The sequence below is a fragment of the Bos indicus genome, chromosome 16 (genome assembly GCF_029378745.1).
Source record: "Bos indicus isolate NIAB-ARS_2022 breed Sahiwal x Tharparkar chromosome 16, NIAB-ARS_B.indTharparkar_mat_pri_1.0, whole genome shotgun sequence".
Taxonomy (NCBI): Eukaryota; Metazoa; Chordata; class Mammalia; order Artiodactyla; family Bovidae; genus Bos; species Bos indicus.
Window position 1 is genome coordinate 51064357 of NC_091775.1, and position 69340 is coordinate 51133696.

The 69340-nt window shown below is 56.0% G+C and overlaps 2 protein-coding genes across 4 annotated transcripts; one reads left to right on the forward strand and one right to left on the reverse strand.

Annotated features, from left to right (window-relative positions):
• Positions 1-1871: 1871 nt before the first annotated feature.
• On the forward strand, positions 1872-41026 carry MMEL1 (membrane metalloendopeptidase like 1). Of its 3 annotated transcripts, none has more exons than XM_070768353.1 (24): positions 1872-1984; positions 3898-4060; positions 19611-19688; positions 20396-20455; positions 21718-21879; positions 22053-22133; positions 23943-24038; positions 24419-24537; positions 25011-25076; positions 26365-26499; positions 26573-26662; positions 32323-32459; positions 32814-32907; positions 34185-34313; positions 34701-34799; positions 35241-35324; positions 35741-35844; positions 36129-36187; positions 36402-36521; positions 36979-37112; positions 37211-37276; positions 37859-37954; positions 38392-38499; positions 38572-41026. In XM_070768353.1, exons 1-23 carry the CDS (start codon positions 1952-1954, stop codon positions 38473-38475), a joined length of 2289 nt encoding a protein of 762 aa, XP_070624454.1. In that variant the 5' UTR covers positions 1872-1951; the 3' UTR covers positions 38476-38499; positions 38572-41026. The 3 variants fall into 3 exon arrangements, with proteins under 3 accessions (XP_070624454.1, XP_019831614.2, XP_070624453.1); XM_019976055.2 differs by having other exon boundaries at positions 38423-38499; XM_070768352.1 differs by having other exon boundaries at positions 26365-26469; positions 38423-38499.
• PRXL2B (peroxiredoxin like 2B) lies at positions 40005-43148 on the reverse strand. Its single transcript, XM_019976892.2, has 7 exons — positions 42972-43148; positions 42573-42777; positions 41832-41883; positions 41215-41278; positions 41059-41134; positions 40647-40765; positions 40005-40151 (listed from the first exon to the last, which is right to left on the reverse strand). The coding sequence occupies exons 1-7, from the start codon at positions 43032-43034 to the stop codon at positions 40125-40127; spliced, it is 606 nt and encodes a 201-aa protein (XP_019832451.1). The 5' UTR covers positions 43035-43148; the 3' UTR covers positions 40005-40124.
• Between the last annotated feature and the right edge of the window lie 26192 nt (positions 43149-69340).

Consider the following 69340-nt stretch of genomic DNA (forward strand, 5'->3'; position numbering starts at 1 on the left):
GAGGCCCAGAGACATGCCTGCCGGGGGATGCTGGGCTTCAGGCAGACGATAGGATCTTCCCCAAACCGCCTGGCCCAAGGGCATGGGGCAGGGAAGGACTGGACCCAGCAGTAAAGGGCAGGTGTCTGCAGGGTCTGAGGGCAGCCCCAGGGCCAGAGGCTACTCCCTGTAGACCTGCCCTGGTCCCAGGACTGGGGAGGGGAGGGGCGCCCCATTCCCTGCCCTCATGAGGGTGCTGGCTCCTTGGACCCCAGAGCTGAGGTTGGGCTCAGACCTCCACCTCCCACATCTACTGCCCAAGAGATGGGGAGGGATGGACAGGGAGCCCTCACTGGCCCTTGAGCTCATCTAAGAGAAAGGACTAAAGTCCACCTTGGGGGGTTGTGTTCAAGGCAGCTAGGTCATGGCCCATCCAGGGACTTGGCTGGGGGTCTGTAGGTCCTTGGCCTGTGGGCCCCCCTTTTTCCAGATTCTCTTGGAGGGCACCCAGTACCACTATGCTGGGTTCCCCCAGAAACTGCTGGCCTCAGTGCAGTGCCCACCAGGAGGTAAGGCCAGGCCCCAGGCCCCTTGCTCATGCAGTTTTTTTCATTGATAGAGCTACAGACAGGGAGGAGCCTGAATGGGGCAGCATGAGTGGGAAAGTGCAGCTGAGCTCAGAGACCAGACAGTCCCTGCATCCGGGTGGCCTTGGGTCAGGGAGGGGGAACCTCCGGCTGGACAGCACAGAGCCTGGGTCCCCAGAGCCAGCACACTCTGGGAAGGAATCTGTAGCCAGCAGGCTGGACCCTGACCCAGCCCTGGCTCCCAGGAAGGGCAGTTCCAGTTTCTCAGTCCCCTGACGTTGGCCTTGTCCCCATTCAGACCAGCAGCCTGGGTAGCTCCTTGCTAGGCTGGGTCTCTGGGCCTTTGGTTGGGGGTCTGTCAGGACAACCAGGGCGCTGAGGCGAGCCCTGCCTGGGGGCTAGGACTGGTTTCTGGAATCTGAGACCCTGAAGCATGGCCCTCCCCCCAGCGCAGGGGCCAACCCAAGAGACCACCGGAACATGGACTGGAACGTTCCAACAGGACCCAGGGTGGGTCTTCTGGTGAGGGGATGGAGTGAGCAGTTGTTTACCCCAGATCCCTGGCTCTGTGGCCTGGCCCCAGCCTTGGACACTCTTACAGAGTCCCAGGAGCCCAAGGGGATCCCTCCATCTGTGAGATTCTGAAATTGAAGCAGAACCATGCTGGTCACCAAGTCAGGCCTGGAGAAGGGACATCTGGGTTCTGACTGGGGCCTCCTTTATCCAAAGCCCCCAACTCTGACCCCATCATGGGCCAGGGGTGCCTAACTAACACCGAAGCACTGAGGTGCCCCTGCCAACCCCAGAGGCCCTCTCCTGTTCCCCCAGTCAGGGCCACCTGCCTTCTGGGGGTCAGTGTCTCTGAGTGGGGACCCTCCCTGACGGCCCCACCCCCACCCCATCATGATGAGCAGGGATGCCTGCTCCCCTCACAGCCCAGCAAGGCCCCCAGAACCCAGCACCCTCACTGGACCCTCCCTGGAGACAAAAGAGAAAGGAACCCCGTGACCAGGGTGGTTCTTGGTTCCAACCTCTCCGCCAAGGTGAGCAGGGTAAGGAGAAGGGCCTGGCCTTCCTTCCCAGGAGCCCTGTGGCCCCTTTGAACCCAGGGGACAGCAAGGATGGATGAAAGGCAGGAGGCGGTACCCTCAGCCTCCAGGGACTTCGCTCGCTCAGCAGGGAGCCTAGAGCCCCCAGAGCAGCTCTTGGCCTCTCCCCCACACCAAACCCAGATGGAACTTGCCTACTGTGAGCAGGAGGGTCCGCCTCCAGAGAACCCCTGCTCGCATCACAAAGAGGCCGGAAGCCACACCAGCCTCTCCTGGCCCCTCCTGGAGCCACTGTCTCCCACCCCTGGGAGCCCTCCTGACTCAGCCTTCTGAGACATGTCTGTGGTGGCCGCTCTGAGTGACCCAAAGGTGAGCCAAGGGAGGGGCCTGCCTGCCAGGCCAGCTTTCCTGGGCAGCGCAGCCAGGAGAACACCCTCCAAGCACCAGCCCGTTGCCCAGGCCCCAGACAAGCAGCCCAGCACAGCCCCCCAACTCCTGTAAGGAACCCTGTCTGCCCAGCTGGCCACAGAGGCCTGAAGATGCCATGACCGTGTCTCCAGGGAGGTGGGGTCCCCAGCTTCTCCCCCTGTCGGTACCTGGCTTTGTCCTCAGTCCTCAGGGAGAGTTTTTACTGTATGCCTACCTTTGTTATGCGGAGTCCCCTGGAGTCAGCAGGACACAGTGAAGTGGACTGACTGAGTGATGAGTAGACTCATTAGATCTAATCAGAGAAAGAAGATGCTGGCGAAACCAGGGCCACAGGTGCTAAATTGGGCTCAGATCAGTCAGCCTGACTCATCCTTTCGTTCATTCATTCAAGTCAGTGGATGCCTCCAGGGTCATGGGCACCCACCTAGGTCCTGAGGACCAGGTAGAAGGAGCCCTGTGACCCCCACACTGACACCCCCAATGGGGAGGTGGGCAATGGGAATAGAAATAAGGACTGTAGAAGCTGAACCACAGGTGAGGTGGTGAAGCAGTTCAGGTCTGGGGGTGGGCCAGGGGGAGGCCTGGCTAAGGGGACCTCAAGCAGGGACTTCCAGAAGGGGAGGGGAGCAGAGAGAAGTGATGGAGGCCTGGCTGCTCCTCCCTGGTTGGGTTGTGTGGCAATGATGTCAGAGGGCTGAGAGACCCACCCCCCACCCCACCCCCCAGTGAGTGTGGACACCTGTTGGCGTTGAGAACAGCTAACCCAGTCATGGGCAGCCTTGGGCAACGCTTACCTGCCAGCAGGCGGGACTGGGTCTGTCCTCTGTGCTGGTGTAGACTGGGCCCCAGTCCCGACATCAGGAATGTGAGCTCATGTGAGGACTGAAGCTGGGAGGGCAGCCCACTCTCCCTGGGGACCCAGGCACCTTTCTCGGTCAGGGCCCTGAGTGCCAGCAGCAGAGACGTGCACATGAGCACACACACACAGACACCCAGGAGCACGTGCACGTGTGTACATGCACACGTGCATGTTCACACGCTCATCCCATGCACTCACACACACACACGTGTGCATCCACACGCACAATCACATGCACAGGGGACTCATGCAGCCCTCTGTGAACTGTCCTCACTGACCCGGGCAGTGCACCCTCTCGTGCCCACAGCTGCAGCCCCGGGTGTCCTCCATGCTGCTTGGAGCCTGGCTGTCACCACCTGGCCGGCTGGAGAAGGCGTCCCCTCAGTAGTGACAGGGTGGGGGGACAACTGCTGAAGCTGCCCTGCCGTGTCCTGTCTTGGCTTGCCTGGTCACCACAGTCACTCTCGCCTCCCCCTAGACCCTTTGGGCTCCAGGCAGGAACAGTGAGCAGGGAGCGCAGTGGCCCAAGCCACCTCCCAGAGGGTGACCCTGATGCAGGAGGCCCACAGCTCCAGGACATCCCCCCAAATCGGGACAAGAGCCCCAGGCAGGATCCGCTGCAGAAGCCCCTCAACAACTTGGGAGCTGGGTCTCCTGGGTCCTGCGTGCCCACCCCAAGCTGTGAGCTGAGCGACCCCAGACCAATCTCTGCCCGAAAGCAGACGTAGAGAGGCCAACCTCAAAAAGGGACTGCCAACGGCCCAGGGCCGGGCCTGCCCCACCCCTGGGGTCCGGCACTCAGACTCCTTGGGAAAGAGAGGAGAGCCCTCAGGCGCAGGACCTGGGATGGAGAAAAGGGCCGAGCACCCTCCAGCCTCGGGCAGGGCCTCCCTAGCGCCACACCCAGCCCCCGCTGCCCTGACGCCCCACCCCGGGTGGACGCCGCCCCTGCCTTGGCCTTGGGGCTCCTCCGCTGTGCTCTTTCCCCGTCTAGAGACTTGCGATGGGCAAGCCCGAGAGCCCAGTGGGGATGGTGGAGATCGCCGGCCGCTCGGGGCAGAAGCACCGAGGCTTCCTGGAGGCGGGGCTGCTGCTGCTGCTGCTCCTGGTGACCGGCGCCCTGGTCACCCTGGGCCTCCTCTACGCCGACAGCAGAGGTGAGTGGGGGCGCCCCCTTCCCCCGGACGGGCCACCGGCACCCTGCTCACCGCGCTCATCCGCACCCGACCTCCGGAAGGTCTGCGCGCCCGCCCACTCGGAGGAGCCGCCTGGCGAGCAGGGCAGGCGGGGTCTGCGCGGGGCACCGGGGGCGGCCCGGCTGTGCTATAGCCTGGAGATGAGGGGCACTGACCTGTGGGGACCGGGGACCTTTCTGGAAGGCTCTGCCCAGGCGCGGGCTGGCACCAGGCTGGTTCTGACTCGGTGGGCCTCTGCCGGACTCCCGAGAAGCTGTAGACCCTGTCCCCAGCCCCATCTGCGCGCCCCCTCCCCTCGGCTGCCGCACAGAGCGCTGCAGTTCCCGGCCGGCCCAGCAGCAGGAGCCCGCGCTCCAGCACTGGGACTCTCGGCGCAGCATCCTCCGACCGCCGCGCTCACCTGCCGCCTCCCTGGCTGTCCCCCGCAGGGACCTCGCTGGGATCCTCCTCCGCGGCCCCTGACGGCCCTGGTTCCCCGGCCTCATGGCATCTCAGGCTCTGTTTTTCAAACCTTGGTGGGGTTGCGGGGAGCAGGCTGGGGTCCTAGGGAGATGGAGGAGCGAGAGCGCCCTGCTGGAACACCCCCACTCACAGAGCCCAAACTGTCCCCTCATGCGGTCACAAAGCACGGGAAACAAGGGGAGGCGCTCACGTGTCTGCACCTGGGCACCAGGTAGCCCAGGTTAAACCCTGGGGTGTGAACTGTCCTCACTGGAGCACGTTGCTGCCCCAAGGGTCATGTGCAATGGGTGGACACCAGCTGGGAGGTACTCTAGGTTCCTTCTGCAGGCGGGTGGGTGGGCAGTGGGCTCAGGACTCAGGAGGATCTGCAGGAAAAGACACCATCTCCACCCCAACCCCAGCACCCTCAACAATAGGGCAGTGGCAGTCTTTGTACTAGAATGTTCCTTCACTGACGGGAACCACCTGCACTGCTATGGGACCATCCAGACATTGCTGGGCAGCACTGTTTCTCTGAACTAGAAGTGGGCGCCACCTCCAGATGTAATGGGCATTCCCCCTCCCCCCAGGGCTGCTCCTGCCTGACCAGGTGCCCGGCTGGACCCTGCCAGCTGCTTCGGTCTCTGGCCATCCTGGGTCTTCTGTCAGGGTAGATGGGCACTGAATCACAGAGCTCTCAGAGAGACCCTAGGGAACCTGTTCACAGCTACTGGGCTGCAGAAACCCAGCTGAGGGGCTTCCTGGGGACTGGGCTGACCCCGCACACCACCCCAGTCCTCATCTAGGCAGTACTGAGAAGTGTGAGCCCACCCTGACTGCAACGGCCTTCCCTTCTCCTCCTGGTTCCCTAAATACAAGTGGGGTCTCTGCCAGGGCTCCTGTGTCCTCCCCTACCCCCACAAATGACCCATAGCCAGTCTCTGCCTCAGGTCCTAATAGAGCCTGTGGAAGGGTTTATATGCTATGTTATTGCTTATTCTTAAGTACTTTCTCATCCACTGGTTGTTTTTTTTAATTGATTCATGGATTACTTAGAAATCTCTCTTTTAAATTTCTAGATGTGTGGAGGTTTTTTTCTTAGTTGCCTTTTGTAATTGGTCTCTAACTTAACTGAATTGTCATCAGAAGCCATGGTTTCTGTGATACTGATTCACTGGTATTTGCTGAGACTTGCTTTAGGGCCAATACAAGGTCAGTTTTATAAGTAATCCACGTGTGCATGTGGAATACACCCAATCACCGTTAGGTGAAAGTGGAGACACAGAGGAGGCTTAGTACATCTATTAGGTCAATCAAATCTATATATTTGTTTCTTTCCATTTTCTTGATCTTTTAATTATTGAAAGATGTGTGTACTAAAACTTAGCCCTAGAGAACCTTCAATTTTCCTTGTAGTTATGTCAAATATTCAATTGACTGTTTTAAGACCCTCTGTGCTGTGTGCTATATCACTTCAGCCATGTCCAACTCTGTGCAACCCCATGGACTTTAGCCCGCCAGGCTCCTCTGTCCCTGGGATTCTCCAGGCAAGAACACCAGAGTGGATTGCCATTCCCTTCTTCAGGGGATCTTCCCAACCCAGGAATTGAACGCAAGTCTCTTCAGTCTCCTGCATTGGCAGGCTACGTTAAGGAAATTTCCTGACAGTCCTGTGGTTAGGACTCCATGCTTTCAGTACCAAGGGCATGGCCAAAAAAAAAAAAAAAAAAAAAGCTACATTATTATATGGATGCAAATTTAGATTCAGTGTATCTTCACTCAGTGTAATGGTGTGAAAGTGAAAGTCACTCAGTCATGTCAGACTCTTTGCCACCCCATGGACTATACAGCCCATGGAATTCTCTAGGCCAGAATACTGGAGTGGGAAGCCTTTTCCTTCTCCAGGAGATCTTCCCAACCCAGAGATCGAACCCAGGTCTCCCACATTACAAGCAGATTCTTTACCAGCTGAGCCACAAGCGAAGGCTGTATAATGGTGTAGAGCCCCTTTATGTCTTAATGTGCCTTTTGCCTTAATGTGTTTTGTTTTCAATTCTGTCTCATCTGATCTGAGTTAGCATTTGCTCTTTATTTCCTCCATTCTTTTTCTTTGAAACTTTGTCTCTTTAGCTTTACATGTGTGTCTTTTGGAACCGTGTAAAGGTGGATTTTGGTCTCTATCTTCTACCTGGAGGATTTTGTCTCTGTCTATTCACACAAAAATGTATGTTTTTTTCTGTTGTGTTCTTTTGTGCTTCGATGCCTTTTTTCTTTTTTCTCACCTTGTTTTGGATTGGGCTATTATTTTTCACTCCGTTTTACCTCAACTAGCTTGAAAGTTTTATATTTCTAATCCTTTTAAAGGTTATCTCAGATTTTTTCATTTTAATATGTTTTTCAAAAGTTATAGATAAGCCTTTTTCATAAAAGCAACTTTTTAAAATAAAATATACAGTAGCAAATACAGTCCCAGGCCTATACTCCTGCCCATCCTGGAATTATGCTCCTCAGAAGCTGTCATATTCATTGTCTAGTGCAGAGGTTGGATACCTCTGGCCCATTGCTTGTTTTCCTAAATAAGGTTTTATTGGAACACAGCTGTGTCCATTCACTTGGATATTGCCTGTGGATGTTTTCATGCTACAAGAGCTAAATCGGGTAGGTGAGACAGAGTCTGTATGTCACTCACAAAGGCTAAAATATTTATCTGGCCTTTTACAGAAAAATACTGCCAACCCCTGTACTGGAATGTCTAAATTTCATCTCTGACTCTTCTCTCTTTACTGTCATTGCTAGATCACAGGGGGGCCCTATAAGGCTGTGGTTAATACCCAGGCTCCAAAGGCTGACAGGTTGGTGGCTTGCCAGCCTCCCCAGATCCCAGCTACGTGACCTTGGCGGGTAACCTTGGAGGGTTTTCATCACAGCTTTGTGCTTCAGTTTCCTTATCTGTAAAATGGAACATAACATAGTTAGAGGCTTACTTGAGGGTTCAAACACATCAAAAACACTTAGAAAAACATCTATCATGATATTATGATCAGATTTTGTAATAGAATGTTAGATTTGTCATTGATCCTCTATCAGTATTATTATTGACATCCCAAATAGGAGGCAGATTTGGCTCCTTAAGCCACCCAGGCTTCTATGGTCCGAGTATAGCTACCTCATTGCCTTTGATAAATCCATATTCATCACTACAATAGTTCTACTGAGGGAGGATTTTTCATAGCTGAGCTATGAAGACTAGCTGGATTATATTTCCTTTCCTTGTTATTTTTGGTTTTCTTATTAATAGCAATCTTGTTTAAGGACTCTCATTTTTCTCTTGCTTCTTCCACCCTCCTCAGACTCTGCATACATGTCTGTAGGATGGTGTGATATTATCCCACAGTATTTGGATGCCCAGTTCAGATTTCATTCATTCTTTTACTCTCTGTGATACAATTTGAAGAGTTTGACCCTAATTAATCTCCAGGTTCACTGGCTCTTTTCTCAGCTGTATCTGGACTGGTCAGCCAGTTAAAGAAATTCTAAGTTCATCTCTAATAACATGCTTTTCCTTTCTGATGTTTCCCATTTTCCACTTTTTTATAGCTTCCATCTCTTTGCTGAAATTTCTTATCTGTTCATGCATATTATCCACCTATTCCATTAGATCCTTTAACATATTAATCATAATTATCCTGAAGTCTTTTTCTGATGATGCCAGTATCTGAGCTATCTCTGAGTCTAGTTTTATTGAATAATTTATCTCATGGCAGTGGATTGTTTTTTCTTCCTGTGTGTATGTGTGTGTCTCTGTGTGTCACACATTTTTACTGAACGCTGCACATCTGAATACAGAGACTGGAGTAAACAGTAGTTGCACCCGGCAGTAAGCGCACCTGTTCTGCCAGCCTTAGTGTGAATAGTTGAACCCATCCAGTCAGGAGTCAGCTGACTTGGGGTTTTGTTTTCACCCTGTCACCCTCGGTGCCCTGCAGACTTCACCTTTCTCCAGCTGTGAGTGATGATTACCTGCGCTCAGAGAAGGAACCTCTGGGTCCACTTCGCTCCTGCTCCAGCCTCAGCAATCAGCAGTCCCTAATGTGTGTGACACAGAGGGGTTCTCTCCATGCCTCTGTCCCTCCACAGCTGGGAGGTTGCCCTTGCTCTTCAGTGCTTGGCTTATGCTGGCAGGGGGTGGGGGGCGAGCTCTGGTGTCCTGGCCCAGGCTCAGTCTTGGAGTGGAGCTGTCACAGCATCCCTGCCCTGATCCCCATGTCCATCAAACTTTGCCATATCCCTGAGTCCCCTCCCCCGTACCTAGTAGCAGCAGACCTCAGCTAAGATCCTGGGCCCACAGGGCTCTCCTTTGCCTCTCCCATGAGCAGAGGATTTTTACATCAGGCTCTCCTCCAGACCAGTAGATTTTCACCTGACCCCTGGGGGTGAAAAGGTGTACTGCCCTTCCCCGCAGTGGTGTAAAGTTCTTGCTTCCCACAAGAGGAGAGTGCAGGCAAGCACGAGACCCCAAGTGCAGGCCCCGCAGCAGAAGCAGATGATCTCCTGCATGCCTGTGCCACTGAGTGGGACTCCCTCTGGCCTCCTGAGAACTGCCCCAATCTTTCTCATCAACACCTGATAAGGATCCATGGAAATAGCTGGTGAAAAAGTGCAAAATCCCCATGTGTTGAAGCTCCAGCTGTTCCACACTGGCTAACTCACACTTGGACTTCAAGAATTCATTAAGGGGCTTCCATGGTGGATCAGTGGTAAAGAATCCACCTGCCAATGCTGGAGATACGAGTTCAATCCCTGATCCAGGAAGATCCCACATGCCACAGAGCAACTAAGCTCGTGTGCCACAACTATTGAGCCTGTGCTCTACAGCCTGGGAAACGCAACTACCGAGCCCATGTGCCACAGCTACTGAAGCCTAGAGCCAGTGCTCTGCAACAAGAGAGGCCACTGCAGTGAGAAGCTTGTGCACCTCAGCAAAGAGTAGCTCCCACTTACCACAACTAGAGAAAGCCCATGCGCAGCAACAAAGACCCAGCATAGCCAAAAATAAATAGTTTTAAAAGGAGCATTTCAGACTTTTAAAAATAAGAATTCATTAAAACATTGGCTGATTTCTTACTTTGTCACTTGTATGGTGACCGTCTCTTACTCCTCCTGGGGCCTGTCAAAGCACTAACAGTCCCATCTCTGCTGGGTGGGGCTTGTCACTCTGTTTTCTGGGTCCCCTTCTGACCTCAGGTCCTAGAAGGTCTCCAGAAAAGTACTGATTTCTGTAGACTATCTAGACTTTCCCTGTTGTTAAAAAGGGAATGCTGTTCTATTGTGGCATTTGATGTCATAAGCAGAAAGCTAAACTAATATACTTTAAATCTTATGTGCATATCTGACTTGCTCAGTCAATATCTTCATGTTTCTCCCAAACGACACAAGCGTTTAGAATAGTTTTACTCTTCTTGTCCTCCTCCCTGATCACATATTGTTGTGGATACGTCCGTGGTTTCCACCTTATTTTTTATTTACTGCACACAGGCAACATTCTCTAATACCGTCAATTTAATTTAGATTTTCCATGTCCTTACCAGTTTCTTTGCTCATCGCTCTTCCTACTTCTCCGGCAGCCCTTATGAAGTAGTTTTCCTTCTTTCTGAAGTACATGCTTTTGGAGTCTCCTGTTCACAGTGTGCCCACAGACAATATGGGTCACCTGGGAGCTTGTTAGAAATTCAGAAACTCAGGGCCCACCCTAGGCCTGCTCAGTGAGGACCTGCACCTAATCCCCAGGGGATCCTCTGCACTTAAATTTGGGGAGCGCTGATTAGGATGGCATTTGCTGAACTTGCTTGATAATCAGAGGAACCTGGGGCAGTTGTCTGCCCAGGAACCTCTGGCCCCATCTCAATCTGCTTGTTGTTCAGTCACTAAGTTGTGTCCAACTCTTTGTGACCCCATGGGCTGCAGCACACCAGGCTTCCCTGTCCTTCACCATCTCCTGGAGTTTGCTCAAACCCATGTCCATTGAGTCGGTGATGCCATCCAACCATCTTGTCCTCTTGCCTTCTCATCATCCCTGTTTCCTCTTGCCTTCATTCTTTCCCAGCATCAGGGTTTTTTTTTTTTCCAATGACTGGGCTCTTCACATCAGGTGGCCAGAGTATTGGAGCTTCAGCTTCAGCATCAGTCCTTCCAATGAATATTCGGGACTGATTTCCTTTAAGATTGACTGGTTTTATCTCCTTGCAGTCCAACGGACTCTCGAGAGTCTTCTCCAACACCATAATTCAAAAGCATCAATTCTTTGACACTCAGCCTTCTTTATGGTCCAACTCTCATGTCCATACATGACTACTGGAAAAACCATAGCTTTGACTAGATAGACTTTGTTGGCAAAATAATGTCTGTTTTAAATACACTGTCTAGTTTTCTTATAGCTTTCCTTCTAAGGAGCAAGCATCTTTTAATTTCATGGCTATAATCATTGTCCACAGTGATTTTGGAGCCCAAGAAAATAAAATCTGCCACTGTTTCCACTTTTCCCCTTCTATTTGCCATGAAGTAATGGGATGGGTTGCCATGATCTTAGTTTTTATAATGCTGAGTTTTAAGCCAGCTTTTTCACTTCCTCTTTCCCCTTCATCAAGAGGCTCTTTAGTTCTTCTTCATGTTCTACCATTAGGGTGGTATCATCTGCATATGTAAGGTTGTTGATATTTCTCCCAGCAATCTTGATTCCAGCTTGTGATTCATCCAGCCCTGCATTTTGTATGATGTACTGTGCATTGAAGATAAATAAGTAGGGTGACAATATACTGCCTTGTCATACTCTTTTCTCAATTTTGAACCACTCAGTTGTTCCATGTCTGGTCCTAACTGTTACTGCTTGGGCCACCATAACAAAATACCATAGTTGGGGTGACTTCAACAACAGAAATCTATTTCCCCAAGTTCTGGAGTCTAAGAGTCCAAGGTTGGGGTACAGGCCAATTCAGTTCCTGGTGAGGACTCTTCTTGGCTTGTGGATAGACACCTTCTCACTATGCCCTCATGTGGCAGACAGGATCGGTTCTGGGGTGTCTTCCTCTTCTTATAACACACCGGCCCTGCTGGATCAGGACCCCACCATATGGCCTCATTTAACCTTCATCACCTCCTTACTGCCATCACCAAATGCAGTCACATTGAGGGTTAAGGCTTCAACACATTAATAGGGAGTGGGGAGGAGGAGACAAACATTTAGTCCATTACAGGCCTCCATTTGGGCAAAACCAAGAAATCTTTTAAGGTAAGACCTCTGAAACTATACTATATATAACCAGCATGTTAGGCCTTTCCTGTGATCAAGCAGGTTTGGGAAGCACAGCTTTGAAATACTCTTTTCAATAGCAAACCTTAGTTTTGTTTATTTGAATGACTTTATTTGGTACTCATCCTTCAGTAATAGTTTAACTGGTTAAAAAATCTGGACTTAGTTATAGACTCAGCATCCTGAATACTTAACCTCACTGTCTCTGATTTCCACTGCTGCTGTTATGAGTTGTCCTTCTTGTCAGATGAACTTTTTCCCCACTGAACTGTTTTCCCCTTGGTATCCCGCATTTTTACCATGAGGCGCCTAAACCATGGGACTCTCTTTATTTATTCTGCTTTGGGTCTGTTGTGATTCTTGAATCTGAACATTAATAACATTTATTAATTTTGGAAACTTGTCGCTACTGTCTTTTTAATATTGTGGGTTCCCAGGTGGCACTAGAGGTAAACAACTCACCTGCCAATGCAAGAGACGTAGAGACGTGTGTTCGATCCCTGAGTCCGGAGGATCCCCTGGAGAGGGCCATGGCAACCCACTCCAGTATTCTTGCCTGGAGAATTCCATGGACAGAGGAGCCTGGTGGGCCACAGTCCACGGGGTTACAGAGTCAGATGTGACTGAAACGACTTGGCACAAGCACACACACATGCTCCCGCGTAACCTTTTTTTCTCCTTAAATTCTGATTATGTATGCACTCAATTTTTCTCACTCTACCTTCCATATATCTTTTAGAGAAAAATTTCCGTCTCTTTGATTTTGCCCCACATTGTGGGTAAATTCTTTAGAACTACATTCAAATTCACTAAATCTGTCTTCAGTTCGGTTGTATCTTCCACTTGACCCATCCGTTTTGGATTCTTTAAAATTTAATTTCAACAATTACATTTTTTATTTCTCTAATTTCCAAGTGATTCTTTTCCAAATTGATGTTTTTCTTTTTTAAAAAAATATTTCAAACATACTTGAGTTATTTCTACATCGGCTAGCTACTGCTGCCTGACAAATTGCCCCCATACTCAGGGGCTTAAAACAACAATTATTTATCACGACACGCATTCATCAGTGGGCTGGGGGCAGCTCACCTAATGTGGGTCAGGCTCAGCTGGGGCAGGTCTGTACAATGAACTTCATCCTCCTATGAGGACAATCAAGCACATCCTTCTCTGTGTAGAAATTCGTGGAGACAAGTAGGAGCACACTCAGGGCCTAGCCTCACAACTGGAACACATCATTACCAAAGCTACAGGGGCAAACCCGCACTGAAGAGAGGGAGGACATACTTCCTGCCTCCTTGGGAGCACCAACTACTAAGGCAGAGCGGCAGAGAGACGTCAAGGTCTGGGGCCCGAGATGCCAGCCTCCACACATTCTGATCAGACAATCCCAAAATATGAATCCTTGGGGTTCTAGTCCTGCCATTAGCTGTTTCTCACTCATGGAAGCTGGTCTTTTCATAAACCTAAGTGCATGTTCAAACTGGCTTTGTCTATGAGAATCCTTTGTTACTCGAGCTAAGTTTTCCTCCAGAGAATATGTGTGTTTATCTCCATCAGGAACCTGGAGACACTACCAGCCTAAAATTAATTTCTCAGCTTGAGGTTTCCTTGACCACAGGATCCTGTAGACTCATGCTCCATACCTGCATGACAATCAGCCTGGGATTATACATTCTCCAGGGAGGACAGTTGTTTTCCACCCAATAAAGTTCTTCTTTGCCCTCTTTTGTTAGATATAGAAACAGAAACAGGAAGAGCAGAGAGACAGAAAGAGGTAACAAATTATTCACATCAAGGCCAATCTTTAGGAGAACCGATCATTCAAAGGAAAAGTTAGTTATTTTTTAATGTAGAGAGTCTGTATGAAAATAATTATTCAAGCATATATAAAAAAGAACAAAGAATGGACACATGTCAATTTGGTATAAGGAAGGCTACTTCTTTCTGGAATCAATGGGGAGATATCCCTTTTGAGGGTCTGTTTGCTTGTGTCCATTGATCCCGTTTTAGATTTAGAGGAAGACTTCATTCCTCTTCAGCCTTTGTGTCAAACCCTTGCTGATTTGCTTTTTCTCTTGCTCAGAAGAACAAATTTTGAATGAAATATGGAGTCTGGAAGGCCAAACTTGCCCACTCACTAGTGACTGGCCACAGGTGCATGACTTCGCATGCCGGCTGGTTTTCTCATCAGGAAAGTGGAGGCGGTGACACAAATGAGGCGGTGTAAGTTACAGGTGATGTGCACAAATACAGGGGTCTTGCCTTATTCCATTTCAAAAACGTTTGTCAATATCCCACTGCATCCCCTGGCAACTCCTGAGCTGTAGCATCAAATGAACTTACCCGAGGAATATTCCCCACTCAGAAAGTTACAGCAGCCTGTGCTGGGAATGCAGTGGAGGAAATGAGAGGGGGACGCAGCATGGAGAAGAAGTGAACTTACCCCCACAGTGCTGGTCATAGGTTCTGGTTTTGTCTGACTAGACAGGCAGCAGGTCAGACAGATGCACTGTTTGGGTCCCCATGATGCTTCATTCACCCCATTTACTCTCTGCTTTCCTTTCTGGTCATGGTCATTCCTTCCCACAAACCTGTGCTTCCAACTGGTTACCTGTTCGTCCTGTGGGAATCCTTTCTTTAGTGTTGGGTAGGCCAAAAAGTTCAGTTGTGAGATGCTACAGAATGCCCAAATGAACTTTTTGGCCAACCCAATGTTTGTTGTAGTGAGTGCATCTGTGATGGAGACAAATTCTCTCAATTTTTACCTGAGATATCTTTATTTCATTTTCACTTGTTAACCAAATTTTTGCTGAATATAGAATTGTAAATTGATAGTTTGTTTTCTTCATACATCCATTCAGGGCTTCATTCCATCATCTCCTGGCCAACATTATTTGTGATGAGAGGCCAGCCATTAATCTTATTGTTGCTGTCATTTAGTTGCTAAGTTGTGTCCAACTCTGTGCAACCCTATGGACTGTAGCCCACGAAGCTCTTCTGTTCATGGGATTTCCCAGACAAGAATACTGGAGCAGGTTGCCATTTCTTTCTCCCAGGAATCTACCCTACCCAGGGATTGAACCCACGTCTCCTGCATTGGCAGGCAGAGTCTTTACCACTGAGCCACCAGGGAAGCCCCACTCTTTCTGTAGCTCCCGTGAACTGAAGTCTTTTTCTCCTCTGGCTGCTTTTACAAATGTCTCTCTCTGTCTGTAGTTCTTAGTAGTTTGATTTTAATGCTGCTACATGCAGTGTCTTTGTATTTGTCCTACTTGAGATATATTGCAGTTTGGGGATCTGTAAGCTAATGTCTTTCATTTTATCTATAAACATTTGTGTATGTATCTGTCTGTGTATGTAAGCTATAAACATGAATTTATTTTGATGTCCCCACCTCTAATCCATGACCACATGGATCATTCTGCCCCCTCTCCTTGTTTATTTATAACTCCTCTTGCAGCACTGATGCACCTGGCCTTCTGTTATTTACTTGCCTACTTATTCAATTCCAACATACTCGTATCATGGTTTCAGAATTGTTAACGTGTATTCCCATGGGGGAGAACTTTATCAGCTAGAGCGCAGTGCTACACACAGCTCTTTTGCCTTCAGTCTGATGGAATCTACTCATTTCCAAGGTGAGTGAGCTCAGCATGTTGTGCCGCTACCCCTTTCAGTGAGGTTACTGCACGCACTGATATACTTAAATTCTCATGCTGCACTTCATCCTGGGGTCTCCTGACCTTCTAAATGGTCTTTTTAAAATTTATGTACATCAGTGTTTACGCTCTCTGGTATAAAGTTCTGTGGGTTTTTGCGAGTTTTTAATATGTCATATCCACCATTACAGTATTAGAAAGAATAGTTTCACTGCCCTAAATTTCCCTGTGCTTCACCTCTCCTGCATCCACCAGCACCACCTCTACTTCAGACCTTCCACCAAATCCCTGGCAATCATTGTTTACTTTCGCTGTAGCTTTGTTTTCCTGGAATATCATATAATTGGAATCAATGTATGTAGCTTTTTCAATCTGGCTTCTTTCACTTAGCAATATACAACTTAAGATTCATTCACATCTTTTTGTGACTTGATAGCTTTTTCCTTTTTATTGCTGAATGATAATTCCATTCAATAAATGTAATGCAGTTTATTCATTATCCTATTGAAGGACATCAGGGTTGCTTCTAGTTTTTTGAAGTTATAGATAAAGCTGCTGTAGATATTCACATTTAGGTTTTTGCATAGACATAAGTTTTGAAGTCAGTAGTGTAGCCACCTAGGAGTGTAGTTGCTGGTCATGTTGTAAGACTGTGGTTTTGTAAGAAACTGGCAAACTGCCTTGTAAGACAACAGCTCCAACTGTAGCATTTTTCATCCCCACCAGCAATGAGTGGGAGTTCCCAGTGCTCTCTAGCCTCACTAGCAGTTGATATCATCAGTTGCTTATTTTGTCCATTCAAATTTTGTCTGTTATGCTACCTCACTGTTGTTTTAATGTACATTCCCTAATGAAAAATGATGTTAAGCATCTTTCCATATGTTTACTTTTCAACTGTATATTTTCTTTGGTTAGGTGTCTTCCTATCTTTTATGTTCTCTAACTTTTGAGTTTTAAGCGTTCTTTGTAACTTTTGGATACCAGTGTTTCATCAGATGCATGTTTGCAAATATTTTCTCTCAGTTTGTGGCTCATATTTTCATTCTTAGCAAGACTTTCACAGAGCAGAAGTTCTTCACTTTAATTCTCAAGTCTCAGTTTAATTCTTTAAGTCTCACTTGTCAAGTATTTTCTTTCCTGGATCATGCTGTTTGTGTCCTATTTTAAACATCATCACCAAACCAAGGTCATGTAGATTTTCTCCTGTCTACTTCAAGAAATGTTAAAACTATGCATATTATATTTATCTCTGTGGTTCATTTTGAGTTAATTTTTGTGTAAGGCATAAGGCCTGTCTCTAATTTTTTGGTTTGTTTTTGTATTTGAATGTCCAGTTGTTCATTTTGAAACATTTATTGAATGGCTATACTATCTCCGTTGAATTGCCTTTGTGCCTCTGTCAAATGTCAGTTGACTATATTTGTGTGGGTTCATTTCTGGATCCTCTATTTTTTTGCATTGATCTTTATACCAGAGAGTGTATACTATGCAGGGTCTTTTCCAGTGAGTCGGCTCTTCGCATCAGGTGGCCAAAGAATTGGAGCTTCAGCTTCAGCATCAGTCCTTCCAATGAATATTCAGGTTGGATTTCCTTTAGGATTGACTGGTTTGATCTCCTTGCAGTCCAAGGGACTCCCAAGAGTCTTCTCCAACACTACAGTTCAAAAGCATCAATTCTTCAGTGCTCAGCTTTCTTTATAGTCTAACTCTCACATCCATGCATGACTACTGGAAAAACCATAGATTTGATTATATGAACCTTTGTCAGCAAAAAATGTCTCTGCTTTTTAATACACTGTCTAGGTTTGTCATAGCTTTTCTTCCAAGGAGCAAGCATCTTTTAATTTCATGGCTGCAGTCACCATCTGCAGTGATTTTGGAGCCCAAGAAAATAAAATCTGTCACTGTTTCCAATTTTTCCCCATCTATTTGCCATCTAGTGATGGGACTGGATGCCATGATCTTTGTTTTATGAATGTTGAGTTTTAAGCCAGCTTTTCACTCTCCTCTTTCACCCTCATTAAGAGGCTCTTTAGTTCCTCTTCACTTTCTACCATTAGAGTGATATCATCTGCATATCTGAGGTTGTTGATATTTCTCCCAGCAATCTTTATTCCAGCTTGTGATTCATCCAGCCTGGCATTTTGCATGATATACTCTGCATAGAAGCTAAATAAGTTAAATAACTTTTATCTGTTATATAACTGATATCTGTTTACCAACAAATCCACTTTGGGCTTTTGTTTATTTTCTTGGTTATGGGTCACATTTGCCTGCTTCCTTATGGGGGAGGATTTCTCCCAGCTTTACTGCCCTGGCCCTGCCTTCATCTGCATCACTGCAGTGCATCAGGGGAGGCCCCAGAGAAAGAAACAGAGCCTTGCATGACGGGGGCTCCTTGGAACCCAGTATCCCTCCCACCAGCCCAAGGGCAGGTGCAATACAGGCGTGCATGCTTAGCCACTCAGTCGTGTCCAACTCTCTGGGACCCCATGGACTGTAGCCCGCCAGGCTACTCTGTCCTTGAGATTTTTCAGGCAAGAATACTGGAGTGCGTTGCCATTTCCTTCTCCAGGAGATCTTCCTGACCCAGGGATCAAAACTGCATCTCTTGTGTTTCCTGCTTTGCAGACAGATTCTTTACCCAGCAGGTGCAAAGGGCTTGTTACAAATCCTTCCACTTTATAGGAGGCATGCTCCTCCTCCTGCCCCTCCCCCTGCCCCTCCTCCTGCCCCAGGCACAGGTGAAACAGCCACAGGTCCCTCTGGTCCTGGGAGGGCTTGGCTCTTTGTGGAATTCTTTTGGGTTTCTTTGTCTTCAGCTGTCTGCTGTTTTCTAAAATTCTCATGTTGCTTCTCCAGCTTGCTGTCCTTATTCAGGTGGGAGCCACAATCCGCGCCCTAATCAGAAGCAAAGGCCTTTTCCTCCCTGTCCTCCTTGCCACCCCCAACTCACCACTGTCTCTTTGGCTAGAGCTCAGATAGCTAGTCCACTCTTCCACAAAGGCATGGCCGTTGTCTGGAAGCCCTGTGGGTTTTTGTAACTGGCACATGCCCATGGGGCAGACAGATGTGGCAATCACTCAGCACTGCGTTTCTGTTTCTGATCTGCGCGACCGTCCTCCTCATCTCCAAAGCTCAGATTTGCTTTTACAGTTTGCCTCAATCTACGTATCACTTTTCTGCTGTTTCCACTGAACCGGGGGCCCCTAAGGGCAGGGCCTGTGTGGGCCTTAGATCTGACTCTCCAGGGTCCAGCACCAGGGCTGGTTGATAATATGAACACAAGTTGGACTCACGGACGAAGAAACAGATGGCGGGGAAACTCCTCTCCCCACCCCTATCCCAAATCACAGCCCCCAGGGGACACCAGCATGTCCAGGGCCTCCTGCACCCCCCACAGTTGTAGTGCTCACAGCCTTGACCTGGACAAGGCCCTCCATGTGTCTCCCTGGTGGGGAAGGTGGCCAGGGCTGGTGGGCACTCTCCCTGGACCTGATCAACCCCCTCCTGCCACTGGCCCATCCTTCTCACAACCCCTTCAGGCCGATGCTGACCAAGCAGTGGCCCCTCCCACGCAGTAGACAAATGATGGAGGGCAGCTTTGCATTCTCAGCTGCCAGAAAAAATGGCGGGGCTGGAGCTGAGGGCGTGGAGAATGGGTCAGGAGGTTACCCCCGCCCCCAGAGGACATCCTTTCACCCTAAAGGAGTGCATTGTCCCTGCCTTAGCAGACCCCAGAAGCTGCCTACCCTGACCTGGGTGAGGCCCATGATCCCCCGGTCAAGGAGGATGTCAGAAGGCACTTCATTAGGGGAGGAGGTCCTGCCTCAGGACCCCTGTGGGTCCAGCAGCAGGAGCGGGGGCCAGGCAGGCGGGCGGAGAGAGACTGGCAAGCCAGGGGAGCCCCGCCCCCTCCACTCAGATTTGAGTTCTGCTGGGGCCCCGTCTTGGTTGACTGGTGACCTGCCCCCATTAGAGGGGGCAGAGGCCACCACCTCATGCACGATTTCGCCCCCTGCCCCCATTGCCACAGGAGAGTGCCTGTGCTGTCCCACACAGGCCCTACCACCCCAGAGCTGAGTGCTGTGTTTCTCCCCAGGGAAGCGGCTGCCACTCTTTTCTAGCCGGCTTTGCTTCTCCAAGGAAGAGAAGAACACTGTAAAACGAGCACCCCGAGGTAGCCCCACCTCCCCTCTCAACACGGGGAGGGGGCTAGGAATCAGCACCCCCATGGGCCAGGCCACCAGAAAGGGCCGTGGAGCCTATAGCCGGGCCGGGTTCCACTGCAAGCTGGAGTGTGCAGCAGGAGGGTGGTCCTGCCCAGGACACAGTGTCTGGGAGGTGGGGGGAGGCAGTGGTAGGGATGCAGTCGTGAGCACCTGCTAGATGCAGGATGTTTCCCCAAGCCTGGGGACCGGCAGGAGTCACACTGCAGCCCTACTGGGAGCTGCTCCACAGACATGGCCAGATGGCAGGGGTTGAGAATAGGAAGAGAGTAGGGGCGCACAGCAACAGGGCAGCACAAGCAGACTGCCTGGAGGAGGTGACAGCTCATGGGTGAGAGATGGCTGGGCCCATGGGGTAGAGGGCACCACGGCTGGCTTCAGCCTTCAGAGGGGGCTCAGAGGGTGTAAAGGGGCTCCAGGGTCACTACAGGGGTCAAGCCAGAGTGAGCTTACCCTCACTTAAGGCCCAGGCCTGGGCAACCCAGGGAGGATGCCCTCAGGGCCCAGTCTGGGCTACATGGGGGCGGGATGACTTTGAAGCTTGACCCTGCCCACTTCAGCTGTCCCCACCCCACGGGTGCCCCACCCACCCCTGCCTGGCCTACTGGCACCTGACCATCCTTGTCCTGCACTCACGCTCATCACTCCTTACCTGCAGAGATCAAACCCTCCAAGGACAATGTCGAGACCTGCACCACCCCTGGCTGCGTGATGGCAGGTAAGCCCGCCTCCCTGCCGCGTGTTGCCCTGGTTAGGGGGGTGGCGGTGATGGTGGTGTAGGCACTGCCCAAGGCCAGGAGGAGCCACACACACATATATACACATATGCACACACATATATACACACATATACACACATGCACATACCTACACATATACACATACACCCATATATACACATACACACACACACACACACACACACACACACAGCGCTGGTGCGCAGACCCAGCTGTGAACATAGGCAGGGACTCCTCTGCAGGTGTCTCATCCCCTGTGCCGCCCAGGAAGCCACTCCCTGCCCGCTGAGGCCCTTGTGACCACAGCAAAGCTAGCACAGGGACCCCACATGCTCTTTTTCGCATTTACAGAAAGAAGATCACACAAACACACACTCTCGAGTTTTCTCCCAGGAATTCATCTTAAAATTGGGTGCCATGTGCAGCTATGTGCAAATAAAACTCAGTGAAAATGGTACAAAGAAACACTAGTGTAAGAACTCAGCAATGTAATTCTTCGGCCCACACTGGGGCCGTGGAGAGACCCCTGTAGTGCTGTCTCCTGCGACGTCCCGGCCACAAAAAGCAGAAGGTGAGGGAGGGTCCTGGGTGGGGTTCCAGCCTGGCCAGCCCAGCTGAAATCATCCCACCACTGTCCCTACCACTTGGGGTTCTGGGGGCAAAGACAGCCCTCCAGCAGGAAATGAAGCCCCGTGGTAGATGACAGCCACCATCCCCCACAGACACAGTGACCCGTTACAGGGCTCTGGGGCAGGGCCAGCATTGAGCACTTGCTGCAAGCCAGGTGGGCTCAGACCACCAGCATTGCAGATTTGCAGATGTGGAAGGGGAGGATCAGAGCAGTCACAGGGGTCCAAGGTTGTGTGGCTGATAACTGGAGTCCCTAGAGCTGGGGGCTTCCCTGGTGGCTCAGACAGTAAAGAATCCACCTGCAGTGCAGGAGACCTAGGTTCAATTTCTGGGTTGGGAAGATCCCCTGGAGAAGGAAATGGCAACCCACTCCAGTGTTCTTGTCTGGAGAATCCCATGGAAAGAGGAGCCTGGGGGCTACAGTCCATGGAATCGCAGAGTCAGACACGACCAAGCAACTAACACACTAGAGCTGGAGCCCCTGCTTACAACTGCCCTGAGGTCCCAGGGTGACTAACGCTCCCAAGGGCACTTGGCTGTGACTGAATATCTAACTGCCCATCGGGCTGTCCACACCGGGTCTCCCTTTGCAATCCCTGGGGACGAACAGCTGCCAGGATCCTCCAGAACATGGACCCATCCATGGAGCCGTGTAACGACTTCTACCAGTACGCATGCGGGGGCTGGCTGCGGCGCCACGTGATCCCTGAGACCAACTCGCGCTACAGCGTCTTCGACATCCTCCGGGATGAGCTGGAGATCATCCTCAAAGGTGAGCACAGCCTCCACCACAGGGAGCAGGGAGACGGCCAGCAGAGCCCTCCTCACCCAGCAGGCTGGGGAGACGGAGTCCCTTGGGATGAAGCCTCACCCTGGGCTGGGACTTTGACCCTTCCCCCCCACCAGCAGTCACCTGAGGCCTCTGTTTGGCTTCTCTGCCCGCAGCGGTGCTGGAGAACTCCACCACCAAAGACCGGCCGGCCGTGCAAAAGGCCAAGATGCTCTACCGCTCCTGCATGAACGAAAGTGAGTGGCCAGTGGGGCTGCCCTGCCAGGACCCTGTTCTAGGACCCCACGGCCCTCGGCAGAGCAAGGGACAGGGCACCACTCCAAACTCACCTGGGGGGACCATGTGCCCTGCCTCCCCCATAGGGTCCAGCCTTCCTGCAAGCACGGGCTGACTGCCAGCTACCCAGAACCAGCTCACCCCCTGACCCTTGTGGACGACATGTGTTCAGGCTGGAGGGAGATAGTGAGGGATGCATGTGTGTGCATAGATGTGAATGTATATCTATTGTGTGTGTGATTCTGTATATATGCGTGTGTAGGAATGTGTGTGTATACATTTGAATGTGAATTGGTGTATGTCTGTCTGTATTTATGCATTTGTGTGTATGTGTGTATACATATATATGTGGATATGTGTATTTAGTTTTTGTGTGTGTCTGTGTATGTGTGTGCGTGTGTCTATATACATACGCCATGTGTATGTCTTTGTGTGTATAGGCATACGTGTTTGTGTGCATGTCTTTGTATGTTTGTGTGTTTATGTGTCTTTGTATGTGTATGTATGTATATGTATATGTGTCTGTGTGTCTGTGTGATTTGTGTGAATATGTGCATGCCTGTGTGTATGTTGGGGGCGTGTTGGGGGATTTCTCGGGGCGCTGGTCCCTATTAAGAGGATTCACACACTTGGGCCCCTCCGGCCATCTTCCCTTGGCCACCTGCCATGGAGCTTTCAAGCCTAGCCCGTGCTTTTGGCTGCTCTGGGGACAGTTCCTCGGTGCCAGGGCTCAAAGCTGGCTGTTTCCCCAGGGTCTCTGGAAGGAGGGCCTTGCTCCTGGTGTACCTGAGAGCTGGACTTGTGGGGACCCCAGCATCATCTGGGTATCTCTGTGCAATCTCTGGCTGGTGCACTCCCTCCTCCCATGGAAACAAGAGGTCACCTGATCTGGTCTGGCCAGCACCTGCCAGGTGAAGGCGGTGTCCTCGGTTCCCACATGTATAGAGTTTCTGACCTGAGAGACCAAATCTTCAAAAGGACAATGCCAGACTGAATATAAAAGTACAGGTGTGACCCATGGCCTGCAGCCTGGTGGCCAGTCCATTACCTATGGGAACCAGCCCAGGAAGCCAGTGCCTCTTGTCACAACCGACCCGAGACTGCCAGGACTCCCTCAGTTTTGAACCTGCTCTCAGCTTGGGACCCAAGAAAGCAAGCCCAGTGTGCCCTCACCAGCCATGTGGGATACCATACTTCTCACTCCCCCAGTCCCTGGCCCCCCTCCCCCTGGACTGCTCCCCCACCAGCCTGCTCTCAAGCCCATCCAGATCAAGTGGATGGCCAGTCCCTCCCAACCCGGAGCCTCTGCCTACTCCACAGGCCTCTCTGTTCCCACCCACACTGATTCTTGACCCAGGCTCTCCCAAGCTTCCTGAACCACCCCACTGGGAGGCTGTGCGTCAAGCTCTGTCGGCAGTTCAGCCACCCGATGCTGGGATTGGAGGGCTTGAGGACTTCTGCACCGTCGAGTTGGTCCCCCACCCCTGCCCAGAGTGCTGCCTGGGCCTCTTGAGTCCCGCCTGCTCCAGGTCACAGCCCCCAATACCCTCGTCCTGGTGGTACCTGGGCTTTCATCAACCCTGGTCCCCTCCCCACCTGTGTCCTGTCTCTGCTCTTTCCAGGGCCCCCACATGTCCCACTCTGCAGTGTCTGTGTAGGGAGGGTCAGACATAGTGCTGGGTGTCAGCATACCTGGGTGTGCAGCAGGTGTCACACACATACACACACCCCTCGGGCATCAGGTGAGTGATCACTCCCTCCCCTTTCAGGTGAGATAGAGAAGCGAGACTCACAGCCCCTGCTGAATATCCTGGAGGTGGTGGGAGGCTGGCCAGTGGCCATGGACAAGTGGAACAAGAGCGTAGGTAAGGCAGGGCAGGTGGCCCTGGGCCTGGGGCTCCTTGGAGCCGAGGCCTTCTAGGCCCGAGCTGGGGAGTGTACAGCAGCTGCTAGCGGGCTCTGAGTGGCCAGTCCCTTCCAGCTCTACAGAGCAGCATCCCTTCCAGAGCCCTAAGGAGAGACCCAGGGCTCCAGCTCTCAGGGCAGGCTCTGCTTCCCACACCGTTGTTCCCTGTGGACAATGTGGGGAAGGGCGACCCCAAGCCCCACTCCAAGGCCCACTAGTGTGCTTTCTGCCACAAGCCAGGGTCTCCTACACCCCCGAGTTCTGGGATTCCCCATCAGACGAGGGGCTGGGCTAGACCCCAAGGCCGGCCGGTCTCCAGCATGAGGCGCTGACCCTCAGGCCCCCAGTGGGAGCTGGAACAGCAGCTGGCCGTGATGAACGCACAGTTCAACCGGCGGGTGCTCATCGACCTCTTCATCTGGAACGACGACCAGAACTCCAGCCGGCACATCATCTACGTACGAGCCAGGGGGCCGGGGAGGCGGGGCTCCACAGGGCCGGGTGGGCCTGATGTGCTCCGGGGCCCTTCTCTCATCCACGCCTGCAGTACAGGGACCAGTGCCAACCATCTGGGTTTCTGGGACCCAGGTCCTGACCAGGAGTAAGCCCATGTGCTGAGCTGGTCTTCGGGACACTCTGTCCAGGCCTTTGGCACCAGCTCAGAAAGTCTGACCTCAGACAGCTACCACTGGCCACAGCTAGAAGGCCACAGAGGACCCGTGTGGAATGTGCCCTCACTTTGGGGGGCGGGAGAGGGTGCCCAAGGCCGTGCAGGTGGGCCTCCCCTCAGCCCACCCACAGTCCAGCCCAGGGCAGGAGTTGGGGCTGCATGCATTCCACATGGAACTCAGGTTCCTGCCAGGCACAGTCTGGGGGAGGGGCGAAGCTGGGGACCTAGCTCCGTGCCCAGGTTCCCATGCTCTGTCTGCAGATAGACCAACCCACCCTGGGCATGCCGTCCCGAGAGTACTACTTCAAGGAGGGCAACAACCAGAAGGTGAGTCAGGGACTGCCTGATGCTGGATCAGCCCGGTACCCCCGGCACTTTCCTGTCTGCCCCCTCTGCTCCGGGTGCCCCCTGCATGTCACTTGAGGGCCCCCTGAGGCCCAGCTCCCTGTGTGTCTGCCCCACCCTTGTCCCACAGCTAGCCTTTGTGGGCACCTGCATTGCTCAATCCCGGTGCTGAGGGCTGGACATGCAGACATGGACCCCTGTCTTTGTCACTGTTGCAGGGGTGCCCCTGGACCCCTGGCGCCAGGTTTGGCAATCAGCTCAGCCCTGCAGCCCCGAGGGGCACACCCTGCCCGCCCCCTTGTCAGGGCAGAACTAGAGTCCATGCGGCCAGCTCAGGGCCTGTAGAGATCTGAATACAGCCACCAACTAGGCCTGCTTGTGCATGCAGAAGGAGAGAAATGGGGAACCAAATAGTGGCGAGGACCGGGCCAGTGAGGGGAAGAGGGGGAAGTTGGAGAGGAAAGACTGGGAGTGGGCTGGGAAGGCAGGAGATGACATGACCCATGACCCGGAAGCAATATGGTGGGCCTCCCGCAAGAGGCAGGCTGTGAGCTAGACTGTGAAGGATAGGACCAGCCAAGAGAAAGGACAAGGGTGACCAAAAGCAGGACCTGTGGAGGGGTCATGGAGTGGGAGATCAGACCAAGGAACCCAGCTCAGAGCAGCAGAGGCTGGAGCATGTGGATGGGCTCACACCTGGCAGCCAGGGAGCAGAGGCCACCACCACTATCCTCTGGGCAGTAGCCCAGCCTGACACCAAGCAGCTGGGAGGAGAAGGCCTCTGTGGTTCCTGCCCACAAATGATGGGCCACAAAGAAGGTGGGTCCAAGACGGCGCACGTCCTCAGGACTGATTCCCAGTGCCCAGCTGAGGCCAGCCTGGTGGGGCAGCCCCCCTGAGCCCTGGGCCTTTTCCAGCACCTACTGTGTGCCCCGCACTTCACACGTGGCTATGCGGTCCTCTGGATTAGGTCTCAGGCCCTGGTCACACACAGGAGGGATGGAGTGGGAAGCCCGGCCCTGAGTGCCTGGTGCGGGTCACACAGGCACCATCCACACAGGGCTCGCAGCCACCCACCCGGGCTTGGTGGGGAGCGTGAGCCCCAGCGCTGAGGGCCCTGTTCTGGGAGGCACAAGCCGTCTGGAATGCCTGCCCGGGTGAGCACCTGAGGGCTGCTCTCTGTCATATGCCCACCGCACCCCCACAGAGAGCACCGTGGGGGCCATGGCAGCCGAGGCCACCAGACTTTGTCCTGCGTCCTTTGGCCCAGGTACGGGAAGCCTACCTGCAGTTCATGGTGTCGGTGGCCATGATGCTGCGGGCGGACTTGAACCTCCCCGAGAACAGCGGCCTGGTTCAGGAAGACATGGCCCAGGTGCTGGAGCTGGAGACGCAGCTGGCCAACGTGAGGCCGCGCCCCAGGTGGGCGGTGCGGGGGGGTGCCACGCCGGCCCCCGTGACCGCCCGCCCTGCCGCAGGCCACGGTCCCCCAGGAAGAGCGCCATGACGTCACCGCCCTGTACCACAGGATGGACCTGGAGCAGCTCCAGAACAGCTTCGGTCTGAAGGTGAGCCCCGCCCCCGCCCACCCACCTCTCCTCTTAGCCTGGATACACCCCCCTATAGGGGCCGAGGGACCCCCCACATATGCCCCCCAAGAAGGGCCATACACCCCCAGAGAGGGGCTGAGGGACCCCCCACATACACCCCCCAAGAAGGGCCATACACCCCCCCGAGAGGGGCCATGGGATGGGACCCCCCCACATACGCCCTCCAGGAAGGGCCATACACCCCCTTGAGAGGGGCCGTGGGACCCCTAGATATACCCAACACGGATACTTCCACACCAGGACAGTCTAAACCTCAAGACACCCCCAAGAGGGGCCTTGGGACCCCTAGATACACCCCCACCCCCAAGAGGGGCCGTGGGACCGGTCACTCAACAGGGACACCTTCACACTGGAACAGACACCAGCTGGCTATCTCCGGATGGAGGGGCTGCCCTCCCATGAGGTGGCTGCTGCAACGTCCCCAGTTTTCTGAGCGGGAAACAGCCTGAGAGGGGTTGTAGACTCACCTGGATGAGTTGGGCAGACCCCCACCTGGGGCTTTCTGTCTCCAGGCCCAGCTCAGGACCCCCACTGTGGCCAGACCCTCCAATCCTACCCTCCCCACTGGCCAAGCTTCATGCTCAGCACCAGGGGCTGGGGAGAGGCAGCCCAGCCTAGGAAGAGAGGAGATCAGCTTTGGGCCCTTCCCCACCCCCAACTCACCCAAAGCCTGCTCTGGCCACCCTGAGCAGTCAGAGGGGCCTCCCCCAGGGGGAGGAGGGACAGGAAGGCCGTTCTAGCCATTGCCAACTAAAGGTGGCAACTGAGGCCCAAGTCAGAGGGAGGAGGGTGCATGCAGCTGGGGACAGAACCAAGTCAGCAGGAGGAAGGCAGAGGCAGAAAGCTCCTTCCTCTGACCAGAAAACCTGAGTGTTTGGAGCCACAGAACATGAGGGGACTCAGGGAGCAAGAGAGGAGGACTTGGGGAACAAGACAGGACTCAGGAGAGGCCCCACCCAGGGCTCTGAACCTGGTGCTCTGGAAGGCCCCATGGCACCCAATCCTACTCTTCCTTCCCGGCTCTCAGCCATGGCCCGCTGTGACACCCCTCACCCACAACCCACTCCCCAGCGGGCATTTTCAGGGCCAGCCCTGCTCTGGCACTAGCTCCATCCATGAACGAAGAAGGCAGCCCTGCCTGGAGCTCAGGTCAGGAAAAAGAGAGGTGGCCTGCACAGTATGTCAGAGGGCCACCAAGGTGGGGACAGAGGTACAGTGTGTGCTGAGGTCCTGAGGCCAGGGCTGCGGGATGTCTGGGGGCAAGTGGAGGCCAAGGGGGAAGGGTGGACCGTGTCAGGCCTCTGGGGCTGTTCTGAAGGCTCTGGCTGTGATGGGACAGGACTTGGCTCACAGAGAAGAGGACTGGCTGCTGAGGGCACAGGGAGGGGAACCGAGGGCCAGAAGCAGAGAGACAGGTCAGGAGGCTCATGCACAACCCAGACAGGTGGCAGCCTGGGACCATCGGCAGCAGAAGTGCCGAGAGACCTGGCTTGTGGGTTGATTTGGGAGAGAGATGGGGCAGGACATACAAATGCACTCAACACGGGAAGTGAGAGGAACAGAACTCAAGATGGCCAGAAGTTGCCCAGGAGATGGCCCCAGAAGAGCAGGGGGCATGTCCAGGAACCCAGAGCTCAGAATGTCTGGATGATAATGGGTTTATAAAGTTTAGAACTGCCACATGTGAGCACATCCACTCAGCCCCCATCCTGCTCTTCCCCTGAAGCAGCGCTGTCCTCCTCCCACCACACACTCGTACCGGCTGCCCTGTTCACATTCCCTGGGCGAGCCAACATCTCACCTCACCGGGGCAGCAGCGACCTCCCACTCATCCTGATTGCTGTACGATCGACCCTGAGAACACACAACAGTTTGTGCATCTTTTCTACTCTTGCTGCACCTCTGGGTCAGTTCCAGTTGAGGACTTTTCTGAGTGATGTTGCTGCATTCATTCTCTTGCATGTCCTTTAGCACACACACGCAAGCATCTCTGTCAGGCAACCACCCAGGGGCACAGTGGCCAGGTTGTAGGACACAGGTCATTCCAAAGCCATCATACCCATTTACACTACCCAACAGGAGTGAAATGCTCCCTCTGGTGCTTGGGTGTGCCCATTCCTTCCGTCCTAGCCCGTCCAGGGATGTGCTGTGGAATTCTGAGTTGGATTTGATGTTCCCTGAACTACTCCACACCATCTGGCCAGCGATGACCCTCTTTTCCTAAGTGTCTGTTCAAGTCTCTTCCCACCTCTGCCTTCTTCTTGCCGGTTTTTAGTTCTTTATAGACACTGGATGTGATCCCCGGGCCAGTTTCTGTGTATCGAATGTCTTCTCCAACAGGCAGCCTGATATGTTACTCTCATACTGGTTCTTTTTTATTAAGGAGGTTTAAAACAGTCCAGTTTATCAATTTATCAAAGTTGGATGGATACTGTCTCTCTGTCTAGCGTTCTTTGCATTCTGCTTAAGAAATCTTTGCCTGTCCAGGTCGTCTAGGTCAAAGTCTACCTTGAGGTGATTTTACTTATTTATTTCTTTTTGGTTATCCTGGGCCTTTGCTGCTTCGAGCAGGCTTTCTCCAGTTGCAGGGAGTGGGGGCTGCTCTTCACTGCAGTGCGCAGGCTTCTCACTGCAGTGGCTTCCTTGCTGCGAAGCGCAGGCTCTAGGCTCGCCGGCTTCAGTAGGTGCAGCACATGAGTTTAGCAGTTGCAGTGCATGGGCTTAGTTGCTCCACAGTGTGTGACATCTCCCCAGACCAGGGATCGAACCCATGTCCCCTGCACTGGCAGGATTCTTATCCACTGCACCACCAAGGAAGTCCTGATATTTTATGTAGAGTGAGAAGGAATTGTTTCATTTCCTCCCTGTGGCCATCCGGATGATCTAGCACCATTTACTGAAAAGACCCCCCTCATCAGCCCCTGCGCTGTGTGCCGCCCTTGTTAAAGCCTGAGTGTCTTTGTGCGCCTCTGCGTGCGTGTCTGTGTCTGTGTGTTCGCACCTGCGTGTGTTATCTCTGAACTGCCTTCGGTTCCACTGGTCTCTGTTTATTCACAGCACCCACTGCCTTTGTTGCTACAGCTTTATGATAAGTTCTGATGTCTACCAACTCTGTTCTTCAAGATCAAATTGATTATTCTTGAACTTTTACATGTCTTACAAGATTCAGAGTCAGCTAGCCAATTACACACACACACAGACACACACACACACACACAAAGCTGCTGAGATTTCCATAGGGATTGCTTCAAATCTAAGTGTCAGTTTGGAGGAAGGTCAACATCTTTACAAAGTTCAATCTTCTGATCCATGAACCTTCCATATACATTTACTTTTATATATTATGTTTTCTCTTGTTTCAGTAAGTTTTATAGTTTTCTATGTCAAGGCCTTACATATCTTTCAATAGATTTATTCCTAGGTTTTCTAAATATCATTGCCAATGGTATAATTCTATAATATGTCTTGTGTGTTCCTGGTATATATTAATAAAAATACTTTGTATATAGCAATTTTACTCAAAGTATGTAGTAGTTCCAATAGTTTATCCTTTCATATTTTATATACACAGAATCATATCCTTTATGAAAAATGTGTTTTTCCTTTTCAATCCTTACGATTTTATTTTTTTTCTTATCTTATTGAACTGTCTACGACTCCTAGCATAATGCTAAAGTCATGACAGTAGATACCTTGTTTCCTTCCTGATCTCAGCAGGAAAGCTTGGTGTTGCAAGCTTTCACTTAATTTTGCTTGCTGTGGAGTGGGGTTTTATTTGTTGTCACTGTTCCTGTTGTATTCATCATTCGGTCACTCAGTCATGTCCAACTCTTTGCAACACCATGGACTGTAGCACGCCAGACTTCCTGTCCTTCACCGTCTTCCGGAGCTTGCTCAAACTCATGTCCATTGAGTCAGTGATGCCATCCAACCATCTCATCACCTGTCGTCCCCTTCTTCTCCTGCCTTTAACCTTTCCCAGGATCAGGGTCTTTTCTAATGAGTTAGTTCTTCGCATTAGATGGCCAAAGTATTGGAGCTTCAGCTTCAGCATCAGTCCTTCCAATGAATATTCAGAATTGATTTCCTTTAGGATTGACTGCTTTGAGCTCCTTGCAATCCAAGGGACTCTTAAGAGTCTTCTCCAACACCATGGTTCAAAAGCATTAATTCTTTGGTACTCAGCATTCTTTAGCCTGTTGTATAGATCATTTCATTAGATTATGGAACTTATCTCCTATTCCTAATTTGCTCAAAGTCTTTATCATGAACAGATAGTCCATTTTTAAACAACTTTTCCACCTCTACTTAAATTACCATGTGATCTTTCTTCTGTATTCAGTTATCATATAGAATAACACTGATTTGATTTTCAAATGTTACACCACACTTGTATTCCTGGAGTAAATCTAATTTGGCTGTGTTGCATTATCATTTTATATTGGTATGGATGAATTATAATTGCATTTTTAAGTTTTTTTTTTTTTTGATGTTTTGATGTGAACCATTTTTTAAAGTCTTTATTGAACACACTACAATATTGCTTCTGTTATATGCTTTGGTTCCTTGGCTGGGAAGCATGTGGGATCTTAGCTCCCCAACCAGGGTTTGAATCCACACCCCCTGCTTCCGAAGGCAAAGTTTCAACCACTGGACTGCCTGGCAGGTCCTTAGCCTATTGTTTTCTTTTCTTGTAATATCCTTATTTGATATTAAGATTATTCTTCATCTCATAAATCAAGTTGAAACAGGTTTTTTCTTTCTCCCTTCTCTGAAAAGTTTGAGTGACATTGACAATATGTCTTCCTTAAATGTCAGTATCCACAGGAAAAGCCAGATAAGTCTGGAAAATTCTATGTGAAAATATTTTAATTAAATATCCAGTTTACTACCTTTGTATGTCTTTGGGCTTCCCAGGTGGCTCAATGGTAAAGAATCCATCTGCCAATGTAGGAGACGCCAGAGACATGGGTTCAATCCCTGGGTTGGGAATATCCCCTGGGATAGGAAATGGCAACCCACTCCAGTATTCTTGCCTGGAAAATTTCATCGACAGAGGAGCCTGGCAGGCTATAGTCCATGGGCTCCAAAGAGTCGGGCACAACTGAGCCATGCACACATCCAGATTATTACACATAAAACTTTTTTTCTGTTTCTTCTTTTGTCTTTGCTAAGTGCGCTTTTCCAGGAATTCTTCCATTGTACTTGAGTTTTTTCAAATATATGGCATAATCTCTTCTCACCATTTTTAGGCTTGCGATAATGTCATCCACCCTTTTCTGATTCTGATTACCTGCACTTTCTCCCTGAAAAAGTGAACATGTTAGCCAGTCATGTCCAACTCTTTGCAACCCCAAGGACTGTAGCTCCTCTGTCCATGGAATTCTCCAGGCAAGAATACTGGAGTGGATTGCCATTCCCTTCTTCAGGGAATCTTCCTGACCCAGGGATCAAACCCAGGTCTCCCTCATTGCAGGCAGATTCTTTACCATCTGAGCCACTAGGAAACCTGCCTTCTCCACCAGAATACTCTCTGGTAGGGGTGGGTTTCTTGGATGCCTAAGAACTGTGTCTACCTTTCCACCTCCCCTTCTTTCTCCCCATCCCTCTGTCCCCAGGGATTTAACTGGACTCTCTTCATACAATCCGTGCTATCCTCTGTCAAAATTGATCTGCTGCCTAATGAAGAAGTGGTGGTCTATGGCATCCCCTACCTCCAGAATCTTGAAGGCATCATCGATGTCTACTCACCCAGGTAGGGCCAAGGAAGGCCCCAAGAGGCCTCGGCATCTTTCCCCCGCTCTCTACTCCTCCCTAACAGCTCCTTCTCTCAGGAAAGGATCCAATAAAGCATCACTCTGAGGCGTGAGGGACATGATGGGGGTAAATGCTCGTGGCCAGTGGAACTTTATATTAGAGATGCAAACCCCTCCTTGAGGCATCCAGGGGCAGGCAGGATGTATGTGGGTGTCATCTTGGATGTGTCCTCCACCACCCTGAACTCCCTGCTTGGTGTGGAGCCTGCTGTCCAAGGGCCGGAAACCTCATCCTCTCCCTGGGCAAGCACCACCCACCTGTTCCATCCACTTCCCTGTGCCTCCTATCCTAGGACCATGCAGAACTACCTGATTTGGCGCCTGGTGCTGGACCGCATCAGCAGCCTGAGCCAGCGGTTTAAGGAAGCGCGTGCAAGCTACCGCAAGGTGAGTGACACCCCACCTCCGTGCCTCTCCCCACATGCCAAACCTGGCCTGCCACTTGTCCCTTTATGACACTGACCACCTGCCATGGGCCAAGCACCAAAGTCCACCCTGGGGTCAGAGCCATAATTGAGGCTAATGAGACACTGATCCTCTTGGGCCAGCTGAACAAACCTTGATCTGCTCTTTAAAACCAACCAGTAAGATGCAAAGGGAGTGGATGAGGGCAGGGAGGGCCTCTCCATTAGACAGTAGAGACCTTCAGGCAAGATGACCCAGGCATGAAAAGACTGCGGCCAGATTCCCCAGGAGCAGAAACAGCCAGTGCAGAGGTCTTGGGGCAGCAACCCCAGGATCACATGGGGGAAGGAGGGAGATGAGGTGGGGGACCGGCAATTGTGGGCCAGAGCAGCTCTCAGGTCCCACAGGCACTGAGAGCCCCAGGGGTGTTAAGAGTGGTAGCCAGGTTGGGGCAGCCAGGCTGGAGACACTAGCAGCCAAGCTGGGGAAGAGAGTGGAGCCTGAAGCTCAGTGGAGAGAGGCTGAGTCAGAGTGCTTTGGGGTCAGGAGACCCCACAACCCTGAAGTGTGGGCCCAGATGCAGGGCCAGAGTTCCAGGCTGGCCAGGACTCAGGGCCGGAAATCTGACAGGGGAAACGTTTCCATCTTGTGCTCTGTGTCCCCAAAGACAGCAAACATTCTCACTGCCACTTTGGAGATTGGAAAAGTATAATCAGGCAGTTCCCTGGTGGCTTAGACGGTAAAGAATTTGCCCGCAATGCGGGATACCCAGGTTCAGTCCCTGGGTCAGGAAGATTCCCCTGGAGAAGGAAATGGCAACCCACTCCAGTATTCTTGCCAAGAGAATCCCATGGACAGAGGAGCTTGGTGGGCTGTGCCCTGTGTCCCCGAGGACCACAAGCATTCCCATCATCACTTTGGAGATGGGAAAACGGAGCCCCAGGCAGCTGGCAGCTCACGGTTGAGCTAGACAAGGCCTCCAAGGTCAATGCCACCCTGTGCTTTGGGTGGGGCTGGACTCCTGGAGAGCAAATAGTCAGGCCAGGAACAGGGGACAAGGAGGGCCCCCGGCCTCCATAGGCCGGCCTGTGCCGGGAGCCCCACCCTCCAAACCACACACTGTCTTCCCACCCCTGGGGGTCAGGGTTCAAAGGGAGTGTCTGAGTTCCCCCATGTGTCCCACTGGTCCCTGGGCACCCTGGGGCCGAGGCCAGGGAAGTAGGTTTTGGTAAACGTGATGACGACATGAACCATGCCAGGCACTCTATGGCACGACGGTGGAGGAGGTTCGCTGGCGGGAGTGCGTCAGCTATGTCAACAGCAACATGGAGAGCGCCGTGGGCTCGCTCTATGTCAAGGAGGCCTTCTCCGGTGACAGCAAGGACGTGGTGGGTGCTCCACGACCCATCCTGGGCCCAGGGCAGCCTCCCTGCAGGGACCTCCTGGCCCCTGGTCAGGGGGTCCTGCTTGTCCAGCAGGGCCTGTGCATACTGGGGAGCACATGTTTGCCCCAGTGCCCTGTCACACATGGGGATTCGGGGAAGTTGTGCCCCCTGTAGGACCCCTGATGGCCTGCCTGGGAGGGGGGAGAAGTTGTACGAGGCATGAGTCCAGGGCCCGGCAAGCCCCTGCCCAGGAGGTCGGAAGGTCCACCCTGGACAAAGCGCCCAGGGGGTTGGATCCTATCCCAAATCCCCTCCACATTCAGAGGTACCAGCCCCCTGCAGAGACCCAGTGCTGGCCCCCCCAGGCACCAGGGCCGTGCACTCCTGCAGGTCAAAGAGCTCATTGACAAGGTGCGGGCAGTGTTCGTGGACACTCTGGATGAGCTGAGCTGGATGGATGAGTCATCCAAGAAGAAGGCCCAGGAGAAGGTGGGAAGGAGGCCAGGGAGGGCAGCCCCAGTGTGAGGGCCATGGGGTGACCATCACCACACCCACTTCAGAGAGAGGACAATGAGCAGGGGGTGGGGCTCACTCAGGAAGGGGCTTTGGACAGAGATGAGGCACCCCCAGCAAGGGGGGGAGGGTGGTGGGACGGCCACGGCTGCAAGGAGCAGGGGTCCCTCTGGGCCCGTGTGACAGAGGGCAGCGTGGCAGCTCGGCCCTACCCCCACCCCAGATCCCAGCTGGCAGCTGGACGAAGGTCAGTGGTGAAGGTCAGTCTCCAGTCAAGCCCTTTCACGTTCTGTCCCCATTAGCCTCCCCCCAGCCTGCAAGGAAAGCCAAGTCCCTTAGCCCCTAACCCATATGGTAGGGACAGAACCAGGATGCCCATGGCAGGGTGGGCATGGATTGGCCCCCTCTCCTACCCAGGCCATGAACATCCGGGAGCAGATTGGGTACCCTGACTACATCCTGGAGGAGGGGAACAAACATCTGGACGAGGAGTATTCCAACGTGCGTGTTCCAATGGGGCCCCCCAGTCCACCCCCAGGCCGGGGGCCCTCGAGAGCCCCACCTGTCCCCTCGCCCCAGTCCAACCTGCCCCTGAACCAGCCCAGGGGACCTTCGTTCCTCAACTACCAGGGGTGGACCCCTCCTAACTTAGTCATCTGGCCATGTGCCAGGGCTCCAGTATCACCTTCCGTTACCAGTGAGGAAACTGAGGCCAGGAGGGTCTCAGATCTTGCCCAGTAAACACACAGAGAGCCAAGGTTGGCCCTTAGTCCACCTGCACCCAGAGCCTGTGAGCCACGTGCAGGACTGCCTGGCGAGTCCTGAGGCCAGTCTGCAGCCGTCCTTGACCTCCCTTCCCCGCCAGCCTCTCGAGGACCCCGCACAAATGTCCAGAAATGACCACCTCTCTCCTATAGCTGAACTTCTCAGAGCACCTGTACTTTGAGAACGGACTGCAGAATCTGAAGGCTGGCGCCCAGCGGAGCCTCAAGAAGCTTAGGGAGAAGGTGGACCAGAACCTGTGAGTGGGGATGGTGTGGGGTGGGGGATGGGCCAGATGCCAGGCCAGCTGGGGAGGGCAGTGGTCTGACTCCGAGCCCCTTGTGCCTGCCCTCTGCTTGTGGGGCTCCAGGAAGAAACCAGGTGTTCAGACTGGCCCAGACCCAGCCCTGGCCATTGGCATTGCTGGACCCGTGACGTGACCGCTGTGCATGCGTCAGAGTGGGCTTTGGTCAGCCAAGTAGAGGGGCCTGGAGTTAAGGCCCAGGAGAACTGGGCTCTGAACGATGCACCTGTCTTCCACAGCTGGATCATTGGGGCTGCCGTGGTGAACGCCTTCTACTCTCCAAACCGAAACCAGATTGGTAAGTTCCCTCTCCACCCTGCTCCTCTAGTCCTGCCCTCCCGCCTTCTGAGCCTTGGTTTTTCTCCTCTGTAAAATGAGAGGGTCATAACCTCTACCTCCCCGGCCGTGGGGTTAAATGGCAGGACCCCTCGATGTGCCCGCCCAGAGCCCAGCACACAGGTGTGCTCACCTAAAGCTTACTCTATCTCCCCCCACCCCCCACCCCCCCACAGTGTTCCCCGCTGGGATCCTCCAGCCCCCTTTTTTCAGCAAGGAGCAGCCTCAAGCCTTGAACTTCGGGGGCATCGGGATGGTCATCGGGCACGAGATCACCCACGGCTTTGACGACAATGGTGGGGGGCTGCCCGGGGCGCTGAGCCGCACCTCCAATCACACACTCACTCCTCCCACCACTGCCTGGGGGACCCCCCCAACCTGCTTCCAGGGTCCTCAAGCTGCTACCCAGGGAGGTTGGCCTTCCCCTAGGACTGGTCCACCCAGATCTTCTGAGGGCAGCCCCGAACCCCCAGAGTGCATGCACTCCCTCCCTGGGGTTTGGAAAGTTTGGACATCACAGCAAGGGTCACTAGTCACTAGTCTCCTGAGAGAGACCCCAGGCCCTGACCTTGGGGGTGGCGTGGACACCACCAAAGCCTTCTGTCCCCCAGGGCCTGAACAGCCCCCACCTGGGGCCCATTCTCTGCTCATGTGGCTCCAGACATGGGGATTTCAGGAGGGCGTGGGGGCGAGGCTGGCGCTGGGCAGGCTGGGGATCATGGGTAGCCTACCCCTCCCCTAACCTCCGTTCAGGCCGGAACTTCGACAAGAATGGGAACATGCTGGACTGGTGGAGCAACTTCTCTGCCCAGCACTTCAGGGAGCAGTCAGAGTGCATGGTCTACCAATATGGCAATTACTCCTGGGACCTGGCTGATGACCAGAATGTGAGCGGCCACCGCTGGACCATGCCGCAGCCTTGGCCTAGGGGAGGGCGGAGGAGGGCAGCCCAGGCGCTCCCCCCAATCCTGTCTCCCGCCTGTAGGTGAATGGCTTCAGCACACTCGGGGAAAACATTGCCGACAATGGAGGGGTGCGGCAGGCATACAAGGTGGGTCCAAGTAGGGCCCCCCAGAGGAAGTGGAAGGGAGTGGTCAGGCCCAGGCAGGTACAGGCCCCTCAGTGTGGCAGGGACTGTCCCCTGCCCAAGCCCAGGTGTATCCTGGGACCCTTCTTCATCTGACGGGAGGCAGCAGAGCCCTGGGGGAGCCTGCTGGCCACAGGTGGGCAAGTGCTATAGCCACTTGGCCCTCACTTCACTCCACTCTTAGCTGAGGCCTCTGCACTCTGCGGAGACCACTGTCCATTGCCAAATAAGACAGTGACAGTCACTGCACAGCTTCCAGCCTCAGTGACACCCCTGCACTGACAGCCTTGGGCACTAGGTGTCAGGAGCTCATTTGTGGGGCAGGTTGCCTGGGCAGTGAGCCCCCACAGAGCCCAGCCAGGCTTTGTGCTCAGATGGTCCCTGGGGTGCTCAGAAGCTCCACGCTGCAGAGGCAGGACCCTCACAAGGGGAGGCCTGAGAGCCAGACCTCCATTCTGCCCCAAGCCAAGGAGCAGGAGTCCTGACCAGGCTGGTGCTGCCCCCGGGAGGGCAGGCCCTGGCCCAGCACCCGTTTGGTGCCTGCAGGCTTACCTGAAGTGGGTGGCAGAAGGCGGCAAGGACCAGCAGCTGCCAGGCCTGGAACTGACCTACCAGCAACTGTTCTTCATCAACTATGCGCAGGTGGGAGTCAGTTCCCCACCCACACCCTCCCCAGTTGCCCCCACACCCACCACTGGGAACTGGCTCCCACTTCCTATCCTCGGTGAGCTCTCACTACAGGGTGCCTCCAGGGACACTGTGGGCTGGCAAGCTGGGCAGAACCGGAACTAATGGGCCAAGAGGGCTTCCTGGAGGGAAAGGATGTCAGGGGAGCTGGGGCTGGGGAAGATTCAGATGTAGCTGTTGAGGGAAGGGGCAACCGGCTGCCTTCTCTCTCCCCACCCAAGGAGCAGGGGGTCCTGACTTAACTCCTCTGTGCCTAGAGGAAGGAGACTACACTCCAGCACTGCCACAGCCCTAGGGGAGCCCCACCTCTCCGGGCCCTTGTTGGGACATGGCGGGGGGTCATCCCCTCTGGTCCTCCTTACCCCTGCATCCCACCTCCGCCCCTTCCCCAGTTCTGCAGCCACGCCCCTCATGCGCCCACAGGTGTGGTGCGGATCCTACCGGCCAGAGTTCGCCATCCAGTCCATCAAGACTGACGTCCACAGTCCCCTGAAGTACAGGCAAGTGACCCTGGCGTCCCCGCGCCCCGCGCCCAGGCCGGCGCTGTCTCAGGCCCCTCCGTCCACCCACAGGGTGCTGGGCTCGCTGCAGAACCTGGGCGCCTTCGCAGACGCGTTCCACTGCGCGAATGGCTCCCCCATGCACCCAACGGTGCGATGCCGCGTCTGGTAGCCAAGGCCGAGCCGCGCTGCGCGGCCCACGCCCACCCGCCGCCCCGAGGCGTCCCATCCGCGCGGAGACAGTGCTGCCGGCGGTGACCCCGCAGCCAGCAGCCGACCCGCCCGCGCCGCGCCCGGCCTCCGCACCGGGCCTGGACCGCAGCTGGCGCTTCAGACAACCGGAGGTGAGCGCCGCCCTGCCCAGCGCCGCCTCTGCGCCCGCCCGCGAGGGTCTACGCCCCCCACCGCAGCCCTGTAGACGCGGTTATCCGTCTTCTGCCCGCTCTCCAAAGCGCGTCCTCCTCAGATGTCCACGAGCTTCAGACTTCAGCTAAGTAAACGCTTTAAAGAAGCGGCTGCCTTGTCTGTGTAGCAGGGCCCAGGGCCAGTGGTCTGGGTGACAGTACCCGAGAAAGTGCCCCCTCTCCCGCTGCACCTGCCACTGAGAGCTGGAGGCCGAGTGGGAACATGGCAGGGCGCTCCTGACAGACCCCAGGGTCCTTGTGCTGGACGCACAGCAGTGACCACGATGCCCCAAAATGCCCACCCATGCCGACGGTTCAAACAAGGCGGGGGGCTCCTGACTCAGGGAGGAACTAAGGTGGGGGATGGGGCAGAGGGGATGCAAGTTGCACCCCACTATCTGGATGTGGGGTTTTGTGTAACTGGAAGCCGGTGAGGGGTTAAAGCTTGTCACGTGCCCTGAGTTTTAAATGACCACAGAGAGGCTGAGTGAGGGGGTTGGGTGCCAGGGAGAACAGCTAGAAGGCCCCTGTGGTTGTTCAGACCCAGACCAGGGGACACGGCGGGGCTGCTGAGAAACTCATCTGGACTCAGATGAGAGGCCCTGAAGGCGGGCAGGACAGGAGTTCTGCTCTGTACCTGTCAATTTTGAGGTGCTGGTCACCCCCATGTGACAGAGCCTCAGGGAGCTAGACCTTGTCTAGGCAAGCCCCTCCCCCAGGAGGGCTTCCATACAAGGCCTCGGCTGTCCAGCAGAGCTCCCTAGAACCCAACTAGCTCCCACCAGACGTGAACTCTGACCCCGAGCCTTCCAGGTTGGGCTCCCACCTGGGGTGTTTCCTATCAGATGAAGCCCACCCCACCCTCGTCTCCCACACCCTGGGCCTGTTTGCAGACCCCTGACCTGCAGGCGCCAAAGGCCCAGGGTCTCCAGAGAAACTGCCAGGGGCATGTCCACCACCACCAACCCACCAGGGAAAGTGACTCTCCTAGTGGGGAAAGTGAAGCCTCGGGACGCACGACCACCCGCCGCCCCGGATGAAACCATCAGTGATCAAGGCCCTGGCTGCTGAGCGCAAGATTTAGAGGCAATGAAGAAACGCTGCCCAGAGACCGCAGTTTATTGCTCATCGCTGCTCACAGACCAGGACGTCCAGAGATTCTGGAGTCTGCTCACATCCAGCTCCCAGTGTGCCCGGGGCAGGTGACACCTCCTGGGACCTTCACCTCGAGCATGCCTCTTCATCGCACTGTGGAGGCAGCAGGGGCCCCATCAGGCCAGCCATGCCCCTGGGGCCAAGAGCCGCTCATCCCACCCTCCAGGGCCATAGACCCTCCAGGAGTGTCTAAGGCCCAAGTAGGAGGAGAAGCATGCTGGACAGTCCTCTCCACGTAGAGCACAGAAGGTCGGCCACCGGAACCATGCTAATATGGGCTACAGTCACCTGGGACAACCCTGGCCCTCCTAGGCTGAGAGGACAGGCCACTCCTCTTCTCTGCAGCCCCTGAGTGACCCCCTGTCCTCCAGAGAGGCCCTGCTGTGCCTGCCCGTACAGTCACCCTGCCCCTGGCCCATCACCACAAAGTGGGGCAGGCAACAGTGACATCCTGGGGCTGCCGTGGGCACAGAATCACCTAAAGCCATCCGGGCCCAGCTCAAAGTCTGGCCACATCAAGCACGCAACCCTGGGGAGTTTGGGGGGGAGGCATTCTTAGTGCAGTGCCCACCCCAGGCCTGGGCTCACCTGGGGCGGCTCACTGGGGCCGACCTCCGCAGAGATGCCCAAGGCCTGCAGGATGCTCTCCAGTGGGGCGTAGTCACCCGGGGACTTCTGGACAAAGTGCAGCAGCACTTTATCACCACCTGCAGCAGGTGGAGGTGGGGGTGGAGTGGTCAGGGTGCCCCTGTGCAGCCACCACCCCATCTGGTTATGGGGATGGGTGAGCTGCTCTGGCCACACCCTGTCCAGCTAAGAGGACACTGAGAGCTGGGCCACACTGCAAAGAGGGAAACTGTGATTAACAAGCCAGAGGGAGGGAGAGAGGAAGGGTCAGGGCAGAGTCAAGTTCAGCAAGACCTTCCCACCTAAGCATGTGGCCCTGCAATCCCCACCCCATGACCACACATTAAGCCCTGATGCCCGTGCCCTAGCCCACCTTTGGCAACCACCAGCAGCCCTCCGCTCTGCAGCAGATCCCCGGACAAATTCCCCTGGATGCCGACAGCCTTGGCCTGGAGGAGGGGAGCAGCCCAGGTAAGCCCTAGACAGAAGCCCTGCACCCCAGCCCCATACAACCCTGGCCCTCACAAACCTTGGCAGCCACTTCACGAACAGGCTTCCCCAAGGCAGCCGGGAGGATGCTCAAGCTGTTGTACCTGCCAAGACACAGCTGGCTCATGCAGGCTCCGACTCTGCACCAAAGACTGAGCCCCAGAGCCTGCCCACGACCCTGACTCCACAAGACGCACCCACCAGTTCCCACAAGCAAGCCCCACCCCAACTTTCCAGGGGCTCAGGGGACATGGGACAGCCAGGCCAGCAACTGGCCCAGCCCCAGGAGCAGCAGCTGCCAGAGCCACGGGCTGGCAGGCCTGGGGCCCCACAGAGGGTGTGGGGAGTGTGGACGGGGTGAGTCCGGGGATCTGGCTCAGCTGGCACCGCCAATCAGACAAGGCAGCCAGCCTGTAGCAAGGCACCCAAGGTGGTTGAGGGGCCCCTGACTGGTGCCCTAGGCCCAGGCCCCCGCTGGAGCCAGCTAGGGAGAAGTCCTGGGTGAGAAGCCTAACCTATAGCCCATAACAGACACAGGCACCCAAGAGAGACTGGTAGGGCTGACTGGAGCAGTGGATGCTCAGAGTCTGCTTGGCCAAGGAGAGGGTGGCAGGCAGAAGAAGAGGGGAGCAGTGAAGCCCGGAGCTCTCAGCTCACCGCTTGAAGCCCAGCTCCTTGTAAAACTGCTTGCTCTCGTCCAGGTAGAGCTCTGGAAAGCAGAGACCACAGTTCTGTGCCCCTGGACTGTCTTCCCTCCCCCACAAGCCCCCACCCAGGGGGCTCACTCTCCTGCATCCGCCCCTCTGTCCACCCTTGGATCCCAGCTCAGACACCCATGATCAGGAGAGGCAGAACAGGGCTGTGTCCCCACTGTTAAGAGGAAGGGCAGAGGCCCAGAGGGGACAGGGGGAAACGGGAGGAGCAGGACTCTGTGAGGGCATATTACAGGTTGGAAAGAGAGGTGGGCCAGAGGGGTGGGGTGGGAGCCAGTGCAGTCTGGGCTCTAGGCCCAGCCACTACTATTGGGCTTGGGAAACATCCGAGGAAGTTCAGGATCAGGCTCCTGGGGAGGTGGGAGGCTGGCAGAGGACACAGTAAAGACTTTTGGTCGTGATTCCAGGCTAGAGTCACCACTGAGCCCTCCATAGTGGGAGGAACATCATGGCTGGGCAGGCAGGTAGGGGCCACAGCTGGAGGGGGCAGGGGAAGGGAGGAAGTACGAGAGGAGGGCAGGGGAGAGGATACAGGAGCATGTCAAAGCCGCTCCTGTAGAGAAGGATCAGGGCTGGACGAGGAGGAGGCAGGCGAATGCCCTGAGTCTGAGGAGGAGAGGGGTCTCATGGCGGTTGGGCAGTTGAGGGGCCGGTGCTGGGGGAGGAGGGTGGGGAGCGCAGGCACCTCCCGCGAAGTAGCCACCATCCAGGAACTCCTGCAGGCCCAGGGCCTCTGGACCCACGCCCACCAGGCGCACGCCGTGCTGATCCAGGAGCCCCTTGAGGTTGCTGAGGTCCCGGGCGATCCAGCGACACACCATGCAGCCGAAACGCCGCAAACCGGCCACCACGCACGCCTGCTCCTGCCACAGGTTCCGCAGCTCTACGGCCTGCGTGTGGGCGGGTAAGGAGCGCCGCCAGATCACAGCCTGCGAGCACGTCCACACCCCGAGCCCCGCGCCAGGGCCGCTCACTTCCAGCCAGCTAGCTCCCCACCCCCACCGCCCCCCGCCCAGACGCGGGACTCGGATGCCGCTGCCAAGTGCCGGGGCGCACACACCGCCCTAAGCCCGCCAGGCCTCACCTCCCCGGTGACCGCGTGCTTCAGGACACACGCGCCAACGCGGGCAAGGTCCACGGTGCTCATGGCGCCGGCCGCCCCAGATTTCAGCCGCGAGCCCGGGTCCCCACCAGCCCTCTCCGCCTACACTCCAACGCACAACTCGCCTCCGCCGCGGGGACGCCCCAGACGTCGCCCCGCCCCACTATGCGCGTGCGCTGGCCCCGCTCTGCCCTGGGCACGCCCCCAGGCGTCGCCCCGCCCCACTTTGGGAGAGCCCTGGCCCGGCTCCGCCCTGCCCACCCCCCGCCCCCGACAACCCCGCTCCGCCCTGGCCCCGCCCATTGCAGCGGCTCGTATGCAAAATAGCCCCTGTATTTTGTGTCTACCTCAATACCACCTTGAACGCGCCCGATGTCTTCTGATTTCGGATGCTAAGCAGGGTCGGGCCTGCTTAGTACTTGCTAGTGCTTAGATTTTGTATATGCGTGAGCCCGCCAGCCAAAGGTGCTGCTGGTAGCGGGCGGAGCTTGGCAACCCGGCCGCAGGCACGCGACGCGCCGGAGCAGAGTGCTGCGACGTGCCCGGGGCAGCGGGCTCGATCCTGGTGTGCGGGAAGATAAGGGGCGGAGCGGCCAGGGTCCTGGGATTCCGGTGGGGTCCCATCTGGTGGAGGAGCCCGAGGGTAGCCCGAGGGCCTAGCTTTTCCGTGGTCTAAAAAGACCAAGATAAAACGTATCTTGAAAGTCCATGACAGTGCAGCGATTTCTGAGTTACACGTCCGTGTTGGCTTTCATCATAAAGTACTGTCCGTTATCATGCCAGCTAAACATGTGCTTTAACCCCCAAACTTTGGGTAAAATAGACCTGAAAGAAACAACAGCAGTTTGCTAGGTGCCTTGTGAATTTGTCATTCCTCGCGACAGCCTTGCGACGCCTTCCAGTATCGCTCAGTTTTAGCAGCGAGGGTCCTTAGCACGGAGGCTGAGAGGTGGAGCCAAGGCAAGCTGGACAGCGGAGTCTCACCTGGGTGTCCCCTGACCCCCGCGGAGAGTCTGCGGTTTCTGGCGGCTCCAGGCCCCAGACTCGGCTGGAGAAGGAAGCCACAGCCAGCAGCCCACTTGGGGTTTGGAAGGAGGGGCGCCCCCTCTTGCTACCTCACTGTATTCCACAGGGCCCCCAATAGGGGGAACACAAAGGCCCAAGATGGCTGCTGCTGCCTCCAACCTGCCGCTGGGCCTGGAAGGATGAGGGTGCTGGGGTGCCTGGAAGTCCAGGCCCCAAAATTGAGTTACTATGTCAAAAAGAGAAGGATTTCATTTCCTGGGTATTGAAGGCAGGAAGGAAAGGCCATGCAGAGACTAACAGCGGCAGGAAGCCCCTTGTCCACCAGGGAAGGAGAAACAACAGGAAATGTCACAGCTCGGAATCCAGGAGTGCAACCACGGAGGCCATGGTATCTCAGGGGTCTCTGTCATCGGGCACCCAGGTGCCACGTGTGTTGCTCCACTCCCCACCTCTCGTCTCTCCAGGGTGCAGCAGCCCTTCTGAGATGGAAGCAAGCCCTGGGACCAACAGCACAACGGCATAGGACATGTTCCTCCTGGAGCGTTTATTGTCTGGGACTTGGCATGATACACTGGCCAGGCCTGAAAACCAGAAAGCCACCTGGTGAGCAAAGCTGTGGGCCATCCGGGCTCAGGTCCCCAGGAGTTACAGCCCAACGACCCTCCAAGCTCCATCCCTCAGACCCAGAGGAGGCAGACCCCAAGAGTGCCCCCCAGCATTCCTTGCCCCTTGGGAATGCGGACCTCCCAAGGAGCCAGAGCCACTGTGTCATGGGGTCTCTCAACGGCAGGGGGGACAGGATTCGGAAGCCTTGCCCAGGGAGCTCTCTGCCTCCCTGATGCCCACTCATTGCCATGGACTTCGAGCTCCTGTCCACCCTGAGGGGGCAGTGGGGGCACAGGGCAGGCAGTAAGCAGCTGGGAGAGGCACTGGGATAAAGATGTAGCAGTCCTGTGAGCAGGGCTGTGTCCCCACCAAGACCCCAGGTGTGCTTCACTCCGTTATTGGTTTGTTCATTTATTCCACTACTGCAATGAGAAGTCTGAGCTCTGCAACAAAGACTAGCCCCACCACTCACCACAACCCAAGAAAGCCTGTGCGGCAACAAAGACCTAGCATGACCAAAACTTAATTAATTTTTAAAAAGATATATTTGGGGGGAGATGATTTGAGATTCTATAAATCTATTTCTCCTCAAACTTTCTGGGAAGTCATGAGAAGCAAGGACACTTCCCAGCAATGAGCCTGTTCCAGGAGACATGTTGAGACTGTGCAAATATCCTATTTCACATCAAGCTCTTTATTCATTGATTTTCTTCCCTGAATAAAGCAGCTGGATGGCCTGAGGCTCATGTGCCCACAAGGGTCCCCACCCCACAGCTGGGCTCAGAGAAGTGGAGGCAGTGGCCTGGACGTGGTTAGTGGGCAGCTCTGGGTGTGAGTGCAGGTCTATCTGACTTTCCGGCCCCCATGCTGGGGTGGAGGGTGGCAGGTGGGGTTGGGGAAGAGAGGAGGGAGCTGGAGGAGGGAGAACAGGATGTAGTGAGGAAGGAGAGACGGGTAAGGGGAGGGCAAGGAAGAGGGGAGAGTGAGGCCTCAAGACCCAGAGTGGGAGAGAGACAGACCCAGAGGAGGAGGAGTATGGAGAGAACCGTGTCAGGGATGGAAACTGTTGGAGCCGACGCCACAGACAGAGGGACAGACCTGGGAAGAGGAAGGGGGTGCAGGGTGGGGAGAGAGGACCCTCAGACTCCCTCACTGTGGCAGTCTCCCCACCCCTGCCCAGTGACCCCAGGCTCCCTCCAGAGTCTCTGAGCACCCAGGTCAGCTCGGGGGCCAGGGGATCAGCCTGTGGGGGTCCTGCTGCAGGAGAGGGGTCCTCACTTCCAGAACCTCCCTTATAGGACCCCTGGAGCCCTCCCCCAGCCCTGACCTCAGAACCACAGGAGGGGCAGCAGCACCCCTCTGCATCCGCTCTATGGAAGGGCCTTCATCCACCTCCAAGAAACTGGTACCTGCTGGCTCTGGCTCTCTCTGCTGCGGTGATGAGTGTGTGAGCCCAGGGCGCAGGTGACGTCTTCTGGATACTGGCACACAACGGGAAGCAGCCAGGGTGAGGCCTGTGGGCTTTCTGCTGGGGGAGGGCCCTTACCTCTCAGGAACGTGGGGCTAAGACCACGAGGACCACCTACTGGGTCTGGGGCTGGCACTCCTCCAGGGTCCTGCAAGAGAGAAGATCCCAGGAGGGCAGTTTTCACAGCCTGTCCTACCTACCACTCAGTGCCTGAGCAACAAGCGGGCCGGGCAGAGGGGCCCAAGGACCCAGTCAGGAGGGGGCGCTGGGCTTGCCATCTCAGGCTTGGGTCTGGGGTCTGTGTCTTCAGAGGGTTTCAGGGGACTAGGCTGCTCTTGCACTGGCCAGAGACCTGGGGATCAGGGTGCCCAGCCCCTCTGGCTCACCTCTCTCCTGAGACCTCTGGCCTGCTCTGCAGATGGCGTGGGGCAAGCCCCAGGACAGTCATCTCCACTCCTGCTATCGCAGAAGTGATCTTGGTGGTGGCCACATGTGATACCCTCTGTGCTGAAGCACATCTGCCTGGAATAAGGGCGTGCATCAGTTGGCAGCAGGATTTCAGGGTTAGGGTCAGCTTCCTACCTGGGTCACAGACAGCACTGCAGACCCTAGATCAGGCATTGAGGGGGATGGTGGACTTCCCCAGGGTGCAGGGAGCACACAGCATACCAGGCAACTCCCCCCAGGGCTGCTTCACCTCGTACCCTGCCTCCCAGGGGTCCAGGGCACTCAAGGCTGACAGGGCCAAAGGGAGCCCACCCACCACGGCCACCTGGATACTTCTGGCAGGTACGACCCACCCACAGGGACCTAAAGGCACCTGAGCTCTTCCTGGCCCCACAGTGAGCCTGTTGGGGTATGTCAGATCATTCTGTGAGAATGTCAGGCCCTCCTGGGGCATGGTTCTCTCACAGGGGCTGCTCTGAGCCTCAGGCTCTGGCCAAAAATAAACTGGCAGGTACCCAGGCCAGGTCCCCTGTGTAGTGTGGCTGTGAGAATCTCGGGGGAAAGAATGGGGGCCACAGGGGGTGTCCCTATCTGTGTCCCTGTCAGGAGCTTCATGCCGCTGCTGGTGGGCGCTGTGAATGGAGGGGCTCCTGGACCAGGAGGGGTGGGGTGTCTGCCCTCAGCCCATAGTGCTGACCCCCAGAAACAGCCCCTCAGAGGAGATCCTTCCAGGGCTGCTCTCGGGCAGCACTCAGCCCCCATCTCCTCCTCTTTGCCCAGGGTCATCGCCAGGGCACAGAGATGCAGGAGGAAGAGGTACAGCGCCTAGGGGAGATGGCACTGGCCTCAGTCTCTGTCTCTGTAAAATGGGGCAGCAGCTCTGCCGCTGACCACGCTCTGTAGAAATGCCACAGTGGACCCAGGACCAGCTCCAGGAATGGCTGAGTATGATTGCCCTGCTCAGGCCACAGCCTCCCTGTGGCAGAGTGGGAACCCCACCCCCAGGAATCCCAAGGCCCTCCAGGCTGGACAGACCATCAGCCTTCCTGCAGGCCTGCGCTGGGCCTGGGGCTCAGCAGGCCCGGCTGGCAGGAGGGACAGACTGCTCTGGGCTGGAGGCTGGGAGAAGCCCTGCCGGGGGTCCTAGTTCCAGAGCAGGTTCTGCCTGGCCGTCAGGGGCCTCCCTGAGGAGTGATGACTGGACTGGCAGGGGAGCCACACTGGCCAGAAGAAGGTGGTCTCCACCCGGCTGCAGGAGTATCCTGGCTTATCACCCAGGACCAGCTGCCAGCTGGGAGTGGAGATGGGCGCCAGCCACAGGGCCCCACCCCAAAGCACATTCCAGCCAAGTGCAGCCAGGCCAGGGAGCGCCCTTACCTGCAGTGGGGTCACCTGAGACTCCTGAGTGGAGCGGTTGGGGAGGGGCCACCAGAGGGGTCTTCTGCTGAGGGTGGGTCTGGCTCTCCTGAGGTCAGGGGGACTGGGCACCAGCAACATGGGTCAGTCCAGGAGATCTGGATACCGGGGGGACAGAGGCCAAGTGAGGTCAGGACAGGGACATGGCCCAGCAGGGACTGGGGAGGGAGGGGGTCACTGGGGAGCACCCAAGGGGCAGGAGTGGGGACAGGGCTGGCTGGTGGGACAGGCAGAGGCTCAGGGGTCTCGCCAGGCTCCCACTGTCAGCCTTGGGCCCCGGGCACCAGAGTGGTGGACCCCAGCTCGCAGAGGCTCCATGTTCACCCTCAGGACCCTTCAGATCCTGGCTGCAGTCCCCTGGAAAGCCACACAGGGGTCACCTGAGGCAGGAAGGGTTTGCTCCCCAGTCCCCAGTGTCCCCTGGGCCCACAGCTGCCGGGGGAGCAGGCCCCTCGGTGACAGCTCAGAGTCAGGTGCAGGCTATGCTCAGGGGAGAGGTGGGGAGACCAGTGTCAGGCTGGGAGGGGTACAGCCTGTGTGGGCGGCAGGAGCTGACCAGGCCAAAGGAGGGAAAGTGAAAGTGAGTGTTAGTCACTCAGTCTGATTCTCTGCGACCCCATGGACTGTATCCCGCCAGGCTCCTCTGTCCACGGGATTCGCCAGGCAAGAATACTGAGTGGGTTGCCATGCCCTTCGCCAGGGGGTCTTCCCGACCCAGGGATTGTACCCAGGTCTCCTGCATGGCAGAAGTTCTCTTTACTGATTAGCCACATGGGGGAGGGGCATGTAAGTGGAGAGGTGAGGCCCCCCACAATCACAGATCCCCCCTCTGCCTCACCCAGTGAACCAGCTTCCTGCCCCCTCTGTCATGCATCAGAGTTCCTATAGAAGCAGGTGACCCCCAAAAGTCATCCGTGCCTCCCCTTGCTCTGACCCCCCGAAAGCCCACCTGTTCCTCCCCACAACACTGAGCCCACCAAAGGAGCTCAGCTTGGCTTCCCCCTTACCTGTCTCAGACTCTGCAGAAACAGTAACCAGTCCTCCAGAGAAGCACCAGCAGCCCCCATGCAGTGTGCCCAGTGCGTGTCCCCACCTCGGCCAGGCTGTGGTTCTGGCTGTTTACCCTGTTTCCCTCAGCTCTGCAGAGGGTGGCTCCTTCCCGACCACCGGAGGACTCGTGAGTTGCAGCATGGTGTACTGAGTCATCTCTGATGACCACAGGGGCTCCCCACTGTGTCCACCCCCACCTGTCTCTGGAAAAGGGCTGGACTGGACAGTTTTGCTCCACTTCGCTGAAGGGGAGATGGGGCTCAGAAAGGGACAGGCCTTGCCCAGAGTCTCCCCTGCAACCCCAGCCAACTGTGCTCAGACCCAAACCCCGATCTTCCCGTCCAATGAGTCTTGGGGCTGTCCCCACCCAGACTTCTCAGCTCCTTGGCAATCCTCAGATGGACAGGGAGTAGGCCTGGGGGCAGGGACCTCTGGGCTGCAGAAGGAGGGTGTAAGGAGCCCCGCCTCCCACAGAGCAGGACGCTGGGAGGGCAGGACTCCATGGGAAGGTCACATCCCCAGGCTGCAGGCACATGGGTCAGCCAGTTTTACCCAGCTCTCCCCAGGCAGGAGTTCTGCTGGTAGAACTGGCTAGCAGCCACCATGTGCTCATGGTCACCACCTACTCCATTTCCAGGGGAACCTGAGGAGGAGAGGCTGGGATACGGCAGGGGTTCAGTCATGGGGGTGGGGCAGGGATTGACCACCTTCCTGTTCTGCAAAGTTTCCCAGAGTTCAGAGGCAGAGTTGGCCCCCAGACTGGCCTCCAGCCCCATGGACTCCAGGGGTTGGAGGCAGCGTGGAGGGCATTCAACCCAGCAGCTTGGGAGCCCCCATGAGATGCCCACCAGCACAGCTCTCATCCCCCTGGGAGGGTACATCAGATTGGGCTCCTGCCCCACTATTTTCACAGTGTTTCCAGGGAAGGCTGCACCCCCCTGCAGCCTTGGCTTGGCCATGATGGACTCTGAGTAGTGCTTTAGAATATTCTGGAACCCCAATAGTATGGCAGGGGCCTAGGGCCTGGTCTGGGGCACTAGCACCTCTTCTGCTCCCTCCCATGCCTTCACTGTCCTCCCATCTCATGGGGTGCTCCTCCAGGTAGGGGTACCCCAACATCTTGAATCCCCCCCACATCTGATACATCCTCAGAGATCATTTCATTCACCCTGCCCATGCTGGGCACGTAGGAAAACTGAGGCACAGCAAGGAGCAGGACTTACCTGTTGAGGCCTCCCCCCAAGACCACAGAAGCAGAGCCCAGAACCAAGGTCACCTCTGAAACTGACTGAGCCCCTTTGTAACTGTTGCCAAAAGCCCCTGATGATCACTAAGGAGCTTCCTGACTCCCCATTAGGCAAAGATGCCCACTCCAGTAAGCACCCTGTAGCTCCCCAACCAATCACCTAACACCAACCATCCAGCAGGAATTTTGCTATAACAATTGGCTATTAACCCACAAACACTGTCCATTTTCCCTGGTTTGTCAAGAGGTCAGCCTGCTGCGCTCGCGGTGCCCACATTATTTCTGCTCTTTGTTCTTAATAAACTCACTCCCTTCTGAAATGCTCTGTGTCCAGAAATTCTTTTTCAACTCGCTCTTGGACTGCTCCAACATTACCCACACGCATCAGCGAGTCGAACCCTGAATAAGGAGCCACACTGCTGGCTGGACCATTCTCCCCCTGCCCCGCCCCCTCCCCACCACACCCCAGCATTGGGTTGCAAGGCCTTGGACGGCCTCCTGGGCTCATGGTCTAGTGAGGAAATGAAGTCTAAAAGTCAAAGTAAGGCTTCTGTGGTGGTCTGGTGGTCAAAAGTCCGCTGCCAGTGCAGAGGACACAGGTTCAATCCCTGGTCAGGAAAGATCCCGTGTGCCGTGAAGCAACTAAGCCCACGAGCTACAACTACTGAGCCTGAGCACCTAGAGCCCATGCTCCAAAACAAGAGAAACCACTTCAATGGAAAACTCTCGCACAGCAAGTAGAATAGCCCCCACTCGCTGCAACTAGACAAACCCAGTGCACAGCAACAAAGACCCAGAAACAGCCAAAAATATAAGTAAATCTTTTTTTAAAAATAAAATTTTTTAAAAAGCCAAAGTAGCTTCATGTGGTGAAGGCTCACTTCTGGGCAGCAGATGCCAGGCAGGGCTCTGAAGGATGAATAGGAGCCCTGGGAGTCCGGGAGACAAGGTGAGAAAGGTGTACAATGAGGAAGAATGTGCGCTAAGCACTGTGGCCGGCTCCACTCTTGATGAGATCCGGAGCAGGTGGCAACGCTGCTGGCCATGGCCCAACCTGCAGAGGGGCTGGAGCAAAGGCACACCACCTGCAGGGAAAACATACATCACATACATTAATATCTTGGAGCCAAAAGATATAACTGTTACAGGATCTGCGCTTAGTCGTTCAGTCATGTCTGACTCTTTGCAACCTCACTGATTGTAGCCCTTCAGGCTCCTCTGTCCATGGGGATTCTCCAGGTAAGAATACTGCAGTGGGTTGTCATGCCCTCCTCCAGGGGATCTTCCCAACCCAGAGATCAAACCCAGGTCTCCCAAATTGCAGTCGGATTCTTTACCATCTGAGCCACCAGGGAACTGTTACAGTAAGACAATCCAATTTGCAGAGATTTGAACAAATCCTTCAAACCCGAGAAGATGCATAGAGAGCACCGGCAAAGCGGTGCAACATCATGAGTCAACAGGGAAACCCAAACTGAAACCAATGGAACAGCCAAGATTAACGTCTGACCAAATGCTGAGGAGCACACAGAGCCATTGGGAATCTCAACACTCCCAGGGGTGAATGGAACATGGAACAGCCACTTTGGGCCACAGATTGGCAAGTTGTTACGAACTTACAGACACACCTAACGCAGGACCGGGCAATTCCCCTCCTGGGTAAAAAAGGAAGAGAAATGAGAAGATGTGTCCACACCAGAGGGCTTCCCAGGTGGTCCTAGTGGTAAAGAACCCGTCAGCCGATGCAGGAGACCTGAGACGTTTGTTTGATCCCTGGGTCGGGAAGATCCCCTGGAGGAGGACATGGCAACCCACTTCAGTATTCTTGCCTGGAAGGTTCCCATGGACGGAGGAGGCTGGAGGGCAACATACAGTCCATAGCGTGGCAGAGTCAGACACGACTGAAGCGACCGAGTCCACACGCACATCCACATCAGAACTTGTTTACAGAAGTTCAGAGCAGCTTCCCCAGTAATCACCAAGAGCCAGAAACCACCCAGATGGGTGAGTAGACACAAAGCGTGGCATATTCGTACAATGGGACCCTACTCAGCAATAAGATAATGAATCTTGGTGCACACAGCATCAGAGGAACCCTGCAGTCACTATGCTGAGTGAAGAGCCAGGCTGCATGACAGCATTGATGTGAAATCTGGGAGCAGGCAGACATCACGAGTAACAGAGATCAGGGATGCTTAGATGGGGCTGGGGCCTGCCTGGAAGGTGGGCGGGGCTAATGGTGAGGGCTGCCATGGCAGTGTACCTGAGTCTGGAGGGTTTGGTCTGGAGGCTGCAGGTCTGAGATCAAGGTGTCCAGGGTCGGCCTGAGGCCTCCCTCCTTGGCTCGCAGATGGCTGTCTTCTTGCCACATCCTCACCCACATCACCCATGTCTCTCTTCTCGGGAGGACACCAGTCCCCGGGGACCAGCGCCCCTCCCTTCTACCCACCTCCTGAGAGCCTGTCTCCAGACACAGCCACGCTGGGAGTCAGCACTTCAACACATGAATCCAGAGTAGATGGGATTCAGGGCAAACAGACACGGAGCAGAATGCAATTCCTGAGGGCCACGAACTTTCTCCCTTGTTCAGTGCTGTCTGTGTCCCCAGCACCTGGCACCGAGCAGAGACTCAGAACAAACCCAATGAGGCCAAGGATAGCTGCTTGCCCGCCTCGTTGCTCTCCCAGTGAACAGAACAACAGCACAGCCAGTGCCCACAAAGACACGTCAACCAGGTCTGACCGCAGACGGAACACAATCGCAGTCAGGCCACAGAAGTGACCCTGCTGATGCAGTGACTGCTGCTCCTTCCTGCCTCAGCCTCAGCTCCAGCTTCGTTCCACCTGCTCAGCAGAATGTACTGAGATGCTCCATCATCGACTTACCCTGTCCCTGACAGTGAAACCTATCAGAGCCTCTGGGGCTCCCAGGCACAAAAGCCTTTCTGTGTGCACCATTTCTTGTTTGTAAGGAATAGACTCCAGCCTCTATGACCTTCCCTGAGTTCCAAAGAGCAGATTCAGACAGTTGCTAATCAGGGAAGGAAGGGGACAATGGAGGGGAGCAACTGAGGCCAGATTAAAGGAGTTCAGGCCCTGACCGCACCCTGATCCTTAGCAATCCCACCCCTGAACCATTGCTGTAAAACTCCTCATCAAATCCCCCTGGGTAGGGACACCGTTTTTCAGGGAAGGCACCCACATGGGCCCCTTTGCCTGATAAAGCTGCTGGATCTGGGGATGGGGGATGGAGGGATGGGAGTATGGGGGAGGGGGAAGGGCTGCCACAGACAACCTCCACTTTCTCCTCTATCCTCTTCTGCAGGCTCTGAGTTTTGGGAACTGCATGTTTCACTTTTATGAGAAAAAGGCTGATGAGGACATGGATTAACATTCACTGCTGGTCAAGGCCACGTGACCAGGACACCCCTGGGAGCTCCATACTGACCCCAGAAGGAAGCCTTGTCAGGTATTCATTGCCTGCTGCACCCCCCACCCCCCACCCTCCACAATGGGCCCTCACTCCTCAGCACTGGACTGTGGGATTCAGAAATGAATCAGGCGCAGTCCTGCCCCCAGGACCCACGTCCAGCGCTCCATACACTCACATGGCACAGCAGAGTTAGTCACCTTTGTCACCAAAAGGTGGAAGACACCCGGGAATCCAGCCACGGAGGAATGGCACCCCCATACAAGGGAGGGTCATTCATCCAGAAGAAGGGACAGAGCTCTGGCACCCGCCACAGTGTGGAGGAACCTTGAGGACACGATGCTACGTGACAAGTGGACGTCAAGTGACCAGCACCGAATGACTCCAGTCACGTGAGCGTCTAGAGCAGCCAAGTCCACAGAGACAGCAGGTGAAGAGGGGGAAGGGGAGTGAGTGCTCAATGGGGACAGAGTTTCTATAGAGATGATGAGAAAGTTCTGGAGACAGTTCTGATGGCTGCACAACAATATTTATATCCTTAAGGTCACAGAATTACACACTTAGAAACGGCTAAGGTGGTAACTTAAAGTATGTATGTATGTTTTATCACAATCTGAAATTAATGATTCAATAATGTTTTGTTTGCAAAGAAAGCAGGAGTGATCCTCGCGGTTTTGGAATGTTCTGTATCTGGACCCAATCAGCACTCCCAATCTGATCCCTGTACTATAGTTGGCCCCCCCACCCCCAACCGTGCCATGCAGCATGTAAGACCAGGGGTCAAACCCACGCCCCCTCACCCCTGCAATGAAAGCATGGATTCTTAACCACTGGCCGGCCAGGGAAGTCCCCCTGCGCTAACGTTTTGTGAGGTGTTACTGATGGTGAAGGGTGCATGAGCTCCTTCGTGTTGCTTCGCACAATTCCCTGTGAATTATCTCCAAACAAAACGTTCAACTAAAAGAATATAAATAAAAAGCATGTGAACTAAAGGTCTGCACACTACGTGCAGGAAGAGTTGGCCAACTGACCAGGCTCCTGGGCTGTGGACCCTGCACTTTTGAGATGCCACCCCGGGGTGTTGCTCCAGCTTCCTTCCTTGGCCAGAAAAAAGGAATCACTGCCTCCAGGAGGTGATGCTGGAGGGTGGGGCCCTGGGGCCTGGGAGCTGGTGTTGTCCACCTTCAGGAGCTATGGTTTCCTTTTTAAATGTGAACCATGATCATGTCCTTCCCCCAAACTGATATCAGGACATTAAAAAGATGCTCACCCCCAGCCTGTCTCCTTTGTTTCAATGTGGTCACGGGCTTCATTTCACAAAGAAAACCTGGGACATGAGGGGAATGTTGTCTGGCCACAGCCTGGTGAAAGGCTCCCCACCCCCAACTCACGGGTTCTTGTCGTTTTGAGCAGCACTTGTGAGGCAGCCCTGAGTCTCCACCACCTGTGACATGGATGTGGTCAACCTATGCCCCATATTCTGCTGCTGAGATATCTGACACATGACAGATTGGCTCCCTGGATTCTCCAGCCAGCCATGCTAACCAACTGCCCAATTGACCTGGAAGCAGAGGACCGTGTCCATGGCCCCAGCCCCGTCCCTGGACCAAGGTTCCCAGATAGGCTGGTGGGGAGGGGGGCCCTCCAGGGCCCAGGGACCAGGCAGTCACCCGCTGCACAGTTGAGAGTCTCTGCCCGCCTCTGATAGGGAAACAGGAGGGCTCTGAGCCAGCGGGCCTTACCCTGAGTCCAGGCTCCTCAGGCCTCCAGGAAGCCAAGCTCTGTGTAACCCACATTTATTAAACACCTACTAGATGCTGAGGAATGGGGCAGAGGGATGGCCCATTGGTGGCTGCCCCCTCCCCTAGAGGAGTGACCTGCTGGTAGGGGGAGTAACTGGAGCCCTGAGCGTGGAGCAGGGGGCTCAGAGGTGGAAACTTTCATTGGGGTGGGAGATGGCTCACAACCCCATCATCTGGAGCCACTCCAGGCACAGAGGCAGCGGCGCCATCCACAAGGCTGCTGCCTGCTGCTGTGGTCACCACCTCTGCCCGCTGACCACCTTCTCTGACTTCTGCTTGCTCTCTGCATAGCCCACCCCTTTTCCAGAGCTTGACTGAAGCCCCACCCAGGCGGGGGCAGCCCCTGGCTGTCTGTCCACACCGGGCCTGGGGCAGGCTTGGGCCCAGGGACCCTCCACCTCCACTTCCACCTCTGCTGAGAAGCAAGGGAACTCAGAGCCCCTTACCTTCTGGGAGCCCAGCACTTCCAGGCGGCAGGACCAGGCCAGGAGACACCAGGGGGCAGCAAACCCCAGATCTATGCCCTGGTCTCTCCTGGATGGGCTTTAGTCAGGGAGCAGGGGAGGAGCGGGCCAGGGGAAGGAGCCTGGGGCCACACTCCCTTTAAGATTGTGACCCCGCGTCCCCTCCCATACCGGTTCAGTGCGGGACACGGGCTGGGCCCAGGACTCCTGACTTCTCAGCCTTGCTGCCAAGGGAGGAGGGGGCTCTAATCATGGGGAACAGATGGGGGCAGATTGAGGGGTCCACGAAGAGGTACCTGGGGGAGCCGCAGTCCTTGCTCTGCTCAGTAATGTTGGGCGGTCACCACAGGGGTGGAAAGGGAACGAGGGAGGTTAGGGCCAGCCTCCACTGCTGAGAGGCACCAGCCCACCCCCACCCAATTCCTGGTGTGTCCTTTGCAGGGTCCCTGGGCCAGCAGGGTCACACTAGGAACGCTCTGCCATGAACTGGGGACAATGTCGCTCTGGCTCAGAACCCACATCGTGGGCACCATAGGGAGCTCCCAGAGACAGGAGGCTCCCCCTAGGAGGCCTGGCTCAGGGTGGCCCCAGAAGACAGAGGGTCTTCTTTGTCCTTAGAGGCTGAGGGAGTAGACTGGGCAATGACCATGGTTCCAGGGAAGAGGTCAGCAGGGCAGGGATCCAGCCCAGGACACCCTGGCACAATGCCCCACCCCTGGAGGGCCAGACCCCTCCCCATGCCCTGGGCAGGGACCCCAAATCTCAGGGGTGGTGGTCCACTTGAGGGTGGGGCAGAGACCCAGGTGGAGTCTGCAGACCAGGAGCTTTATTCAAGCTCCACGTGGTCCAGTTCTGAGACACACATGGTATGAACCCTGCACCTCTGCAATACATACCCCTGTATCCCACGGGAATGGCACATGCCCCTTAGCCCACTGATGTCCAGCAGGTGGGCATGCCCTTCAAGGCCACAGCACGCCACCACCTCACTCCCGCTCTAACATAAAGCATCTAGTCCTCTCCCAGCCTGAAAGAAGGAGAGGTGGAGCTGCAGGGCCCGGCTGGGATGACCAGGCACACCCGCCCCGGCCCCACTCCACTCCCTGCCATGGACAAACTTGATCATTTACCGCCTTTGCAATATACAAAACCCTTGTCCCCAGGACTCCTCTTCAAGGTGAAGGCCTGGGCACAGCCCACAGCGAACAGTGGAAGGCCGGGCTCCTCAGCCTTGGCGGGAAAAGGAGGGGAACCACATTGCCTTCTTCGGGAGGAGCACTGCAGCTGGCCATCACGGCTAAGCCCCGACCTGGGACCCTAGTAGGAGAGGAACCTAGTGGGAGGGGAGTGCCTTCGCGTGCGGCTCTGGCGGCGGGGGCGGGGGTTCTTCCGCAAGGGGCTCTTCAGCTCCACCTAGGTCTCCATCCTCACTTGGTGCAGGGAGAAGTCCGGAAGGCTTCTGGGAGGCCGCAGGCCACGCTTTCCCTGGATCCATCCGCAGTGTGAACAGTGTTAGGGAGAGTGAGCCCAGCTGGGGACTGCGCGGGGGTGGGGGTGGGGGGCAGCGAGGGCTGTCTGGGGCCCGACCTCTGGGTTTGGGTGACACCCCTCCGCGACCCTCGCCAGGACGGATGCAAAGCGCACCAGGGATGGTACCACCGCCATCTCCAGCACGTCCCTTCCCCGGCTCCGACTTGACCTAGCGCCCACGCAAACTGCTCGAACAGGAGGGAGAGCAGAGTGGTAGCGAGGTGTACGCTGGACCCTGCAGGGACCCCCGGTGACACCCTGCGCTGCAGTCTAACCAGACCCGGATCAGGGTTCACTCTGGGGTACTCACGGGGTCACGCCAAGGGCTGGGGCGCCTGGTGCAGGAGGGCGGCAGGAAGGCGGTAGTGGCGGTGCTTTTATGGGACTGGGTTGGGACTAGGGTAGGGGGCCCAAGGGCAGGCACGCTTCCCCACCTCCCCACGCTCACTCAGCAGCCAATCGGAGGCCGGAGCTAGATGAAGCTTGGACGCCAGAGGCCGCTGACTGGAATAAGGCAGTGCCTCCGCCCCCAGCAGGTGGGGGTGTGGGCGGGACGCTCGGGGACACGTGGGCGCAAGCTATCTCTGCTCCTGATACCAGTCCTCAAAGCCCCATGGCCCGGCCCCCAGCAGCCAGCAGCCTTGTAGGACTCAGGACCAGAGAAAGTGTCCCTCCCTGGGGTCTTGGCATACGGATCAGTTCCTTCCCGGACACTGAGGACAGGCGTCCCCACTGGCCACGTTCTGGTCGCTGTCTACCGGTGACACATTTGGTCCCTCCTATGAACCTCTCCAGTGGCTCACACCTGACCAGGAGCTCTCCCAGACAGGGGACCTTCTGAAGAAGGCCATCCTCACTGGGCGACAATTGGTGCAGGGTGCCCAGAATGTGGAGCCCCATGAAGATACAGCCTGAATCAGAAAAGGGTCCTACCAGCTAGGCTGCACTGAGAGGCCATTGCCTCTGCCCCCGAGAGTTCCCACACTCCTCCCTGCTTTTGAGAAGCCAGCCTCCACCTGCCACCTCCTCTGGGAAGCTCCCCTGGCCTCCCAAGGCTGGTCCTTGTCTGATGTGCACTGGGCAGTTAATTCCTGAGGCCAGGCACCCTGCCTCCCCTCCTCCCTTACCCCACCCCCTGCTTCCTCCAGGACTTGGTATTTTGAAACATCTGAATTTAGGGGGCTCTGACACCAGCCCAGGGAAGTGGCAGTGCTGTCCTACGTCTCAGATGAGGACGCTGAGGTCAAGATGGAGGCTGCGCCCAGCCTTCTGCCTTCGCCATTTATCCCTCTTGTCACCTGCATGGTGTAGCAGAATGGGGTTGGGGCAGGTGAGGTGTCTAAGCAAAAAGGAGGTGAGAGCAGCAAGGCAGCGTGCCAGCGGGTGATGGTGATCTGAGGCCAGTGGGAGAGTGGGAGAGGGCAGGCTGGTGGCGAGGCAGGCACAGCAGCGGGAGTGTGCCGGTCCGAGGAAGAAGGCCAAGAATGAGTGACAGGCCCAAGAACCATGCCAGCTTCCAGCGGGGGGAGGTGGAGGGGGGCGGGTGGCTGGCCTGGGTGGCCCCATAGGGCTCTCCCAAGTGCCCAGCCACAAGGACCTCCCAGCCCCTGGTGGTCAGTGGGCAGGCACCGCCCCCATGGTTGCAAGCTCTGCCTGGGGGTGGCCAGGTAGGCTGCACTGCGCCTCTGCTCACCCCACCCGCCGGGCCCTGAAAGGCTGGGAGCCTTTTGTGGGAGAGCAGCTGGCGGCCGGCCTTTATGTGGGGCTGTGGGAAAGTCCGCGGCCAGCCTCTCACAGCCTCTCAAAGGCAGGGATTATCTCGGGGCCTGCAGGACACCCTCTCAAGGACATCCCTCCCGGCGGGGGTGGGGGCAGGGCGCCTCCGCAGAGGTCCTGTCCGCCAAGCCCTGGCCCCACAGCCCCTTGGACAGGAAGGATCCCTGAGTGGGGGAAACCCTGATGCCCCTCTCCCTGCCCCCAGCCGTCCAGCTGCCAAGTTCAGAACTGCCTGCCACATGAGGTGGGGTTTTCAGGGAGCCCCCCACCCTGCCCCTCAGGGCTCTCCCCTCAGATTGTCCAGGTCCCTAGCCCTTCAGGGGCTGGTCAGCAGAAGGGTATGCTTGGGGCTGTGCCCACCCTGGGCTGACTCAGGGCAGGCCCAGGGTGGAGGTCAGGGGGCCTGAATGAGGAGAGTGGGGCACACTTACTTAGCGCCTACGGCATGCAGACCAAGCAGGACATGCGGCTTCTCCCTGGAATTGCTTGGAATCCTGAGAGGAAGGCAGGCCCACCTGTGCTCTACTGGACAGAGGACAGACCAGCCCCGCCACTGCTGAGGTCACATCGTCCTGGGTGCTCCTTGGCCCTGCACCCAGCCTTTTCCTGTTCCATCAGGTGGCTTTCACGCAGCCCAGATGTAGACAGGGATCACCAACCCAAGAAATGGAACCAAGTGGGGTGGGTGGAAACAAAAGCATTAGTACCAGCAGCGCCTGCATGGCCACCTGAATTCTCTGCCTTTATCCCCTCCCTTTGTCCTCAGCATGGTCCTGCGGTGGACTGTTGTTAGCCCCATTTTACAGATGAAGAAACTGAGGTCTACTACTAAGTGGTAGTAGTAGTCGCAGTGCCTGGGTTTGAGTCCTGAGCCCACAGCCCTGTCCTGAGGCCATGCTGCCCCCAGAGGCTCTCTGATGTGTGCATCCAAGGGGTAGCAATCCTAACGGCTGGGGAGGGGAGGCAGGCGTCCCCCTTACCCCCTCGTCACCCTAGCAGTGCCAGGCTGGGGCGTGCATGGGACACCCTGGGGGCTGTGGGACAGGAAGGTGATGCCAGGCCAGATGTGTGGCCTTCCAGCCACTGCTGCTTCCTCAACCTTCAAAGGCAGCCCGGGGCCCCGCCCTGCTGGGACGACTGCTCCCCAGATGGCCTCTGGGTCCGCAGCCCCGCACACAAAGCCCGGCAGCCCGTGTGAATGAGTTTGTCGCCGGGCACGCGCCTTTTGTGCCAGATGAATGTCCCCAGCAGGGGACGGGGTGTGGGAAGCCACCCGGAGTGGGCCTCCCGCCCAAATTCCCGCGGACTGGGGGTGGGCAGGGCTGCGGGGCGGCTGCTCAGAAAAAGCCCCAGAGCCAAGAGCCGGCATCAGCCTTGGGCAGCACAGGCTCCCTGTCCACAGGCCCCCCGGCTTTCTCAAGTAGCATCCGACGAAAGGGGTCCACAGGGCCAGCAAGACCACTGGGGTTCTCCTGTCTTGTTCCATACGCAGGGAAACTGAGGAGCTCCAGGTTAGATGGCAGCTGCCCCATGGGGCCCAGAGCTACTGGGTGAACCCAGGGGGTCGCCTGCTGGACACCTGTGGTTGAGCCCAGGAGCCGTCTTGAGTCCCAGAGGCTAGAGGTGGGACACCGAAGATGGGGTCACTGCCAGACCTGGGCAAACCAGAGAAGGGAGCCCTCACCTCTATCTGAGTGGAGACCCCATGGCCAGGCTCTGGGCACCCTGCCTGGCATTTAACCACCACTTTAAGTAGCTGGGGGTGGGCAGGCTTGATCTTGCCCCCTCCCCTAAGCTTTTGGCTGGCCAGGAGCCCAAGACTGGTTTGGCCACACTTGCCTTCACCTGTGAACCAGGCATCGTGTCCCCTGCCCCACTAAGTGGGTCCAAGGAGACTCCCCAGCCCAGTGGCTCAGGGAGCACCAAGTGTGCCCTGGACCACTGCTGAGCCTCACTGAGAGGTCCCCTAAATGGGCTGGAAGCCTGGAGCCCCTGGCATTGGACTCTGAGTGCCAGTTATAACGTGGGGTCTGCAGGAGGTGGGAGCCAGCAGGTACCCACAGGGAATGCTGATGTAGTAGTTTGGCATCAGGGCAGGGATCTTGTTGGGGGGGAGGTTGGGAAGGAACTGAGGGTCCAGGGATCACGGAGGAATGACCAAGAAGGATGTGGAGCCTCACATCTGTGATCCCCATAATACCTGGGAGCAGAGGGTCCCGGCTGGGACCATACCTGCAGAGGTGGATTCTTTTCTCCTTTCAGCCATCACAGGACAAGGGAATGGGGATAGGTCAGCTGAGTGAGGCAAAGAGAAAGGATTTCCAAACTCAGTGCCCCAGAACTGCAGGTCTCCTTGGCATCCCCCCATAATTGATCCAACAGCAGGCAGGCCCCAGTGGGCCTGCCTAAAGCCCCCTTCCTCTGAGCTGTTGCCCCTTGTATTTCCCATCCCTCAAGCCCCCAGTGACCTAAGCACAAGGCAGGGGAGCGCCTTACAGATCAGCAAGACCAATCCAACCATCAGTGGGGACACCGAGGCCCAGAGCTGGACTGCTGGTGGAGGAAGGGGTTGGACAAGCCAGCCAATGAGCCCACGGAGCAGCCATGTGAGAATTAACCTTAGCCCGGGAAGGGGGGGTGGGTGGAGCTGGATCTTCTCTGTGGTGCACAACAGCACCTGTGCTGGGGCATGGACCCCTCCCAACGGGTGTGAAGGGGAAGATCCTCCCCGGGCAGTGGAAGACATGCAGGTGGGGTCTAGGAGCTGAGTGACCACCATGGTGCTTTATGCTGCCCCATCTGCCCTAACCCAGGGCCCAGTCTGGTCTCAGCCACAAACTGGGCCTCAGTGTGCTTACCTGTACAATGGGCATGAGGGCTTCCCAGGTGGCACTAGTGGTAAAGAATCTGCCAGTGCGGAAGACTTAAGAGACTGGAATTCGATCCCTGGGGTGATCCCTGAATCAGGAAAATCCCCTAGAGGAGTGCATGGCAACCCACTCTAGTATTCTTGCCTGGAGAATCCCATGGACTGAGGAACCTGGCACGCAGAGTGGCCATGAAAACCTTCACCTCAGCAAGGTGTCCCCTCTGAGTGGAGCTCCCACACCAGCCCCAGAAGCAAAAGGGATGGGGCGGGGGCAAGACCTATCCCTGAGCTGGGGGTGGGGGGTGGTAAGGATAGCAGTTAACACACCGATGGTGTGGTGGGTGCCGTTCCTGACTGCAGGACAGCGAACCTGCCCTACAGTAAATATGTCAGGGTTTAGGGGCCTGTGGTTCACGCACTCGGGTCTGCCTCCATCCAGAACAGCACTCCTCATATTAATAGCAGAGGGATGGTCTGGCTGTGGTCCAGTAATATTTTATTTCTGGATGCTGAAATTTCAACTCCATCTCATTTTCACGTGTCTCAAAATATTTTTCTTCTTTGGATGTTTTTTTCAAGGATTTAAACATGTAACAGCGCTCTTCCCGGAAGGCATGAAAATGGCGGAGGGCCGCGGCCCGCCCCTACCCAGCACTCCAAAACCTAGTAGGTGGGCGCAGGCATCCTCCCTGCTTTACAGATGAAGAGACCGAGGCACGGTAGGGTTCAGGCTACCCGGTGAGGGCCGCCAGGAGTCCTCCCGCCCCGCCCGGCCCGCGAGCTCTCCACGGGCGCGGGCAGCCCCGCGGGAGCTCCGTGCGTGCCCATCCGTGCCCTCCCCGCGGGCGGGCTGTGGGTCCGCACTGCCTGGCGGTTCCCACACTGCGCGGCGGCGGCGGAAGCGTGCCTGCTCCCCTGCCCCCAGCCTCCCGGCGGCATTAACGCCGGGGTCTGCCCCTGAATGAATGAGGGCGGCCGCGGGGGGCGAGGGGGGGCAACTCCCAAAAGACCATCTGGCTCCGCGTTATAATAGAGCAATAAAGGGCTTGTCTGCCTTTCAGAGGTTGGGAACGAGCTGCTCTCTGACACCGCGGGGTTTTTAACCAGCTGGGGACAGCGACCTGGCCCTGCCCTGGCCTCGCGGGGCGGGGGCGGGGCGCGGCCACGTGGGCCCGCGCGGCCCCTAATCCCAAGGCGCCGTGAGACGCGCGGCTCCCGCGCTTTCCCACCGCCCACCTCCGCGCGTCCCTGTGGCCACTCCCCTGCGCCCCCGCCCTCCCCGCCACCACCACCACCTTAGACCTGGAAAACTGAAGCCCAGGAAGTAGGGGCTGATGGAGCCCGGGGTCTGTGCTCCTGTCTGCCAAGCCTGCAGCGCAGCTCTTTTGGGAACCTGGGGCCTGTTTGGTCCGCAAAATCTGAGGGGGGTCCCCAAGTCTACAGTCCCTGGCTGACCCCTCACCCCCTCATGGAATGCAGGGGTCCCTCAGATCTATGGATACCTTGCTTCAACCCCAGGATAGAGCATAACCTTGATGAGATGAGAGAAAGGGGTAAGGGGTGGGGGAGGCCAGGCAGCCATCCAAGGGCAACTTCTGGGGAGGGTCCAAGCTCCGGGATCCCAGAATATGATCCAGTTATCAGGTTTATGACCTGGCCCAGCCCCTTTGGCCACCCTCAGTTAGCTCCAGCAACCCCTGCCTCAGGTGGTCTTGGCAGAGAAAGCCCATCCTACCCAGGTAAATCAAGGCACAGAAGGCAAGAGCAGAGCCCAGCCTCAGCCTGGACACACCCTGTGCCCATCCCGCCCAGTCCCTCCTCCCCCAAAACCAGCTCCCCTCAGTGTACTACTGAAATGCCAAAGGGAAGGAGACCATCTTCTGCGGGGGGGGGGGGGGGGTCTGTGTCTACACAGGCAGGGGCAGTACAGACCCCAGAAACTGGGGGCTGGCTGCAGAGTTGCCCCACCACGGGATGGGCAACTTGGTCCCACCCAGCACCTGGGGTGAGGGCCGAGAAGGGCATTGTCTGTGCCCCTAATGGTGCCCCTGGAAACCACCCCACTTTGGATGGGGGTTTCAGTGGGTCTCTGGGCACCCAGCCTGGAGAACTTTGAGCCTGGGGAGAAGCTGCAAGGCACGGGCTGAGAGCCTGACCCCCAGACGCAGGCTCGGGGAGGGGCTCTGCAGCCTTAGGGCACAGGAACAAAACTAGCGGGAGTGAAGGTTGGGTAGAGAGGAGCGCAAAAGACAAAGCCGCCAGCCCCTGCTTCAGCCCCTGGAGCTGCCACCTCCTCTCACCTCCGGGCAGGAGGAGCTGCAGGGCCCCAGCTGTCTGGCTCGGTCTGCGGCTTTCGGCCAGACCCCTCCTCTTTCGAAGCCTCAGTTTCCTCATCTGTGCAATGGACATGATAATAATCATCCTTGGATCCCAGAGTCAGACACCAAGCCTCTCCTCTGGCTCGGCGCGCGGTGGGCGCTCAGGAAATGCCAGCTTTACTTTAGTGCCCTGTGAGCTGGAGTGGCCCGGCCTCCAGGTTGACTGGAGGAGGAGCTGTGGAGAGAGTATGGCAGACCACCCCACTTCCCGAATCACCCCCTGCAGCCTGCTTTCTGTCCTGGAGCAGAAGAGGGTAACCCCTGGAATCCCCGCCCAGCAGCACCCAGAATTGGCCAAGAAGCTGTCTGTGGAACCCCAACTGCCCTGGGGAGAGGGCTGGGGGCCCCCTTTCTGAAACCTGGCCTCTACTATGGGGGCTGCAGGCTGAGGGACAGGAGGAGGCATCTGTGTGCCCCCTCCACCCCGGGCCTCGGGTTTCCTGCTGTTTGAAAACATCCCCTCACCTGCCATCCCCGGACTTCCGGTCCACCTCCCGGGTCCAACATAACCCAGGAGCGCTGGTCCTCAGCTCTGAGTGTAGTGCTTGGGGAGAGGCCCCTCCCCAGACACCCTGAACCCTCAGCCCCTCTGGGCTCGGGGGGCTGACTGACCCGCCATGTGGCCCGGCACCACAGCCCAGCCCCAGGTAGGGTGGTGGTGGACCACGGCACTCTCAACTCCTCAGTTTCCCCTGTGAGATGGGGATAATCTTTCCTGCCTCTAAATGTTGCCGGAGGCCTGGCTGAGCCGTGGTGCCGCCCTGGGGAGGGCACTGACCCCCAGACAGTGAGGATGGGGGCTGCTAAGAGACAAGGTCTTCCCACACCCACCCAGGGCCCCGAGTTCACCTGCTTCAGGAGGGGGCGCCCAGAGTAGCATCCAGCCCAACTCGGGTCCTCCTCCAGTTGGGGCCCCTAATGCCAGGCTGCAGGAGGGAGGAGAGGACGCCTGAGGTGCGTACACACGCTGACCTACCAAGGGAAGCAAGCCAAGCTGAGGGGCTGGGGGCAGTGCCAGGCCCTTTACCTCCAGAGCCCAGGCATGGGTGCACATCCATGGTGTACATGCCAGGGCACACATGCATGGCACACACATGGGGAAGCCTCCTCCAGCCGGACCTGGAGACTACCCATCCCTGCCTTGCTCACCCCCAAGTCTGTATCCCCCCAATCTCTTTACCTAGATAGAGCTTCTCAGAATTCCTTACCAGGCACACAGCTAGTCTCCCTTCAAGGACCTCCTTGGGCACCGCCTCCTCCAGAAAGTCCTCCCTTGGTATCCCCACCTTTCTCTTCAGCCCTCTAAATCCAGGGCTCTTCTGAAAAATGTCAGTGTCTCAAGCTTTCCCCAAGACTCCCCATGCTCCCTGGGTCCATGAGTGAGCCTGCTGCTGCTGCTGCTGCTGCTAAGTTGATTCAGTTGTGTCCGACTCTGTGCGACCCAGAGACGACAGCCCACCAGGCTCCACCGTCCCTGGGATTCTCCAGGCAAGAACACTGGAGTGGGTTGCCATATCCTTCTCCAATGCATGAAAGTGAAAAGTGAAAGTGAAGTCGCTCAGTCGTGTCCGACTCTTAGCGACCCCATGGACTGCAGCCTACCAGGCTCCTCCGTCCATGGGATTTTCCAGGCAAGAGTACTGGAGTGGGGTGCCATTGCCTTCTCCGTGAGTGAGCCTAAATGTGCCCATTTAGAAATTATACAAGCAGCTGATGCTCCTTCCAGAAAATCTGAAGAAAGCAGACAGAAGAAAAACTAAGTTTCTGGCCCCAAACTGTCAGCATTTGGGAAGCTTCCCCCAACCTCTCTGCTAATGTCAGGTAGACATTCTTTCTTCCTTGTAACTCCATGGTAGGCTAACTACTCCCTCAAAGTGACCTCCTACGTGTAAGGTCTCCCAGCCCCAATTTTAGCCCCGCTCCAGCCCCAGGACAGGGGCCAGGCCTCAGTCCCCTCTCAGGCCAGGTACATCATCCAGGTGTCTCCTCCCAGGGAAGGAGAGGGAAGCATCCACAGTGGGCAGAGGGGAGAAGAGCCTCCTCTCACATCCAGTTCTCTGGTCTGGTTCTGGGGGTGCGGGGAGCTAGGGTGGAAGAGAGCAGACAGTGGAGGGCCGAGTGCTCCCGCACCCCAGAGCACTCCTCCCCCAGAGCGCCTCCACTGCAGTGCAGTGCGGCCATGCAGCCAGAGGTTCCCACACTCCCGACCCTCCACCTTCAAGCCACAAAGGCAGCCCGCGTGCCTCGCAGCCTGCCTGGGAGCTGCGGCCGCCCTTTGTCCAGAGTTCTGGCCACTCGCCATCTGGAGCGTGGCTCCAGCCAGGGGATCCAGGGAGCGATCAATGTGCCCCTTCGCACACACCCGGGGGTAAGGGAGGGGGAAGTATGTTGCCTCTCCCCAGTCCCATCTCCACAGCAGGCTCCACTCACGTCCGGGCCCCGGGCCCCCAGCCCTGACTCTGCACTCCTTCCCCTCCCCAACCCCATCTCTGCAGGTCCATGTCCCAGCTCCCACCCTCATCCTCCGTGTGGCCTCAGCAACCTCTCGATGTGCCTATGGGCTCTCCCTGCCTCGTACCTAGTAATAAATGCTCAAAAACGTGGACTCACCACCGTCACCATCATGTCAGCTGTCTCTGAGTTCATGGGACCATGGGCAACATTTAACCTCTATGACCCCCTGGTTGCTACCTGTCAAACAGGGAAGGGATAGTCCCCTCCCTGGGCAGTCCTAAGAAGCCCTTGGAAGTCCTTGTGTGGTGCTTAGTAGATGCTGAAAAACTGAAATTGTTATCCCCATCGAGCACTGCTTGGATCCCCACAGAGAAACCCCAATGCCCTCCCCACCCCTAGACAGACTCAGCAGCCTGTAGACCCTGGCCATCGAGGGCCCCTAGGGGCCTGCCTGGCTGGGGGTGACTCTGAGTGGCAGCCTTGTCCCTTCACACCTGGGGAGATGAGTTGGGCGCCTCCCTGCTGTCCTGGGTGCTCTCTCAGGGGTCACAGCAGGTGGTCCAGGTGGTGATGGAGGGCTGGCCAGGGACTCGCTGGAAGCCACTAGGCAGTAGGAGGGGGCACAGCACTTGCTGCATTTGGATGAGCCCAGGGTGAGGGCCATGGCACAGAACAACCCCGGGGGCACCCATCTCTGCCCTGTGCACAGCCTGGGGTCCTTGTGGTGGCCCTGGATGTGGGGGCACCATTGTGGATAGTGGAATCCCTGCTTTCCCAGAAGACCAGCCTTGTTCCTTACCTGCCCCAGCCTGCCCACGCCCCACATGCCAAGGAGGAAACCCTCCTGTACCTGAGACACTAGGGCTTCATACAGCCCTGTGGACGGCACAACCTGTTAGGGAATCTGGCCCCAGGCAGGGTGGAAGGGCAGTCTGGAGCTGGGCAGAGGCCAGTGGGTATGGCAGTGTCCCCTCCAGACCAGTCCTGCCTGCAGGGCACTGGGAGGTCTGGGGCAGAGTCGCCTGGGGCCAAATGCAAGGCTGGGCAGGAGTGAATGTGTGGCTCTTCTTCAAGCAGTCCTCCTTGTTTATATATGTTTTTAAACTGTGGTGAAACACACGTAACAGTGGAGTACCGTCTCAACCATTTTCAAGTGCACAGCTCAGTGCCGTTGAGCACATTCACATTGTTTATGTCTCCAGAATGGTCTCACCTTCCCAGATCAAAGCTCTGTCCTCATCACTCACTCAATCCCCACACCTTCCCCCTCCCCCGACTCCCATGCTCCTGCTTTGGCCTGTGTGTCTTTGACTCCTCCAGAGACCTCAGAGACGTGGAATCACATAGGATGTGTCCTCCTGTGTCTGGTTTATTTCACTGAGCTTCGTGTCCTAAGGTCCATCCGCGTTGGAACAGGTGTCAGGACCTCCTCCCTGTTTCAGGCCGGACCATATTCTGTCATACAGATGAATCACATTTTGCTTACCCGTTCACCCACTGATGGACACAGGTTGTTTCTGCCTCTTGGCAACTGTGAACATGCTGCCGTGAACATGTTTCAAAGGGTTTCCTTGAGACCCTGCTTTCTATTATTTTGGATACAGAGCACGAGTGGAATTACGGGGTCACGTGGTGATTCTGTTTAACTTTGGAGGAACAGCCACACTGTTTTCCACACCACTTGCACCATTTGCCCTCCCAACAAGAAGACCTCCCTGGATACGGGGAGCAGATGCCTCTGGAGCACGCGCCGCCCCCCCCCCCACCATGGTGCTCTTGGCTTTGCAGTCAGCCTGGGAGGGGTGGACTTGGGGTGTGGGTTACTTAGAAATGGGTTGTGGTCCTAGATTACCGAATTCTAACATAATCACACCCAGCTAGTGTGTTTGGCCTGAGCCTCCATATCCACAGCAAGGTGCCTCAGTGGTTGTTCCCAGACACCCCACCCCAGACTTAGTGAGCTCTCCAGGATGGCGGCAAGACACGCTCCCCTCTCTCCTCCCCAGCTGCTGGGGGCTGCCGAGGCAAAGGATCTGATCCCCTCCACACCCTGGGCTGCCTCTGCGCTAAGACTGCCAGCCAGGAGCAGCCCTGGGTTCTTCCCCTGCCCCCAAACCCTCCCTCCTCGGCAGCCCCCCCAGGCTGCTGGGCCACTCACCTCGGACGTGTGAGCCGGGAGCCCAGCGACTTTCCCACACTTTGGCCCCATTCACAGTGTTAAGCGGCCCACAAAGGCCAGGCGTGTGCCTCGGAGGCCGCACTGCCATCTGGCCCACACGCGGGGAGGGAGCCAGCGAGCCTTTCATCCGGCCGGGCTGAGATTTAACACCATTCATTTCATATTTCCCACAACTCAAAATTGGATCAAAGCTGCTCCTGTCAGGGGGAGG

Coding starts and splice junctions, on each gene's coding strand:
- MMEL1 (XM_019976055.2), top strand. CDS start 1,952: ATGTCTGTGGTGGCCGCTCTGAGTGACCCAAAG. Junction 35,845..36,128: donor GAGAAGGTGGACCAGAACCT/GTGAGTGGGGAT, acceptor TGTCTTCCACAG/CTGGATCATTGGGGCTGCCG. Junction 38,500..38,571: donor CACAGTCCCCTGAAGTACAG/GCAAGTGACCCT, acceptor GTCCACCCACAG/GGTGCTGGGCTCGCTGCAGA.
- PRXL2B (XM_019976892.2), bottom strand. CDS start 43,034: ATGAGCACCGTGGACCTTGCCCGCGTTGGCGCGTGTGTCCTGAAGCAC. Junction 42,778..42,971: donor AGCACGCGGTCACCGGGGAG/GTGAGGCCTGGC, acceptor GCCCACACGCAG/GCCGTAGAGCTGCGGAACCT. Junction 41,279..41,831: donor AAGGAGCTGGGCTTCAAGCG/GTGAGCTGAGAG, acceptor GTGTCTTGGCAG/GTACAACAGCTTGAGCATCC.